We start from the raw sequence: 59230 nt of genomic DNA, 5'->3' as shown, positions 1-59230 counted from the left end.
GATCTGGGTTTTACCACTAGCCACGGGCCCAAATATGAACTCTTTTCTTTTGGGAAGAGACAGTGTAAATCCCAAACCATTGGTAAAACATCACTACCTCTCTTGGAGGGTAAGAGTCCGGGGAAGAATCTGGGAAGGCTTCACAAAGGTGATGACTTTGAGTTGGGCCTTAGAGGACAAATGTAATGTTGCCAGATTCCAGAGACCACATTTTAGCCTAGGTTATATGTTAAGAATTGATAGAGCCAAAAGTTGAACTCAGGTCTCTTAAGCCAGACAAGACTTTGCTGTAATTACATCTTTGATTTGCTGTCACTGTGTTGGTTTTGGATTTGCTGAAATTCCAGACACCTATGATCTCTTAGAAATGAGATAGTTATTTAGATCTTACCTTATACCATGTTTAGATCCTTAAAATTTTGCAACAAAATATTCTAGGTTCAAAGAGAGAAAACAAGCTTTTTTTCTTTCCCCATGAGTTTCCTGATCCTGCTTCAAAGCATATGCAGAATCTCCCTGCAGAAGTGCAGGATGAGGCCAAAAGGCCCAGGTACACATTCTGCCCAGCTATTCACCAATCATAAGAACTTACACTACCCTCTGAACTTCTCCCTGAGCCTCAATTTCCTCAACTGTGAGGCAGGATCACACTGCTCCCTGCCAACATCACGGGCATGGAATGGCTGCTTATCATTAGCCGAGGCCTGAAATTGCTCCCTACAGCCTTCCTATCTGTTGTCCTTATGGTCATGACAATGCATTTCACATGTTTTGCCTTTATAATAATGTGGTCTCTCAGCATAATTCTGCCTTGTGATAGGAATCCCTCTGGTCCTATACCCAGGCCCTCCAGGCCCCAGGCTGCTGGCACAGCAGGGCACTCTGCACGGTCCTCATGCATGCCCTTAGCCCCAGACTTGTCGAGTTATTTCAATAGCAAATCCAAACTTGTTGCAACAGAGCAGCTAGATCCCAGTTGGTGTTTACTCTACCATGCATTCCAGTTTGAAATGCAGTCAGTGTAATAGTCCAGATTCTGTCAGGCTAGTACTTTTCTTTGTTCTTATTGTTAGGAGAGAATCTTGTCACAAGGTCTTAGAGATGTTTCAGTAAATCCAGTGTCACCACTGGTTTCCTTTTAGTGTCCAGGCTAGTATTATAAATATGCTGTTTCAGTGCAACAAACATGTTTTTAAACTATTTTCCAATTTAGCACATCCCAAATTAGTGAAAACCAAAGAGTCCTATCCATTTCTCCACTTTGTTGCATGGAGATGGCAGTAAGGGCTTCTTAAATTTTTTTTTTTCTTTGCAACAAATCTCTTGGGCCTGTCACTCAGGTCACCATGCAGATGCTGGTTGCAATAAAACAACCAGGGTTCCCTTTGTTGCAGTAATCTCCCAGGCCTTGGTTGCAATTTAATATCCAAGTTCTCCTTACAATAACATCATCAACCTCACAGCTGCCCCTAACAACCAAGCCAAGAGCCACAGAGGGTCAGTTACACGGGGCAGGCATAAGCCTGCTTCCCCTGGGATTCAGGTCTAACTTAGTGCTTTGTAGCCTTTAATGTGCAAATGAATCACCTGGGGATACTCTTTAAAAGCAGATTCTAATTTAGTAGGTTTGGGGGTCCCTGCATTTTTTTGTTGTTGTTTTTTTGTTTTTGGGTTTTTTTTTTTTTTTTTTTTTTTTGTCTTTTTAGGGCCACACCCATAGCATATGTAGGTTCCCAGGCTAGGGGTTGAACCGGAGCTGCAGCTGCCGGCCTACACCACAGCCACCGCAATGCAGGATCCAAGCTGTGTCCTCGATCTCCACCACAGCTCAGCGCAACACCGGATCCTTAACCCACTGAGTGGGCCTCTTAACCCACTGGGGCCAGGGATCAAACCCAGTCCTCATGGTTACTAATCTGGTTCATTACCATTGAGCCCCAACGGGAGTTCCAGTCCCTGTATTTTTATTTCATTGCCCAAGGTGCTGCTGCTGCTGCTTCGGACCTCCATTTAATTGGTAAGGTCTAAAGCACCCCGTCCTGGGGCCCCCAGACTGCTAGCCCAGCTTGGAACCAGTTCTCAGATGTCTCAGTGAGATGATTCCTTTGATGCTGGTGTTTGATTCTACTTTTGTGTGGGAGGGAGGTCAGGACAGAATTCAGTGGGCCTGGGGCCCCAGAGTGGAGGCTTGTGGGTACAGATCTGCCTCTAAGGTTCTGAAGCCAGTCTGGAGGAGCAACAGCAGGGAAGATGGTGGTGGACTCATCTCTGTTCATGTCAAGAAGGAGGAATTGACACAGCAGCAGGGGGATGGAGTTCAGTGCACTGGAGGCAGCGGCAGTGTGGTCCAATGGAAACAATCTGTGTTTGCATGTCAAGGGACCTGGGTTTGAAACTTGCTTTTAGCAAATGGCTTAACTGAAATCTTTCTTTTTTGTTTTTGTTTTTGTTTTGGTCTTTTTAGGGCTGTGGCATATGGAGGTTCCCAGGTTAGGGGTCGAAACTGAGCTGTAGCCGCTGGCCTATGCCACAGCCACAGCCATAGCAACATAGGATCCGAGCTGCGTCTGCAACCTACACAGCAGGTCATGGCAACGCCAGATCCCACTGAGTGAGGCCAAGGATCGAACCTGCGTCCTCATGGATGCTAGTCAGATTTGTTTCCATTGAGCCACAATGGCAACTCCTAGAATTTCTAAACAAAATTTTCTTCCTCTGCAAAAATGCTAATCCAGGAGTCCCCGTCGTGGCTCAGCAGAAACAAATCCGACCAGGAACCATGAGGTGGGTTTAATCCCTGGTCTCGCTCAGTGGCTTGAGGATCCAGCATTGCTGTGAGCTGTGGTGTAGGTCACAGACGCGGCTCGGATCTGGCGTTGCTGTGGCTGTGGTGTAGGCCAGCAACTGCAGCTCCGATTCGACCCCTAGCCTGGGAACCTCCATATGCCGTGGGAGCAGCCCTAAAAAGACAAAAGACAAAAAAAAAAAAAAAAAAAAAAAAACTAATCCAAACAGCTACCCTTAGGTGGTTGTAAAGTGAAAAGGAGATCATCTGAGTGAAAACCTCACCTGCTCATTAGGTTCAAAGGAAATGTCAGTTTCCTTCCCTTTGACTCCTAAGAGAGTCTGAGGGGTTTGGCTCCAGCCCCCAGCCCTCAACACTGTGTGACCTACTCCCATTATTACTTCTTGGCCCCGGTTACCCCGTCTGGAAATGGAGGAGAGAAGGATGGGTACTCTAGAACAGTGGTTTTCAAAACTGCCTCTATTGCCCCCTCCCACTGGTGCCACCCAGAGTGAAAAAGCACCCATGCTTTTATGCACTTTACAAGGAGTTGGAGTAGTTAAGAATCAGAGATAACAGAGTTTAAGTACCTGCTCTACCACTGTGACATGCTGTATCACTTTAAGAAAACTACCTAACTGCCCCCAGTTTCAGTTTGCACGTCTGTAAAATGGGCGAGTTTCCGTTTCCATGTCTGTAAAAAGGGGTTGTGGAGTTTCCTGGCGCTTAGCGGGTTAAGGATCTGGCATTGTCACTACAGCAGCAGTGCTGTGGCAGAGGTTCTATCTCTGGCCCAGGAACTTCTGCATGCCTTGGGCTTGCCTCCCACTCCCCCCAAAAAAGGGGTGTTGGTGATGAAGGTGGAATGAATTAATGTATTTTAAAACGCTTTGAGCAGAGCCAGGAACATGGTAAGTGCTTGATAAAATCAGTTATCACTGTATTTATCATATTAGATTTTTTTTCCCGGCTGCAGGTGGCATATGGAGTTCTTGGGCTAGGGAGCAGATCTGAGTAACAGTTGCAACCTATGCCCCAGCTGTGGCAATGCTGGATCCTAACGCAAGTGCCGGGCCAGGGATTCAACCTGTGTCCCAGCACCCCAGATCTGCCAGCAACCCCATTGTACCACATCGGCAACTCCTTGTATTAGATTTTGAGTGATATTTAGTTTGAGAAAATGAATTCCTTTAAAACGGGCTTCTAGGTACCAGCCTTATGCCTGGTAAAGCTGGCACCCTTACAGTGGGGTCTCCTTACCTGGGTTTGAGTCCCACTCCACCACTTAACAACCATGTGACCTGCTACAAGTTACTCAACCTTTCTGTGCCTCAATCTTCTCATCTATAAAGGGGGGGATTTGATAAGTCAATGAATATGCATGATGTATGTAAATGCTTGGATACTGCAAACCATCTGTAATGGAAAAATAGAAATCATTATAAAAGGTAAATAAAAAAATGCTTAGAACTGTGCCTGGCACATTGTAAGCACTATTGGCTAACTCTGTATTAGCTATGCTGTTAGTATGATCATATTAGCTGTTTTTCTTAAAAATGCTTATATTTTATAACTCATCTGTATAATATATAAATATACATATATGTGTAATATCCGGCATAATAAAAATATTATTTTTGAAAAAGAGGGTTCTGGAGTTTTTGTTTTTGTTTTGCTTTTTTTTTTTTTTTTTGGTTTTTGTGGCCTCAACCTCGGCATATGGAGGCTCCCAGGCTAGGGGTCAAATCGGAGCTGTAGCTGCCGGTCTACACCGCAGCCACAGCAATGTCAGATCTGAGTTGCATCTGCAACCCACACCACAGCTCACGGCAACGCCGGATCCTTAACCCACTGAGCAAGACCAGGAATAGAACCTGCGTCCTCGTGGATACTAGTCAGATGCATTTCCTCTGAGCCACGATGGGAACTCCAATCACAGAAAATTCTATTGGACAGTGCTGCTCCAAAGCCATGGCTTTCCACTTGAGCTGTACATTACAGCCATTTGAAGAACTGAAAAATACTAACACCCTGAGTTCCTGTCGTGGCTCAGTGGTTAACGAATCTGACTAGGAACATGAGGTTGAGGGTTTAATCCCTGGCCTCGCTCACTAGGTTAAGGATCCGGCATTGCCGTGAGCTGTGGTGTAGGTCACAGATGTGGCTCAGATCTGGCGTTGCTGTGGCCCTGGTGTAGGCTGGGGGCTACAGCTCCATTTAGACCCCTAGCCTGGGAACCTCCATATACTGTGGGTGCGGCCGTAGAAAAGGCAAAAAGACAAAAAAAAAAAACAAAAACAAAAACCAAACACTAACACCTGGAGTTCCTGCTATGGCACAACTGGATAGGCAGCATCCCTGGAGCTCAGGGAGGCAGGTTCTATCCCCGACCCAGGCACAGTGGCTTAAGGATCCAGCGTGTCCACAGCTGCAGTGTAGGTCGAAGTTGTGGCTTGGATATCATCCCTGGTCTGGGAACTCCATGTGGGAACTCCATTTTGGGGCGGCCAAAAAAGAAAAAAACAGAAAAACTAATACCTGGGCCTGACTCCCCAGTGTTTAGATTTAATTGGTTGACTGTGGAAACTATTACAAGGTTTAGGCAGGAGAGGAAACATGAGCAGAGGTGAACTTCTAGGGGCTTCATCCAGAGGCAGCACGGATATGGAGGGGCTTGGAGTTGGCAGGCCATGGAGGGGGTATAGCAGCGGTCCTTGCCGAGGGACATGTGACCTCACACATGGAAGGGGCTACAGAGGCTCCGATGGAGCTGAATTTCTGGGTTCTCTTCTCCGATCCTCCAAGAATTGTGGTGGCAGAGGCTTCTTAGTCCTCAGGAGAGAGACTTCAGCCTTCATAAAGCAGAAAGAAGTCAGCACTTCTGAGTTGCAGATTGCCATTTTAATATTCAGCTTAAGAGTTCCCTTGTGGCACACCAAGTTAAGGTTCAGCCAAAAAAAACCACATAATTTAGTGAAAAGTCTTGTCCATGTACCCCTCCCTCACCCTTGCCACCCCAGTTTTCTTCTCAGAGGCAAAAAAATAAAAATAAAATAAAATAAAATGAATGGAGCAGGAGCTTCTGCTGTGGCTCAGCAGGTTAAGGACCCAACATTGTCTCTGTGAGGATGTGGGTTTGATCTCTGTCCTTGCTTAGTGGGTTAAGGATCCAGCATTGCCATAAGCTGAGGCATAGGCCACAGCTATAGCTCAGATGTGACCCCTAGTCTGGGAACTTCCATATGCCTCAGGTGCAGCTGTAAAAAGGAAAAAATAAATAAATAAATAAAAAGCATGGGGCAGATTTTTGTGGACTGAAATAGAAGGAGTCCAGAGATTGTTAAGTAAAACAATGTCAAGGGCAGAACAGTGCATATGGGATGCTACAATTTGTATAAAGGGATGTGTGCAAAGTTTTGCACTTGCTTGAAAATTACATAGACTATTACTGGAAGAATATCCCACTCAGGTGTGTTTCCGCTGAGCCACGACAGGAACTCCCTGCCCCATTATTTTAGTGATTGCATAATAGTTCACAATATTTCTGTGTCACAAATGATTTCATCAGTCCCATGTTGATGGGCATCTAGGTTGTTTCTTTTTCTTTCTTTCTTTCTTTCTTTTTTTTTTTTTTGTCTTTTTGCCATTTCTTGGGCTGCTCCCACAGCATATGGAGGTTCCCAGGCAAGGGGTCCAATCAGAGCTGTAGCCCCCGGCCTACACCACAGCCACAGCAACACGGGATCCAAGCCGCGCCTGCAACCTACACCACAACTCACGGCAGCACCAGATCCTTAACCCACTGAGCAAGGCCAGGGATCGAACCCGCAACCTCATGGTTCCTAGTCGGATTTGTTAGCCACTGAGCCAAGACGGGAACTCCTAGGTTGTTTCTTTTGATAATACCAACAATGCTGCAGTGCATAGTACTGTACCACTTCATCTCTTTGGGGGTGAGAATCCTCAGCATTTTTTCTCTCCATTTTGCAAGATGAAAAAGATCATTCACAGCAACATCATCGGGAGTCCCCGTCTGTCCGTTTTCCCCTTGGTCCCTGGCACGTAAAGGAACGAGGTCTGGGACCAGGGTCTGGCCGACAGATTGCTGTAGCTCTGATTGGGTGTGACCACACTCTTGAGCCCTCTCCCACAGACAGCATGGCTTTGAGACACCAGGGACAGAGGCCTGGAGGAGGAGAGCCTGGGGGGCGCAGGGGTGAAAAGGGGCCAAGGGCCCTTTTCTGGATTGATAAAACTGAGCCTTAGTGGGTTTTCTGCCCTTCCCTCTCCAGGGAGAGAGCCTCCTCATGAGCTGGGCAGCAGTTTTGGCCCTGCTGGAGGAGGCTGATTGTGGCTTCTGTGGGCACAGATGGCAACGGAAGTACTGAAAGGCCATTTCTCTGTCTTTTTTTTTGACTTTTTAAGGCTGCACCTGCGGCATGTGGAGGTTCCCAGGCTAGGGGTCCAATTGGAGCTGTAGCTGCCGGTCTACACCACAGCCACAGCAACGCCAGATCCAAGCCATGTTTGTGACCTACACCACAGCTCACGGCAATGCCGGATCCTTGACCCAATGAGCGAGGCCAGGGATGGAACCTGCAACCTCACGGTTCCTAGTTGGATCTGTTTCCATTGGGCCACGATGGGAACTCCTGAAAGGCCATTTCTGCCAGCATATTGCCATGGGCTTGGACTCCATTCATTCACCCCCACATGTATTTCTCAGACATGGGGAGGTGCTGAGCCAGGCCCTGGGTGAGTGTTGGGGAAAAGGAGTAGGTCTGAAGATGAATAGGTGGCTGGCCTTGAGTAGCCAGTCTCCTGGGTCCTGCCAATCACCCTGACACACTCTAGTCTGTCTCTGACTTCAGTGTTCTAGTTTGGAAACTTCTAGTTTTCTCACTCCAAATTCTACTCTTTTCTGGAGTTCCCACTGTAGCACAGTGGAAGCGAATCTGACTAGGAACCATGAGGTTGCAGGTTCCATCCCTGGCCTCACTCAGTGGGTTAAGGCTCCAGTGTTGCTGTGAACTGTGGTGTAGGTCGCAGATGTGGCTTAGATCTGGGGTTTCTGTGGCTGTGGCCTAGGCCAGCAGGTGTAGCTCCAATGAGACCACTAACCCAGGAACTTCCATTTGCCTCCGGTGCAGCCCTAAAAAGCAAAAAAAAAAAAAAAAACCAAAAAAAACCCACAAACAACAACAACAACAACAAAAACCCTACCCTCCTTTTCTGCTTCTCTTCTTTATTTCTGGAATTTTTTTTCAAACTTTGCATGCAATCAAACATAAGATTATATCACGACTATCTGTATAAAAGAACAATTACAGGAGTTCCCGCTGTGGCGCAATGGGGTTGGCAGCATCTCTGGAGTGCTGGGACAGAGGTTCCATTCCCCACCTGGAACAGTGGGTTAAGGAAACTGCAATGCCATAGCTGTGGTGTAGGTCACAACTATGGCTCAGATCTCATCCCTGGCCTGGGAACTCCATATGCCCCTGTGTGGCCAAAAAAGAAAAAAAGAAGAGAAAGGAAAACTTATAAATCAATAAAGAAAAGGACAAACAGGAGTTCCCGTTGTGGCTCAGCAGTTACAAACCCAACTAGTATCTGTGAGGATGCAGATTCAGTCCCTGGCCTTGCTCAGCAGGTTTAGGATCCAGCAGTTGCCTGGCACTGTGGTGTAAGTCACCAAAGTGGCTCGGATCCTGAGTTGCTGTGGCTGTGGTATAGGCCAGCAGCTGTAGCTCTGATTCAACCCCTAGCCTGGGAACTTCCATATGCCACGGGTGCAGACCTAAAAAGATAAAAAAAAAAAAAAAAAAAAAGAGAGAGAGAGAGAAAAGGATAAACAGGATTTCCCATGTGGCTCAGCAAGTTAAGGATCTGCACTGTTACTGCAGTGGCTCCGGTTGCTGCCTGTGGTGGGGGTTCAATTCCTGGCCCAGGAACTTCTGCAAGCTGCAGGCATGGTCAAAAAGAAAATATGAAGAAGACAAAAAAATCCAACAGAAAAAATGGGCAAATTACATGACCAAGAGTTTCATATAAGGGGGAAAAATATGCTCAGTCCACTCATGGCAGGAAACTCAATCTCTTTAATGATCAGCAAAAGCTCAAATCAAGATCACAGTAAGGGGAGTTCCCGCTGTGGTTCATCTTTGTGGCTTAGTGTTTAATGAACCTGATAGTATCTATGAGGATGTAGGTTCAATCCCCGGCCTAGCTCAGTAGGTTAAGGATCCAGTGTTGCCGTGAGCTGTGGTGAGGGCTGGCAGCTACAGAGCCCATTCGACCCCTAGCCTGGGAACCTCCATATGCCTCGGGTGCAGCCCTAAAAGACAAAAGCCGAAAAAAAAAAAAAAAGATCGCAGTAAGAAGCCATGTATAATTATTGAATAGGCAAAAATTAAGAAGTCCAACAAGTACCAGATGTTGAAAAGTTGTGGAGAGAGTCCCTTAAAATGCTGCTTTGGAAACCAGTTTGGCAGCAAGGTTTAATGCCTAGTATTCACATACCCTGTGATCTGTTATTTCTACACCCAAATGTATACACAAAAGAAGACCTTGTGTGTGTGCACACGAAGATGTGGAGACAAAAGAACACCACAAGCTTGTTCAGAACAGGGAAAACCTAGAAATAGCTCAAATGCCCATCAGCAGGAGAATGGAGAGATAAATTGTTGTATATTAATACAAAGGAATATTATCAAAGCAGAAAAACAACAGACAACGCAATGTGGGTGAATATAAGGATTCAAATATAGAGTGAAGGAGTTCCCGTTGTGGCTCAGTGGAATTTTACTAGTATCTGTAAGGATGCAGGTTCGATCCCTGGCCTCACTCAGTGAGCCTCACTCAGCGATCTGGTGTTGCTGTGAGCTTCGATGTAGGTTGCAGATGTTGCTCGGATCCCCTGTTGCTGTGGCTGTGGTGTAGGGTAGCACTGCAGCTCTAATTCAATCTCTAGCTTGGAAACTTCCATACGCCGTGGGTGTGGCCCTGAAAAAAAGACAAAAAGTAAGGTAGAGTGAAAAAAGTAAGTCCTTACAGTTTGATACTCTTTTGATAAAGTTAGAAACAGCCAAAATTGAACAATATATTTTCAGGAGTTTAAGAAAAAAAAAAATAGGAGTTCCTGTCGTGGCACAGCGGAAAAGAATCCGACTAGGAACCATGAGGTTGTGGGTTTGATCCCTGGCCTCGCTCAGTGGGTTAAGGATCCGGCGTTGCCTTGAGCTGTGGTGTAGGTCACAGACGGGGCTCAGATCCTGCGTGGCTATAGGCCGGTGGCTACAGCTCCGATTGGACCCCTAGCCTGGGAACTTCCATATGCCTCGAGTGTAGCCCTAAAAAGACAAAAAACTATATATATATGTATATGTATACACACACACACACACACACACACATTTTTTTCCATATATATATATATATATATATATATATATATATATATACGGAAATAAGTTTCAGGACAGTGGATACCTAGTGTTGGGGGAGGTAGGGGACCTATAGGGACGGAGAACAGAGGAGAGTATAAATTAGTGGGAATGTCTGGAGTGGTAGGCATATGGGTATCCACCACATACATATATTTTTCTTTCTTTCTTTTTTTTTTTTTTTTTTTTTGCCTTTTCTAGGGTTGCTCCCTCAGCATATGGAGGTTCCCAGGCTAGGGGTCTAATCGGAGCTGTAGATGCCAGCCTACACCAGAGCTACGGCAACTTGGAATCCGAGCTGAGTCTGTGACCTACACCACAGCTCATGGCAACGGCGGATCCTTAACCCCCTGAGTTAGGCCAGGGATTGAACCCTCAACCTCATGGTTCCTAGTCGGATTTGTTTCTGCTGCATCACGATGGGAACTCCTTATTTTTTGCTTTTTAGGGCTGAATCGGCAGTATATGAAAGTTCCCAGGCTAGGGGTTGAGTTGGAGCTGCAGTTCCAGGCCCATGCCACAGCCACAGCCATGGCCATGCAGGATCTGAGGCACATCTGTGACCGGTACAGTTCTTGTGGCAATGCCAGATCCTTAAGCCACTGAGTGAGGCCAGGGACTGAACCTGCATCCTCATGGATACTAGTCATGTTCTTAACCCGGTGAACCACAATGGGAACTTACTGGAGGCAAGAATATGCGACATGACAAAGAATGGAAAGAAAACACTGGCGCCATAGAGCGGCTGTAGAGGTCAGTCTATACAAAGTCTTGTGACTCTCTCATGACCCTTGAGGCAAAACGAATGAGAACAACATCAAAAATGGCATCTTGAAAACAAGATTGCTGAAGCACTGATGTTGCTGATGGAAAACCATCAGCTCTGACATTCTCAGGACTGGAGCCTTGGGGGATTTATGGCAGAGGCCATAGATGGCTTGAAGTAAACAACAAATTACAGCCTGGGAGGGCTAAAACATTTACGATTATTTTATGTGCTTAGGAATGACTGTCCTAGCATATCTTTTTTTTGTTGGTATTTTGCCTTTTCTAGGGCTGCTTCCCGCAGCATATGGAAGTTCCCAGGCTAGGGGTCCAACTGGAGCTGTAGCCACCAGCCTACGCCAGAGCCACAGCAACGTGGGATCCGAGCCGAGTCTGCAACCTACATCACAGCTCACGGCGACACCGAATCCTTAGCCCGCTGAGCAAGGCCAGGGATTGAACCTGCAACCTCAAGGTTCCTAGTCGGATTCGTTAACCACTGAGCCACGATGGGAACTCCTAGAGTAGATTATGAACAAGAACCTACTGTACAGCACAGGAAATTTTACTCAATAGTTTGTAATAACCTAATCGGGAAAAAAAGAATGGATGCATGACTGATGCATTTCGCTGTACACTTGAAACTATTACAACATTATGAATTAACTATATTCCAATAAAGTTAAAATAAACAAACAAAACTCCAAAGTGTTGTTACTGTGATCCCCTCTTCACATGGCCCCACCTTTGTGGGTTTAAATCTTTTCAAAACGATTTTTTAAAAAGTTTTTTGGGAGTTCCCGTTGTGGCACAGCAGAAATGAATCTGACTGGGAACCACGTGGGTTTGATCCCTGGCCTCACTCAGTGGGTTAAGGATCCAGTGTTGCGTGAGTGGTGGTGTAGGTCGAAGACACAGCTTGGATCCTGTGTTGCTGTGGCTGTGGCCTAGGCTAGCAGTTGTAGTTCTGATTCGACTCCTAGCCTGGGAACCTCCAGGTGCTGCCCTAAAAAAGCCAAAAAAAAAAAAAAAGAAAAGAAAAGAAAAAAAGTTTTTTGGCTGTATGCATAGCATGCAGTATTTCCCAGACCCAGGATCAAACTTGAGCCACAGCAGTGACAACACTGGAGACTTAACCATGAGGCCACCAGGGAACTCCAAATTTTTTCAAAATAAGCTTTCATGCCTTTAAAAAAATTCCTCTAATTGAAGTCTTAGAAGAATTTTTTTTTTTTTTTTTTTTTTGTCTTTTTTTTGACATTTCTTGGGCCACTCCAGCGGCATATGGAGGTTCCCAGGCTAGGGGTCTAATCAGAGCTGTAGCCACCGGCCTATGCCAGAGCCACAGCAACGCAAGATCCGAGCCGTGTCTGCAAACTACACCACAGCTCACGGCAACGCCGGATCGTTAACCTGCTGAGCAAGGGCAGGGATCGAACCCGCAACCTCATGGTTCCTAGTCAGATTCCTTAACCACTGCGCCACGACGGGAACTCCAGAAGAATTTCAAGAGGAACCAAATTAGATATGTCTATTCAATTGATGATCTTTTTTTTTTCTTTCTTTTTTGGCCATCCAGGGGCACATGAAATTCCCAGGGCAGGAATCAGATCTAAGCGCTGCAGGCGTGGCAACAATGGATCCTTAACTCACTGTGTTAGGTCGGGGATCGAACCTGAGTCCTAGTGCTCCAGAGATGCACCATAATGGGAACTCCCAATTCATTATCTTTTACTGGAGGACTTTATTACTGCTATTACCATTTTTTTTTTTTTTCCTTTTTAGGGCCACACCTGTGGCATATGAAGTTCTCAGGCTAGGGGTCAAATCAGAGCTACAGCTGCCAGCCTACACCATGGCCACAGACACAGCAATGCAGGATCTGAGCTGCATCTGCAACCTATACCACAGCTCACGGCAACGCTGGATCCTTAACCCACTGAGTAGGGCCAGGGATCGAACCCACCTCCTCATGGATACTAGTCGGGTTCATTAGCACTGAGCCACGATGGGAACTCTTGCTTTTACTACCTTTGAATAGGTAATACATGCACAGATTACAAATTTCCAAAGGTATAAAGAGTAAACGGTGAGAAACAAATCTTGCCATCCCTCCCTGAAGTTTCTATTATCAATTCCTTACATGAAAACAACCTTTGAGGGCAGGGTGTCTACCTATTAAGGTAAATCATTAATCTTTACAGTAAGAGGACTCTGCTTAGAAAACATTTGTCATAAAAAGACAGATCCCTGGAGTTCCTGTTGTGGCGCAGCGGAAATTAATCTGACTGGGAACTATGAGGTTACGGGTTCGATCCCTGGCCTCGCTCAGTGGGCTAAGGATCTGGCGTTGCTGTGAGCTGTGGTGTAGGTTGCAGACGTGCCTTGGATCTGGCGTTGCTGTGGCTGTGGTGTAGCCTGGCAGCTGTAGCTCCGATTCGACCCCTAGGCTGGGAACCTCCATATGCCACGGGTACGGCTCTAAAAAAAGGAAAAAGAACAAGGACAGTCATTTCCCTTTGAAAGTTTCCCATTCTCTTAAGGTTCTAAATCACTTCACTGTGTGTTAATAGTGAAGTGTTTTTCACAGAAGTAGGGCGGGGCTCCTTCATACTCTATCCATCTTTCAAAGAAGGAGAAGAGAAGTGATTGCCCAAAGTCACCAGGAAGTAGGCTGGGAAACCCAGATTGGAAAAGTTGGTATTAAAGGTCAGCAGTGTGCAGGAGTTCCCTTGTGGTTCAGTGGTATCCATGAGAACATAGGTTCAATCCCTGGCTTGGCAAAGTGGGTTAAGGATCTGGTGTGGCTGTGAGCTGTGGTGTAGGTCAGACATGGCTCGTATCCTGCATTGCTGTGGCTGTGGCATAGGCTGGCAGCAGTAGCTCCGATTTGACCCCTAGCCTGGGAACTTCCATATGCCACAGGTGCAGCCCTAAAAGCAAAAAATAAATACATAAGTAAATAAAGAAGAAGAAGTCAACACTGTGCAAAGCATACCAGTTTCGAGATAGAACCAAAGGTCTAATTTCTCAGGGTAGTCCTCACTGTACCTGCTTTGCAATCAACTGAGGATTTTCTTAAAAATCCAGACTTCTGGGCCCCACTCCACACCTACTGAAGAGGAATCAGTTAGGCTGGAATTCAGCAATTTGCATTTTTAAGAAGCTTTCCCAGGGATCTTAGGCACATTAAAGTTTAAGATTTGGTAGGCAGGAAAAAAAAAGTGCTCTGGGCATCCAGAGCAGGGAGCAAACAGATTGAAGCAAACAGATGGAGAAGGCAGCATATGAATTTGTTGGTGAAGGCAGGGTGAGATTTAGACACATGGAGAAGGTGGGGGTGGGGCGGGGGGAGGTGGAGGGCACAGCAACCTTCTCTAATGGTGAATTCACTCACACTTGGGCCTTCACTGACTCTCTTTTTGGTTGTTGTTGTGGCCATCATCATCCTTTCCATCTTCCTCTTTAGCCTCCTCCCCAAACCTCAACAGTCTTCATGGGCTGAGCTCAGTAGATGCTTCTGCTCTCTGGGAGTAGGGGGATAGAGCACACACAGAGGTGCTTTAGTACATAAAGCTTTAAATTATAAAAGACACAGAGTTGACAAGTAGAGGGCACCCAGTCCCAGGCAGACAGGAAGGGGCAAAGACGAATAAACATGAAAAGGACACAAAATTACAGGTGGACAGGGAAAGAGCAGCAGAATCACGAGCAGACATACCTGAGCTGGGAAAAGGACACACATCAACACGGATGGATAGAAAGGTCACTCACAGGACCAATTAACAAGTTCACGCAGAAAGGCACAACAAACACCAGGCAGAGACAGATACAAAGAACATATGCAGGAAGGGATGGACTCAGGCAATGACTCAAATCTGTGATAGGGGCTGAGATGGAGCTGCCCCCAAATCTCAAGTACCGAGCCCTGCCTTCCAGGGTCCTGCCCATCGTTCTGTTTCACTGCAGAGAGAGCTCAGGACCCAGGCTAGACGGGCCAGATGTGCTCCTGGATGTGCATTTTGGTCAAGGCGAGGGAGATCATTTATTCCCTCTTATGTCACATTTACTTTAGCCTGCAGATGTTTATTATTAGGCCTTCTTTCTGGCTCGCAGCCCAACTTCGTACAGGTCTCTAGGACTCTGATTGTTCCTGGGTGCTCCGGGTTTCTTCAGTGGACTCAAAGGCTTCATCAGTTCATTTACAGATTTACAGATCACTTTCCCTTTAAGCTATTTTCCCCAATCCTCCACCTTCCCAGACTCCCTCACATTCCCGACATCACTTGCAGTTTCTACGAGCACTACGTCTCCCATAAATCTTAGCGCCCAAGCAGCTACCCTAGGGAACTTCAAGTACCGAAATGCTCTCCGACCCGGCTCCCTGACTACCGCGGTGACCGGTGGTACTTGTAGTTGTCCAGGAATTGTCAGACGACTCCAAAAAACTACTCCTCCCAGGAGTCCTCGTGTCAGAGGCGGGTTTACCGCCTGTCTTTCTCCGCGCCGCTTAATTCTTCCTCGGACTCCGATTCCCGCCGTGCCTTGCGCTGAGCTACTTGCGTCGGATAATGGTGCTGTGCTCAAAGTATTCTCTGGGAGTTGTAGTTCCTGTATTGGTGAGGCGAGGAGGAGGCGGAGTGACTCGGCGGCCATTAGCTGTGTGTAGTTGCCCGGGACTAGGAGCTTAAGTGAAGAGGGAAGCCTTATTCGGTGGAAATCAACTGTGGGCATGGGCTTCTGCCACGGATAGTCCTAGAGTACGGGGAAGGCGGGCTTTTTAGTTTCCTGCCCCGCCAAGTGGCGGGGCCCACTAGGCCTCTGGGCATCCCCGGTCTCAAGTAGGCCTTGATTGCCGGCAAGGGCGCCCCAAAGGCGGGCGGCGCCATGTCGCTGGTTGCTTACGCCAGCAGCGATGAGAGTGAGCCGGATGAGGCTGAGCCGGAGCCGGAGGAAGAGGAGGCGGCGGCCCCTACACCTGGGCCCACTTTAGGGGGCTTGTTCGCTTCTCTCCCCGCACCCAAGGGTCCGGCTTTGCTGCCTCCGCCCCCCCAGATGCTGGCCCCAGCCTTTCCCCCGCCGCTGTTGCTGCCCCCACCCACCGGAGACCCCCGGCTCCAGCCTCCTCCCCCCTTGCCCTTCGGCCTGGGAGGCTTCCCCCCACCTCCAGGCGTGAGCCCGGCTGAGGCGGCGGGAGTTGGGGAGGGGTTAGGATTGGGGCTGCCCTCGCCCAGAGGCCCTGGCCTCAGTCTTCCCCCCCCCATCGGCGGCGCCGGGTCCCCCCTGGGGCTTCCCAAGCCAAAGAAGCGGACAGAGCCGGTGAAGATTGCGGCGCCGGAGCTGCATAAGGGGGATGTGAGTATCCGGGAAGGGCACCCCCAAACTGTCCATTGGATTTGGGCATGGGCTAAGCTGTAGGATGGATTCGTGGGGATTCTGGGACTCCGTCCTATAAATGCAACCATTGATTCTAGGCCGCTGGATTCCTGGTACAGTGCGATTAATGGGAGCCGAAGTTTGTCAACTTTCGGGGAGTTAGGGTATTGGTCCACGCGGGTTTCTCCTGCTAGACTCGCCTGCAGAAGGGCCATAAACCATCACCTGGCACTGACAGGCCCAGGCCTAGCGACACTTAGGTCCACTCTCCCTTGTTGCATCTTCACCGCGGGCCAGGTTTTTTGGTTTTTTGTTTTTCCTTTCCCTCTTATACTGAGGACAGCATAAAACCTGGCACTTGAAGAGGTGACAGGAGACAGGATTCCCGAACCCTTGCTGAACATTTAGGACTAACCTTTTCCTTTGCCTCTGAACTTAAAAGCATCGGGGTCTGAAGGAGAAGGCTTGGGATCTTGGATTCTGTTTTTGAGGGGGGCAGGGAAGAAACTGAATATTTTTTTGAGTACAGATCATTTGCCAGGCATTGACCCTTTCCTTGGATTATTACAGAACTGTGGGAGATGATGTCCTAATAGTTACAGATGAGAAACAGGTGTCCAGCGTGCGAGCTGTTACCTGGTAAAGGGCAGAGTGAAGTTTAGGAGCTGAGTCTGCCTGGACTCCAGACCTCTGCCTCAGTTTCGCCATTGAGGTATTTGTCAAGCCTAGGTGACTTAGGACCCTTGGATCCTAGAATAGGCGACTAAACTTATGTTGTTTTCTGAATGTTGGAGCGGACAGTTCGAAGGCCTTCCTTGGAGTGAGTGCTTTGGGGATAAAGGAGACAGCTTAGGGGCAGGTCCTGTTTTAGAGTTCTCCGGAGTTCTTTCCTTTCTCGGTTCTGGAAGGTTAATTGGTCAATCCCTGGCTCCCCTTTGGTAATCCTCCTGAGAGAAGCTGACTGTAGCTCTGGCTTTTCTTCAGACTTCCAACTCTGCCTGGGGGCTCTTTCTGTTCCTTGCACTTGTGGGTCCTTTGGCTTCTCCCCATAGACGTGCTAATGTCCCCTCCCTCACCTCTTTCAAATTTTGGCTTAAAAGACTTTGTTCTCAATGAGGACGTCCTAGCCAACCTATTTAAAATTGCAACTTCCTGTCCCCCACTCCTCCCACTCCACTTGGCTTTATTTTTCTCCCTGGCACCACCATCTGAAATACTTCACTGCCGTTATCTAACATACTATAAAATACTGTACTATACTGTGCTATGAAATACTATACTACACTATGAAATACTACACTATAAAATATAAAAACAAAATGCATTTTATTGCCTCTGTTTCTGCTCATATACAAACTCCGTGAAGGCAGAGCTTTTACTCACTGTTGTGTGCCCAGTGGTTAAAACAGTGCTTGGCAAATACCGAGTCCTACCTTAGTATTTTCTGAACGAATGAACTCAAATGAATATGGATTTTTCATAGAAGGAGGTTCCAGAATCTACCTCACTACCTTATTCCAAACTTTTTTTTTCCCCCCAGATTATTTCCCCCTTCTTTCTCACCAAAAAGACTTCTCTTGCTCCACTGAAACTTATTTTGGCCTTGACTTAATCTAGAGCAAAGGAAATTCCCTGAATAAGAGGAAAATAGGTTCATTTGGGGGCATTCTCTTTTTACAGTATTCTCCCCAGATTTTCTCTCAGCCTAACTGTGATATATGGGTGAAGATGGCATTTTGAGCCAGCCTGCCTGCCTCCACAGGGACAGTCAAAAGGCTCATTTCTATGTCTGCGAAGGTAGCATTAGAAAAAGTTGCCGGTAGGAGTTCCCATCATGGCACAGTGGAAATGAATCTGACAAGGAACCATGAGGGTTGCGGGTTCGATCTCAGGCCTCGTTCAGTGGGTTAAGGATCCGGTGTTGCCGTGAGCTGTGGTGTAGTTTGCAGCTTGGATCTAGTGTTGCTGTGGCTGTGACGTAGGCTGGCAGCTACAGCTGTGATTAGACCCCTACTGGGAACCTCCATATGCCTCAGTGAGGTGCTCAAAAGACCAAAAAAAAGAAAAAGTTGCTGGTAGAAGCTCTAGAATCTTCCATTAAGGCTGGCTAAAGTGGCAGAAAACTCTGAGGACTTCTGACTATACCTCCTTTGTAAGTATAACTCGCTAAATTCCCGAGGTGAACAATGACATGGATAATTAATTAAAATAAAGCCAAATCCTAGGCCTTAACTAGTTTAATTTCCCGTTTTTGTTTTGTTCAAATTTGTATTTTATTCTCTGAACATTTAATTCCTGGAAAAGGCAACCTAAGCTTTCAAGATGATTAGGCAAAGGTGACTTTTGCCTTTGAAATAGTTGTGGTTCTAAAACCTGGTTTTAAGTTCTGTGTCTGGCGCTTAGAGGGAATGAATTAGCTTTAAATAATTTCCCTTTGGAGTTTGGTGCTAAAGTAGAGGTAATTAACTCTGAACACTTATTCTTGCATTCATTCACTATTGAGCTGCTTTTCTGTGCCAGGAACTAAGAGTAGAGTAGTTAATATGACAGACCCTCACAAAAGAAGCTTATAGTGTATTGAAAGAGACAGACGAGGAAATAGAACTTAGGTCAAGTCAGAGAAGAACCATGTTAGAGTTGGTGCCATGGGAGCATTTCTTTTCTTTTCTTCTTTTTTTTTTTTCTTTTTGTCTTTTTGCCTTTTCTAGGGCCACTCCCTCAGCATATGGAGGTTCCAAGGCTAGGGGTCTAATCAGAGCTGTAGCCGCCGGCCTACACCACAGCCACACGGTATCCGAGCTATGTCTGCGACCTACACCATAGCTCACGGCAACACCGTATCCTTAAAGCACTGAGCAAGGCCAGGGATCGAACCTACAACTTCATGGTTCCTAGTCGGATTCCTTAACCACTGCGCCACGACGGGAACTCCCATGGGAGCATTTCTTTGGGGCCCTAATCCGCTCTAGAGATTGGGGGGGCTTCCTGGAAGAGATAAGGTCTAAACAGAGTTAAGATAGATGAGCAAGAGGTAGTCAGAGAAAGGGGCGGTGGAGAGGAACACACGAGGCAGAGGGAACAGAATGTGCAAAAGCCCAGAGGTGACAGAGAATGAAAATGCTTTGGGTTGCGGGGGCTTAAGTAAGTAGTAAGGCATCGTGGCTGGAGCTCTTGGGTGGGCGGGGTCGTGAAAGATGAGGCTGGAGAGAAAGAGGCTGAGGCCAGATGATAATGGGCGTGGAGTACCATGCCAGGGCCTTTGTACTTAATTCCGGGGCCATGAGGAGCCCTTATAGTGTGAGCATGAATTCTCTGATCACTGGATGGTAAAAGACCTGGAGGGAGCAAGACTGGTGGAGACAGTGAGAAGATGGCACCCTGGATAACGGAGTAGAGGGGGATGGAGAGAACTGAGGTTCTACTGGGGAGGTAGAAGTGATAAGACCAGGGAATTGATTGGTTGGATGTCTGGATGTCGTGGGTGATGGAGAGGAGTCAAGGCTGACCCCCTCCCTTTGGACTCATGCAGCTGGGAGGGTAGTGGTGCCATTTATTTAGGGAATATGGAGGCAGAGCAGACTGGGGAGTATTTGATTTAATTGGTTGTAGGTATCAGAAACTGCTCTAAGCTAGCTTGAGTGGAAATGCATCACAGGAGTTCCTCTTGTGGCTCTGCGGGTTAAGAACCCAGCTAGGAGTTCCCATCGTGGCGCAGTGGTTAACGAATCCGACTAGGAACCATGAGGTTGCGGGTTCGATCCCCGGCCTTGCTCAGTGGGTTAAGGATCCGGTGTTGCCGTGAGCTGTGGTGTAGGTCACAGACTCGGCTCGGATCCCACGTTGCTGTGGCTCTGGCGTAGGCTGGTGGCTACAGCTCTGATTGGACCCCTAGCCTGAGAATCTCCATGTGCCATGGGAGGGGCCCTAGAAAAAGACCAAAAAAACCCACAAAAAGACACCCAGCTAGTATCCGTGAAGATATACGTCTGGTCCCTGGCCTTGCTCAGTGGGTTAAGGATCAGGTGTTGCACACTATGGCGTAGGTCACGGTTGCAGCTCGGATCTAGCATGACTGTGGCCACGGCTGGCAGCTGCAGCTCCAATTCAGCTCCTAGCCTGGGAATTTCCACATACCGTTGGTGGGACCCTAAAAAGAGCCCCCCCCCAATGCATCATAAATATACGAAATTACCTTGGAAAGGACCTGGGATTAGGAGGTCTGTTCGGGATCCACACAGGTTCTCTCTGCACATTTGATTCATTCTTCTTTGTCTGCAGACCAGTTTCCACTTCTTTTTTTTTTTTTTTTTTTTAACTGTCACACCTGTGGCATATGGAATTTCCCAGGCGAGGGGTTGAATCGGAGCTGCAGCTGCTGGCTACAGCCACAGCCACGGCAACACTGGATCAGAGCTGCATCTGTGACCTACACTGCAGCCTGCAGCAGCGCCGGATCCTTAACCCACTGAGTGAGGTCAGGGATCAAGCCCACATCCTCATGGACACTATGTTGGATTCTTAACCCTCTGAGCCACAGCAGGAATTCCCACTTCTTAACTTTTGTTGCAGGTGAAAGATGGCCACCCATGCCTCTTGGGTTTTTAGTTCCTTCCTTTTAGTGATTGGCTCAAATTGAACTACAATCTTAGTCTTAGTTCTGGTTTTCCAGGAGAGAGAATATGATTCGTTTGATTTGTGTAAACTCATCAACCAGCTGCAGTCAGGGTACAGGGTAGAACCGAATTCTCTGTCTAGGAATTTGCTGCAAATCAGATTTAGTCAGCTTGTGGAGTTCCTGTTGTGGTTCATCGGGTTAAGGACCTGATGTTGTCTTTGAGGATGTGGGTTTGATCCCTGGCCTGGAAACAGATATGACTGTAAAATGAAAAGAGAAATTTAGTCAGCTTTTGACTTATGTGAGGAATTAGGGATGACCCATAAAATGGTGACATAGCCCTCCTTTTCCCTTCTTACTCTTCTTTTTCTGACCCATGCTATCTCCAAACAGTGGTTAATTGTTGATTTTGCCAGCTCAAGGGATGCAGACTTCTAAGATTAGGATACCAAAAAAAAAAAAAAAAAGCAAAATTAGAAGAATTAAGTTTTCTGTAAGAGTTTTCTGTCATGTAAATGTGCCTGCCAACAGAAATAGAAATTTTAACATTGGAGTTCCTGTTGTGGCTCAGCAGTAACAAACCCGACTAGTATTCATGAGGACATGGTTCGATCCCTGGCCTTACTCAGTAGGTTAAGGGATCCAGCGTTGCTGTGAACTGTGGGTTAGGTCGCAGATGCAGCTCAGATCCCACATTGCTGTGGCTATAGTATAGGCCTTTAGCTACAGCTCCAATTAGACCCCTAGCTTGGGAACTTCCATATGCCGAGGGGATGGCCGTAAAAAGACAAAAAAAAAAAAAAAAAAAAAAAAAAAAGAAATTTTAGGAGTTCCCATCGTGGCTCAGTGGTTGCGGGTTCCATCCCTGGCCTTGCTCGGTGGGTTAAGGATCCAGTGTTGCTGTGAGCTGTGGTCTAGGTTGCAGACGCAGCTCGGATCCCACATTGCTGTGGCTGTGGCGCAGGCTGGTGGCTGCAGCTCCGATTCGACCCCTAGCCTGGGAACCTCCATATGCCTCGGGAGCGGCCCAAGAAATGGCAAAAAGACAAAGAAATTTTAGTAGAGTTATCTGGATTAGTATTACCCATATTTTCAGATTGTTTCTCCAGGTAGTGGGAACTTTGAGGCTATGAGATTGAGATTTTACTAATTTTAGTCATTTCTTAATAACCAAGTAATTAAGAGTTCACTGTGGCAGATTTAGCCAAGACTTAGCCCTAGATGGAAAGGGAAGAAGTGCAGCAACATCTGTACTAGGCACTTTAGTGACTCTGTAAGCTAAGTATCCTCTTTAGTTGACAGGTGAGGAAATAGGAATTTAGAGAACAGAGCTGATTTGCCTAAAGTCACACAGTTTGGAAGTAGCAGAAGTCATATTTGTACCCAGGTGTGTTCGGTTCTGTTAGCGTGCTCACTGAAAAGATTGGGCAACAACAAACATGAACGTGACACAAGGAGGGGCAAAAGTAGGAGAGAGAATGATGTCCTAACTGAAGGGCAGCTGTCAGAAGATATTTGAGACCAAAGGGTACAAAAAGTTGATAAATCCAGCTAATTGGGATAATAGCAAAGTGAAGTGTGGAAGTGATTGGAGTTTGGAGCCTAAGGGAGGGGGGGCTTGTGTGCCTGGGCCCTGATTTCCTCCTTGGCTCCTGGCCCTGGCAACTAGTGATTGCTTTTTGGAGAGGGAGTCTGTCAGAACCAGAGCCTGGGGAGATAAGAGGGAGGCTGCCATGGGGAATGAGACTCTGATAGATTAGCAGATCCCACTGGGCCTGGCTTAATGGAAAATGTCTGTTTCCGTTCTTGCTCAGCAGTCTCAGGGTGTGTGTGTCTTGTCACTCTTGGCAGCTGGAACAGAGAGGACAGTGGTGCCCATTGAGGCTCAGGCTCTTGTGAGGCCAAGAAGAAATACAGTACTTTTCTTCTTAAGAGACATAACCAGTTTGTACCTGCAAAACCCAAAAATGCCTTTTCTGGCCCACCCTGGGTCCTCCCGTGTCTCTAGCATCACCCTTCTCCGGGCACAGACCGGGCACAGACCCACTCTCAGGTTGCCATTCCGCTAGTCTTTAGCTCTCTCTAGGACTTGGCTCCCCAGCCTCCATTTAATAGACTTCTGTGGGAAACAGTTTGGCAGGTCCTCAAAAAGTTAATTAGAATTACCATATGATCCAGCAATTTCACTCCTAGGTGAAAGGAATTGAAAATAGGAACTCAGGAGTTCCTGTTGCGGAGCAGTGGAAACGAATCCAGCTAGTAACCACGAGGTTGTGGGTTCAATCCCTGGCCTCACTCAGTGGGTTAAGGATCCAGTGTTGGTGTGAGCAGTGGTGTAGATCTCAGATGCAGCTTGGATCCCTCGTTGCTAGGGCTTTGGTGTAGGCCGGTGGCTACAGCTCCAATTTGACCCTTAGCCTGGGAACCTCCATATGCTGTGGCTGCAGCCCTAAAAAGACCAAAAAAAAAAAGGACTCAAACAGTTACTTGTTTGCCAGTATTCATAGTAGCACTAGTCATACATTGTAGCCAAAAGGTGGCAGCAACCCAAGTGTCCATCAGCAGATGAATAACAAAGTGTGGTATATGCATACAATGAAATATTATTCAGCCTTTAAAAAGAAGTGCATTTCTGGTATATGCTACAATGTGAATGGACTTTGCAGACATCATGCTGAGTAAAATAAGCTAGACACAAAAGGACGGGTTGTATGATTCTGTTTATATGGGGGTGCCTAGAATAGGCAAATTCAGAGATAGACAAGAAAGGCGAGTAGAGGTGCCTGGGGACTGGGGAATTATTAATAGGTAGAGAGTTTCAGTTTGGAGGAAGAACAAGTTCTGGAAATGGATAGTGGTGATGGTTATACAGTTCTGTGAATGTACCTAATGCCGTTGAATTGTACACTTTGGTTAAAATGGTAAATTTTATGTTATAGACATTTTACCATGACAAGGGAAAAAAAAAACCCCAATGTACATCTGTACCTCTCTTTATCAAGGAAGTTCTCCTTGTGTCTAAAATGCTGTGCTTAGGCTAAGCCTCCAGCTGGTTCTTGATAGAAGCTGAATTGATTTGCCTTTCAAATGCTCTGAGACAGCTCTGTCCCCCAAGCCACTCTCCCTACCACCACCCTGTGACCAGAGGATATATGGCACATCTTTTAGCATTTGGATTACTCATCTCCTCCTTTTTGATACTCTAAACCACAATTTAGAATGTCACATTTTTGTGTATGAGGTATTTAGATGATTCCTTGCTGAGCTTTCCCCTGTTTCCTGTTATTATTATTATTATTATTTTTTTTTTTTTTGGTCTTTTTGCTATTTCTTTGGGCCGCTCCCGCGGCATATGGAGGTTCCCAGGCTAGGGGTCGAATCGGAGCTGTAGCCACTGGCCTACGCCAGAGCCACAGCAACACGGGATCCGAGCCGCGTCTGCAACCTACACCACAGCTCATGGCAACGCCGGATCGTTAACCCACTGAGCAGGGGCAGGGAACCCGCAACCTCATGGTTCCTAGTCGGATTCGTTAACCACTGCGCCACGACAGGAACTCCTGTTTCCTGTTAGTTTTTCTTCAGGCCCCCACATGTCCAGAAGTGCTTTGAGTGGCACCTAGAACTCTTTTCACAGTAAACCAGTGAGGTCTGTGTTCCACCCTCTTTAGGTGGCTAAAGTGAGTTCAAGGGGCACGAGGTGTTTCTCATTCTCTTTCTCCACCCTCCCAGTGCCCCTGGACTTTCTCTGTGGCCCAGGGTAGATTACTGAATGTCTCCGAGCCCAGTTTGTCAGCTTTAAGAGGTAAATGTTTATTTCTGCCCCTCCCTCAAAGATGAGTAGTCATGACTTAACAGGGGTTTAGGGGCTCAGCGCATTTTTGAGGGTCTTAGTGTCATGTTTTAGAAAGTCTGGCTTGGAGTTCCCATCGTGGCTCACTGGTTTAACGAAACTGACTAGTATCCATGAGGATGTGGGTTTGATCCCTGGCCTTGCTCAGTGGGTTAAGGATGCGGCATTGCCATGAGCTGTGGTGTAGGTCGCAGACACGGCTCGGATCTGATGTGGCTGTGGCTGTGGCTGTGGTGTAGGCTGGCAGCTGCAGCTCTGATTCGCCCCCTAGCCTGGGAACCTCCACATGCCTAAAATGACAAAAAGACGAAAAAAAAAAAATCTGGCTTATTTAGTGCACATCATGAAATGGGGGTTCAGTAGATTAGTATAAGATGTTCCAAGAGAGAAAGATGATTGTGAGTAGCCAAAGCCGTCCTCTAAATCCAGAAATAATAAGGTATTCATTCCTAAAATCTTGTACAGTTTGTGTGTATTTGTATGGGTGTGTGTGTGTGGCTTTAAAACTTTAAACTTAGGTTGACAGTATAATGGAAACAATCTGACATTTAAAGAAAAATTGAATTTTCTTCCCATAGCGGATCTGGCCTTCAATTCTATTAGCTGTAGGACAGTTTGCCTACATTTGCAGAGTAGCCACTTTTGTTTGTCACAGGATCTGAAAAATAGAAATGTGCTTGTACAGGTTTATAAATGTGACTTCTTAAACTTGATAACATTTTATTTTCAGATTGTTTCATTGGATGTATTGGCTGAGATGTTAAAGTTTAATGTGCCTGGGGCTTCATGAAGACCTTATATACCCTGTAGTGAGGTGGTTCCGTGTGGTTTGCTGGAAAGGAGAAGTCTTCCACGTCAAAAGGCAGGGAAATGGTCAGTAGCCCCTGAGGCAGTGGGAGTTTGGAACCAGGAGAGAGGGTCAAAAATGCTTGGGTGTTTGGGGCTTAAGACTTTTTCACTTTGACATCTTGACAGACCAGAGAGAATAATAACCCTTCATTTCTGTGAAGAATTTTAGTTCATATACATTTTCATGGATAGTAGTTCATGTAGTATTTATTTATTTTTGCTTTCTAGGGCCATACCCACGGCATATGGACATTCCCAGGATAGGGGTTGAATAGAGCTGCAACTGCTGGCCTACACCATAGCCATAGCAATTCAGGATATGAGCCGAGGCAGACCTAAGCCACCGCTGGGGGCAGCGCTGGATCCTTAACTCACTGCGACCTACACCACACTTCATGGCACTGCTGGATTTTTAACCACTGAGCAAGACCAGGAATCGAACCCAGGTCCTCATGGATACTAATTGGGTTCATTAACCACTGAGCCACAGTGAGAAACTCCAAATACTACTTCTAACTGAGGCTTGGGGGCTTAAATGACTTTTTTGGGATCTCCTAGCCAATGAGTGGCAATGCTGAGATGCACATCTGTATTTCCTTTTTTTCTCCAGGCACGCTTGAGGCATGTGGAAGTTCCCAGGCCCGGGACAGAACCTATACCACAGCAGCAACCCAGCCTGCAGCAGTGACATTGTTGGATCCTTAACCCACTGAACCGTAAGGGAACTCCCAAATCTGTATTTCTCTCTCTTTTTTTTTTTAAAACTATCTTTTATTTATTTATTTATTTTTTTGGTCTTTTTGCTATTTCTTTGGGCCGCTCCCGCGGCATATGGAGGTTCCCAGGCTAGGGGTCGAATCGGAGCTGTAGCCACCGGCCTACACCAGAGCCACAGCAACGCGGGATCATTAACCCACTGAGCAAGGGCAGGGACTGAACCCGCAACCTCATGGTTCCCAGCCAGATTCATCAACCACTGTGCCACGACGGGAACTCCCTTTTTTTTCTTTTTACAGCTGCATCTGGAGCATGTGGAAGTTCCTGGGCCAGGGGTTGAATTGGAGCTGCAGCCTCGGGCCTACGCCACAGCCACAACCCCACCAGATCCGAGCTGTATCTGTGACCTATGCCGCAGCTTGTGGCAACACTAGATCTTCAACCCACTGATTGAGGCCAGGGATTGAACCTACATCCTCACAGAGAACACATTGGCTTCTTAACCTGCTGAACCACAGTAGGAACTCCCCAAACTGTATTTCTGCTTTTGCACCTCATGCTCTTCTGGCTGTGTCATATGGGATCTAGTGGCATCTGGTCAACTTGGATCTCAGACCTGGACACATACATACAGGTCAACAGGATGTCACTGCAGAAGCACAGGAGCCTGAACTGATTTGGATTCAGGTCCTGGTCCTGCCATATAGTAGCCATTGTTTGACCTCTCTGAGCCTTACTTTCCTTACTCTTAAAGTTGAGATAATAATGCCTACCTTGAAATTTTATTGTCAAGATTGAATAGAAAATTGCAAGTAAATTGCCTGACATATAGTGAGTACTCAGCAGATGACTGGCCTTTTCTTTACTGCCCTTTCTCTTTGCCCCACATTTAAACGCCAAGACAGATTTCTCTTAGAGGTTTTTTGTTTTTTTGGCCATACCTTTGGCATGCAGAAGTTCCCAGGCTGGGGATTGAACCTGCACAGCAGTAACGTAAGCCACAGCAGTGACAACACCAGATCCTTAACCTGTGGAGCCACCAGGGGAACCTCCCCCTTAGAGATTGTTTTATCTATTTACTTATGTGTATGGCTGCACCCATGGCATATGGAAGTTCCCAGGCTAGGGGTTGTATTAGAGCTGCAACTGCAGCATACACTACAGCCATAGCAACACCAGATGCTAAATCCACTGAGTGAGGCCAGGAATTGAGCCCACATCCTCACAGAGACCCTGTTGGGTCCTTAGCCTACTGTGCCACAATGGAAAGTTTAAGAGGTTGTTTTCTTTATTTATTTATTTATTTATGTCTTTTTTAAGGCCACACCCATGGCATATGAAGGTTCTCAGGCTAGGGGTTGAATCAGAGCTACAGCTGCCAGCCTATGCTACAGCCACAGTAACACCAGTTCTGAGCCACATCTGCAATCTACACCACAGCTCAACGCAATGCCAGATCCTTAACCCCCTGAGCAAGGCCAGGGATCAAACCTGCATCCTCATGGATATTAGTTGGGTTCGTTACCACTGAGCCACAACAGGAACTCCCTAGAGATTGTTTTAATACTGTATTTGGCAGCAGTTAGTAATTAAAATCATTGTGTACTGACTACTGTGAGGTAGTCTTCAACTGTAAGAGAGAGCCTTTGTTGACAGAGTAAAGGCGGGAATACACACATGAAAACTGTAACATTTACAGTGTAAACACAAATGAAGCAGTGTTAGCATGATGCCACCCCCAGCCAATGAGTAATGTAGGGACGCAGTGAAAAAGAGCAAGGTGAGATTATTCAGGAAGACCCCAGGAGTTTTGAATCGGGAAGGACAGATTATAGACTGACAGGAGAGTGAGAGGTGGCGGTGATCCAGGTACGGAGAGGGAATGATAAGGTGGGGGACTTACGTGAAAGAAAGCACAAAAGGAGGACCAGCCAGTTCTTTGATGGGATGTTGGAACCACATTTGAGGCCCTTATCTTTTACTGCCTTTACTACAATTATTTGGGTACTTGTCATTCTTCGTACTGGACTATACGTTTCTTGAGGGGAGGACCTTTTTTTTCATGTCATGGCGCACAAGAAAATCTTGGAAATGTGCCTCTGGAAACCAGTGAGCCAGGACTCTACCTGCTCCAGGTCCTGCCTGATGGCCTGTGGGCTGAGAGGCTCAATATCATCGTAGTGCTTAGAACTCAGCCATAGCATACCACTGGGGAAGCTTTGTCTACAGTACCTGGCACAGCGTCTTGCATAGAGTAGGTTCTGAGTAATGATGATCAAAAGGTCCTTGTAGCAGATGAATCCAAAAAAGGAACTTGTGAGATATAAGGGTCAGTTTTTTGAGTTCCAAAGACTCTTGGAGATGAACAGGGTCTTAGTTTAGATTCCTTCTAATCATCTTTATTTACAGATGCCCCAAATCAAGATTTGGCGATAATAATCTTTTAAAATTAAAAAACCTTGCTATTCATATGCCTTGCATCTTTCTGATGGTTTAAGGTGCTGAGGAGCTAGTATTGAGCTGAAAGTTTAGGTATTTTTCAGTGTGAGGGCTTGTAGCAGAAACAATCCTGATGAGTCAGAGGGATAACACAGATGACCTCCTGTCCTGCCCCAAATTCTCACAGTCATCATTTGCTTGCCTTCTTCCTGGACACAAACAACTCTGTCTGGCAGACAATAGATCATACTTGGAGAGGGAATGGATTTCTCCAATGGCTTTGACCTTTAAAGCCTCATAGAAGAGTAGTTAACACACCACTTAATCCCACCGGAGTTCCCTAGCCCTGTGGTTATGTAGTCTATATAAGTGGTTTTAGAAGTGAAGCCGAGATTGGGTGAGATTGTGGGCCAAATGCCATTCATCTTCTAGTGGACAGATTTATAGGAAGAAGAATGGGTATAGCATTTTCTTTCCACCCAAGACTGAATGGGAGGAAGTAGTTTTAATTTAAAAGCCTAGAAATTGATACCAAGAAGGCTCTGCATCAGGTCTGGGGGTCTGGTAATGAGTGACCCGGGGAGGTCTGTGCATACATACCTCATTCTCTGAAGCTGTTTGAGCTCAGGAAGGAAGCTCTGCTGGTCCTGGGAGGTGGACCTCTCATAGAGCGATGGGCGTACAGAGCAGGTTATGGCTGTTGTCCTCTAGTCCTTTGTTTGTGCTTCGTTTAATGTGAGTGCTTCCCCCATTGTCCTTAAGCAGTGAGGCCTTATTCCGTTTCTTTTTCTCGTAGTCAGATTCCGAGGAAGATGAACCCACAAAGAAGAAAACTGTCCTTCAGGTAAGCTTTGTGACATAATAGAAGCCATTTCTTCCCATATTGCCTCCGAAAAGATGGGGTTTACAGTGCCCAGCAGTTTCCAAGTCAGGCTTAGAGCAAATGCAGGTATTTGGGTAGTAACAATAGGGGTCAAACCTGATAACATCAGACCTTGTGCTTCTCTACCCTGTCCTCACTGTTCCCCAGCTGTCGCATGCTGGCCTTGCCTCTCTTAGAGGACAGGTGTGGTAGGGAGATGAATGGGAACTCAATTTGATCCATTACATTTTAGCTAAAGGGATTAATTAGGAACAGTAGAATAAATGGATTGGTCAAAATGATCTTAAGGAACATCTGAATTTAAAAATTTTCCATCTTCTCCCAGTCTCCTTTTTTAATCTGGAAAAGAAACACTTAAATAGCACTTACGCAGGCGCTTCTTAGTGCTCTACCAGTGTTTCCTCTGGTAGGGCCTAAGTCACAGTGTTATCATCTGCATGTTACCTATCAGGAAAATGAGAGCTTAAGGAACTTGCCTCAAGTCAGAGTGGGGAGAGAGCTGGGATTCGCACTGCGGCAGTCTGACTGGAGAGTCTAAACTCTTACCTGCTGCATTTGGCTGCTGCTCTGTCATCAAGGCCAGAAGTCCTCAACCAGACAGTGCCAGGAGATAAGCTTGCTGCTATTTTCCATTTCCTTTTGTCCCCCTGCCTTCGTGCCCCCAGGAATTTCTTCCTGTTGTGCTCTGAACTCGGTGATTTTTATGCTCTCTGACCGCATGTTGGTGATATGTCTCAGGGAGAGCAAAAGCAAACGCGGTTGTGCCTTTATAAGGTGGTTGTCTTATGCTTCACGTGTGTGATGCTGAAGTTGCTTCTTCCCCTGATTTTGTTAAGGTGTCACTTCCACCACTGGGAGGTCTTAGAAGGACACAGTCATGTGGAAGTTAGAAAGATCACTGATAGTAATATTGTGTCTTTGCTTGTTGTGGGTGATAAAGGAGGAATCATGGAAGAAACTGACATGCTGAGACTGAATGAGGCCAGTTGTTCTCCTCTTACCAGAATGGCTTCCTGGAAGCTAAAGAGATGGGAGGACACTGGCTCAGGAGGCACACCAGGAAAGAGCAGTCTTCTAGATGAGTGCATAGAGAAACCCCGAGCTGTTAAAGCAGAATGTGGACCCAGCCCTGCAACGGGATGTAGCCATGATCCCAGATGTCATCTGAGAAGTTGGACATTTCGCAGAATGTGCTCCACGCAGCACCTCAGTCTATTTTTTTTTTTTTTTTTTTTTTTTTTTTGAGCCTAGGCATTTGGAGTCTAGATTGGGAATGACCCCAATCTATGAACACAGACAGCAGGGAAAGGAGCCCATTTTCTGGTTGAACAGTTCTGCCTGGCCTGCTTGATTCAAAAGTCTTATTTTACACATTCTGGGCATTTTTGGCTGAGAGGGCTGAAGTGCATGGGTCCTCCAGGACAGTGACACAGTGATCTTATTCTGTTCTCCTTTTTCAAACTGACACCTCCCTCAGCCATACAGTCAGCCAAGCTGGCTGTGTAGCATACAGAAAGCAGAATCTGAGAAATTCTTATGAGTAATAGGAATCCTGGATGGCTGAACCAGTTAGCTTACAAATTGCTAATGCTTGATTCTGACATAAATAAGCTGAATATATCACGTCTGTATGGCTTTCCTTGGGCAGGAGAAGAGATTTTTTTGGTGGTATGTATGCATGTCTTTTTTGGACGGAGCTTTGCTCTTGACTTTGAGTAGCAGTCCAAAGGAAGCAGAGGGTTCCCATGTTAAGAGGAACTTTTAAGACATAGAGAGGTTCAGTGATGAGCTGGAGAGAGCCCTGGTCTTTGGGGAAGAAGGATGATGATGTATTTGCTGAATACATCATATTTGCAAAAAAAACCAAAAAACAAAAAACCGAAATGAAACAGAGAAGGCTTTGTGGCAGAGGGCGGAGGATCTGGGTTGAGATGGACGAGGACAACCGGGGATGACATCTTACCTTGGGAGAAGCAGACTGCAGGAGGGCCTGAGGTGGGAGGGGTCAAGCCCAGTTCGGATGACCTTAGTGGGTGGAGGTAAGAGAGAAACAGGGTTGGTAAGATTTTAGACTAGAGCACATATCTGTGCTGCTTGTTCTTAGTAGTACGTATCATAACAGTTCTCTTGTCATCTTTCTTCCTTCCTTACTCAAACCTGGACTCACCAGGGATCCAGTGAGGGGACTGGTTTGTCTGCCTTGCTTCCCCAACCTAAAAACCTGACTGTGAAAGAGACTAACAGGTTGCTCCTGCCCCATGCCTTCTCCCGGAAACCCTCGGATGGCTCTTCTGACACTAAGCCTTCCAGACAGGCTTCTAAGACCAAGCCCTCCTCTCTTGCCCCTGTTGTGGGCACCACAACCACCACTCCATCGCCCTCTGCCATCAAGGCTGCCGCCAAGAGTGCTGCCCTGCAGGTGACAAAGCAGATCACACAGGAGGAGGACGACAGTGATGAGGAAGTAGCTCCTGAGAACTTTTTCTCCCTCCCGGAGAAGGCCGAGCCACCTGGAGTTGAGCCATACCCTTATCCCATTCCCACTGTCCCTGAGGAGCTGCCTCCAGGCACGGAACCAGAGCCGGCCTTCCAGGACGATGCAGCCAATGCCCCCCTAGAATTCAAGATGGCAGCAGGTTCAAGTGGGGCCCCTTGGATGCCCAAGCCTGGGGACGACTACAGCTACAATCAGTTTTCCACATATGGCGATGCCAATGCCGCTGGTGCTTATTATCAGGTGGGTAGGAGGCATGGAGGACAGGGCCGGAATGTTGGAATATGGCAAAAATTAGGGGAGAGCTTTGAGCCAGTGATACATCCTCTGTGACATCACTTTGGCTGAATTAATGAATCTTCTGGTGTCTTGGTTTTCCTATACCTATCAGGCCTCAAAACAGACTACTATTGAACCATATCAATTTAAAATTGCCCAAGTCTTGGAGTTCCCTTGCGGCACAGCAGGTTGTCACTGCAGTGGCTTGGGTTGCTGCTGTGGCATGAGTTCAGTCCCTAGCCCAGGAACTTCCACGTGCCATGGGCAGGCTAAAAAATACTTAAAAAAATTGAAATTGCCGAAGTCTTGAAGTCTTAGCAGGTAGAACCACATAATGGGCCCTTTTATTCTGAAAACAAAATCTCATTGTAGAAGCTGATAAGGTGGAAGAAGAGTGGTCTCTAGTCTTAGAGATCCCAGGTGGCCTCTGCAGATGTGGGTGAGGAGCACAAGTGAACTGTGGCATAGACTCCTAGGTGGCAGTGAGTCCAAGAAAAGAGTTCTGGAGATGAGGTGTGCTGAGAACACAGACAGAAAGGGAGAAGAGGGACTGAGGGGAAAGGACGGAATCTGGAGAGCCGAATGCAAAAGGGAATGAGGAGAATAGTGAGAGGCCTCGGCTAAGACCTGGGAAGTTGAAAGCACTAAGACAAGCGCCTGGAGAGGAGATGCTGGGGGGTCATAGTTTGGGAGGAGGTAGAAGACGGGTTTGAGGGTGGTTTGGAGTTTGAATCTCAGACTTTATGAGTCTGGGCAGATGAGTTAACTTGCTTCTCAGATTTCTCAGCTGTAAAATGGGAAAGAATAAAAACCTAGGGTTGCTAGGAGAATTACATTGATTTAGCGTGGTGCCTGGGACATAGCAAATGCTCAGTAAATGGTTATGATAACTTTTTATTCCAGTGTTATTTGGAAGAGCTGTTTAAATTTCTCTGGGCTTCAGAGAATTAGCCTATATGAGCCCAGGTTGTAAATAGGTTTAAGAAAGGCTTTTCTAGTGGTTAGAGTTTCCTTAGATGGAGAGGGCTCCCAGGAGTTCGGGGACTCAGAGGAGCAGTGGTGGCTGAGCAGAGGCAGCTTGTGGTCCTGTGGCTGGGCAGCTGTAGGACATTCTCCTGCCAGTGTGGAATGGTTGCAAGACTTCAGTCTCCTTCAACCGTTGTGATTCTCTGAATGGTTGGTGTTAATCTTACCTATAGTCCAGGTCTGCCTAGGTGCCCATGGTAGGTGGGTTTTGAGGAGACTCTATTCTGAGCAAAGACTTTGAAAACTGTTTGCTGTTAAACCTTGTTGCATCCTATAGGCAGATCAGGGACAGTGTATATCCTCTTAAGGTTGTTGGAAGGAGGAAGTTTTTTGACTTGTTTTGCAGGAAAAGAAAAACTAAGAAAAAACATCTAGCTAATGAATAGCAATCGGAATTCTGTGTGCAGTTATAAACATCATCGAGGCAGTCTGTGCAAATTCAAGCACTTTAAATATATTAGGGTGCCCTGCAATATAAATGTATGTTGTTATCAATTCTTTTAATGAAAAATGAATGCTGGAGTTCCTGTCGTGGCTCAGTGGTTAACGAATCCGACTAGGAACCATGAGGTTGTGGGTTCGGTCCCTGGCCTTGCTCAGTGGGTTAAGGATCCGGCGTTGCCGTGAGCTGTGGTGTAGGTCACAGACACGGCTCGGATCCCATGCTGCTGTGGCTCTGGTGTAGGGTGGTGGCTACAGCTCCGATTGGACCCCTAGCCTGGGAACCTCCATATGCCGCTGGTGAGGCCCTAGAAAAGGCAAAAAAAAAAAAAAAAAGAATGCTTTACTCTGTTTATGCATTATTTTTATTTAGTCAGTATTAAACCTTTATTTTTCATATAGCTCACTATAAAATGAATGTTCTCAGGGAGTTCCCTTGTGGTCCCTAGCAGATAAGGATCCACTTGTCACTGCTATGGTGAGAGTTTGATTCCTGGCCTGGGAACTTGTGTGTGCCACTAATGCAGCCAGAAAAAAAAAAAAAAAAAATTAATATTCTTAAAGGAGCATTTCTTGGAGTTTTGGGTCAAGGTGGAATAATTTGGAAAAGTGTGGGCAGCGAGGGAGAGTTTCTCAGCCCTGAGGTTGCCTGGCTCAGCTACGGCAGGGCCTTGCCCTTGCCTTCACCCTTCTTCCTCTGGGGTCCATGGCAGCATCTGGACAGCTCTCCTCTAAAGGGGAATCATCAACTCCTGAGCTAAGAATCTGCTAACACAAACCTGGTTGGCTCCCAGCTGTGTCATTTCCTTACTACCCTCACAGTGGTTTATGTTTATTAGACACCTGCAATTTCCCTGCCTATCACAGGCAGCCCCCGGTATCAAGGGCCCCTAGATAGGATGAGGAGCAAGAATGGCATGTCTCAGCCTCTCAACTCTGCTCACACTGGAGCTTACTAGGGCCTTATGAGCAGGAGCAGGGCTGAGACACGGTAGAGGTAAGGAGTGGAAATCACTCTTGGGAAGGAGCCAAGGGAACAAGGTGTAAATTGAAGCAGGAGAAAACAGTCTTACTCCTTGTTGCTCTTTCTTAAAAACTATCCATCTGTCTGGATGGTGCAGATCAGAAAAGACTGTTGTTCTTAAGTTGTACAGTAGGTCCTTTTTCTTTGTCTTTTTGTCTTTTTCTAGGGCCACACCTGCGGCACATGGAGGTTCCCAGGCTAGGGGTCGAATCGGAGCTGTAGCCGCCGGCCTGCACCACAGCCACAGCAAATACCAGATCCGAGCCGCATCTGCGACCTACACCACAGCTCATGGCAATGCTGGATCCTTAACCCACTGAGCGAGGTCAGGGATCGAACCCGCAACCTCATGGTTCCTAGTCGGATTCGTTAACCACTGAGGCACGACGGAAACTCCTGTACGGTAGGTCCTTAGTCCGTGCTTTTACTAGTCCATTTGAGGGGCTTGTAGTGTGAGTGTCACCACTGCCTCTTTGACGAGGGTTTTCTCTGTTCTTGGGTAGACCTTGTTCCCTCTCTACTCTGCCTTCATTTGATATGTGTTTTTCCCTCCCTGGCTGCAGGATTATTACAGTGGTGGCTACTATCCCGCACAGGACCCGGCTCTGGTCCCCCCCCAGGAAATTGCCCCAGATGCCTCCTTCATCGATGACGAAGCAGTAAGTTAACAAAGCTCAAGTGACCATCTCTGACCCCTGGACACCAGATTTCAAATCTGAAGCTTAAGGAAATACCTTTTTTTTTTTTTTTGTCTTTTCCATGGCCGCACTCACAACATATAGAGGTTCCCAGGCTAGGGGTTGAATCGGAGCTGTAGTCTCCAGCCTACACCAGAGCCACAGCAACTCAGGATCTGAGCCATGTCTGCAACCTACACCACAGCTTATGGCAACGCAGGATCCTTAACCCACTGAGCAAGGCCAGGGATCAAACCCAAAACCTCATGGTTCCCAGTTGGATTTGTTAACCACTGAGCCACGACGGGAACCCCAGGAAATACTTTAAAAAAAAAACTATATTCATAGGATTAGGTTTGGCGATATACAGTTGAGAAAACTTCAAATAATAATAGATTATATAAGGGAAGTTGGGTTTTTTTTCCTTTATAAAAGAAGGCCAGAGGTAGTCAGGCCAAGGCTGGCATGGCAGCTCTACAGAGTTGTCAGGGATCCAGTCTCCTTCTGATCATTACTTTGTCCATCCTGGGTTTATGGCCTTTATTCTTATGGTCGGTGATAGGAATAAGAATGTAGCCAAGGCCACAGCCATCGTTACTGCATACCAGACAGCAGAGTGGAGAAAGAGTGTCACCCCCCTTTTTTCAAGGTTCCTCAGAACACTTCTTCTGTTAGCTTGTGGATTAGAACCTGGTCACATGGCCGTATCTAGTTGCAAGGAAATGTAGTCTTTTAGTTGGGTGGTAATATGCCTAGCCAAAATGTTGGTTCATTCCCACTAAAGGAGATGGGGAGAGTAGAGTGGATTTGGGGAGCGAAGGGAACAGCAGCCACAGTAAATAACCCCGTGTTTCTCATCCCTGTATTCCCTGCTGCTCAGCTACTCCCTAACCTTGGCACAAGGGATGATGAAAACCCCGTGGCCTGTGGCCATCTGGTCATGTTCAGCAGATAGAGGATGCCATCTGTAGGCAGGACAACCTATTGGACACAGCCTGTTGGAGAAATAGGGGATGTTACCTCTTGGCATGCAAGTTCTTATAAAAAAAATACTTTTTCCTTCACCATTTCACAGAAAGGTGTCCATCCTTCTCAGACTTCTGCTTGTGTCTGATAGTGTGTTCATCTACTTCCCTGTGTATGTCCTCGAGGCTTTTTGTTCTAAGCCTGGGAGGCAGCAAAGAGTCCATCCAGTGGCAAAAGTCAGCTTCCTGTGGGTAGAGTGACCCCAGGAGGCCTTGCTCATGCGCAGACTACAACCCGGGTTTCACTGGAGGTTTCTGAGTGCTCTTGAATTTAATTCCCCGTCACCCATACTCCTTCCTAGGCACATCTGGTGATTCGTGATGTGATCTGCACTTTTTTTATTTTTTATTTTTTTTGAGGAGGAGAGAGAAGCAGTCTCCTAGAAAATTTGCCAGGCCTTTTTTTGAGACCCCTCTTCTCTCTTCAGTTCTCCATTCTCCTCCTCTAATGTCTGCTTTGGTGTGAGGTCTGCTGATTTGCTGATACTGAACCAATTTGGGAAGGAATAGGCATGTTACAAGAACCCATTTTTAGAGGAGAAATCCAAAATTTCTTTTTAACCTTTAATTCCTAATTTGAAAATAGTATGTAGTTCTTTTAGGCAGATACAATTTATCAGTAATTTGGTACAAATTCATACCAGTGATGTTCTGCACTCACTCATGTTTGGGAATACCTTTTGGCCTTCCTTTCCCTGAATCCAGGAGAACTTTTGAGAAGGCGCCTTTCACCTGGCATCAGGGGAGCTTGGTAGGTGGCACAGTGAAAGGACATACTGCGTAGGGAAAATTGAGGGAGTAATGGAATTGGGAAGCCCCCAGACCATTCCATAAACTTTGGATCCTTGGCAGCATCTTCTGATCCCCTGCCCAGATCCCCCATTCCTGCATTTCCCCCCCGTTTTTCCAGTTTAAGCGGCTGCAGGGCAAAAGGAACCGAGGGAGGGAGGAGATCAACTTCGTGGAGATCAAAGGTGACGACCAGCTCAGTGGGGCCCAGCAGTGGATGACCAAGTCGTTGACAGAAGAGAAAACCATGAAGTCATTCAGCAAAGTAAGTGGGAAAGGTCTGCTGGGGGGCCAACTTGGGAGTCCCCGGAGCGAAATCTGACCCCACACCCCATTGTTACTGTCCCAGCACCTTTAGCAAATGTTCTTCTTGGTACTGACTGGAGTGTACATCAAGCCTCCCAGGTAGAGCTCCTGCCTTCCAGAATTTTGCAGCACTTGACTCTCCATCTGGACGGTGGAGTCTGGTTACTGAGACTGAACGGTCGAAACAGTTTCCTAGCCTGAGTTGGGAAGATCTCTGATAGGTGGACAGAAGCCGTAGCTGCTCTTCCCTTTCCGTACAGTCATATCCCTCTCTCCATCCTATGAAGTTGGGACCTGGCTCAGCATATCTGTGAGGTGTGGGCACAGCAGAGCCTCAGAAGTCCTGGGGTCCTAGGTTCTGAGTATGCATCTCTCTCCTTTCTCCCCATTTTTTGTTGTAGCCAACTGTGGTCTTTTCAGATGCTATATTCCTCACATTTCCCACCCCACGCTCCACCTTCCCTGTGCTAGTGTTCTTTGGTCAGTGTGATGAACAACCTCTCTTTGGCTAGTAGCTGAGTACAGTGTATGTGGACATTTATGAGCCTGCCACGGAGGGGAAAATGTGGGGAAGCCCTGGATTCAAGCCCAGCACCAGCAAGGCCCAGGCTGGGTGTTTTATTCCCTTCTCCCCCCACCCCCACCCCCATTTGCCTTGCTTTGTTCTGTGGCCACAGATGGCCATCTGAGCCTCAGCCGTTTGTTTTAACTGAATGCTGGCGGTCATACAGGACAGAGCAAAGGATTGTGGTTAGATCAGCATAGATCCATCACTGTTTACTGGAAAAAACCACTTAGGAGAGGATGCTCTACTAACCGTGGGTTGAAAAGCATCATCACATAGTAATAGCTGCTGTTGTTAGTGCTCACTGTGGGCCAGGAATGGAGCTGGATGTTTTGTGCTTGTCATCTTTAACTGTCATATTAAATGACATTAAATAGCAGCAAGGATTTGGAGTTTGCTGTTTTCCCAGGTCTAAGGTTTTTTTCCCTACCATCTCATTGTGTTGAGCTAGATTTTTTAAAAGAAGAGAAAGCTACAGTTCCTTCCTTGAGGGGTTTACAGTACAGTTGGGAAAAAGATTTAAGGACACTTGAGTGTAAATGATTACGGTGCAGATTGATTACATAAGTGCTGAGGAGACTCCAGAGAGGAGTTTTGGCAGTTGGGTGGGGCTGATAAGGAAGATTCTAGTCTGATACAACACTGGCAGAGGACAGAAAAACCACAGGATGAAAGCCCAGACCGATATAGTCTTTGACAGTAAATCATGTGCATCAAAGTTTGGTTAGGGGGTTCCGTGCAGTTACGGGTGAAAGCTGGAAGATTGGAGAGAGGTGGCGTGATTGTGAAAATCTAATTCCAGGGAAGTTGTTTGTTGGCACTTACCAGGAGTGAGGGAGGTGGGGTTTCAGCCAAAGGTGATTGATGGGAGAGAGCGTGGTAAGCAGTAGGTAGGAGAACAGGCTAGACATCTGGCCTGACTGGGGAGAAGTGGACAGAGATGAAGAGGGCTCGAGGGGAGTTGGGCAGAGTAGGTGGTGAGCGGGTCTGGAGGGGGGAAGGTCTCCTGGACCCTGGCACTTCGGCTCTTTTGGACTGGCTGCAGGCAGTAAAGCTGGTATCAGGTGTCCATTGTGGGAAGAGCTTGGTGCTGGGAGTGGGGTGGGGTTACCAAAGAAATGGAAGTCAGTCTTGACCTCAAAGTATTTCCAGTCTAATGGGGATATTAGCTAGCTATTTTAGGCAAGTGTTCTGAGCTTGGGATTTTTGCGTAATGGCTTTAATAAAAATAACTGTTTTGTTAGTATATGGACATAAAAACAGCTCCAAGCTGACTTTTTTCCCCTAGGATTTGGGCTGTGTAGTTTGCTCTATACCCAGCTTTGTCCCATCAGGGCCCATGGGAAACTTCCACTTTTCTTTCAGTGGGTTAATGATTGTTTTCTTCCCTTGCAGAAGAAAGGTGAGCAGCCAACAGGCCAGCAGCGGCGGAAACACCAGATCACATACCTGATTCATCAGGTGAGAGGGCCGAGGGCCCAGACCTGCCAGGCAGGATCCTCAGGGATTTGAAGGCTGAGATCCAGGCTAGAAGCCTCTGTGCAGGGTACCAGTTTCCATCAGGCACCCTCCCCAGTTCTCCATGTGGCCACTAGGTGGGGATGTGTCCTTCAGAATTTTCCTACTCGGCATCAGTCTTCCTTCAGATAAGACTCAGGTAATGGTGCTTGAAAGAAACTCGGCAAGTGAAAATACAGACCTTCAAGGCATAAATGTAATAGTGGAGTCAAGTGGTTTATCACAGGGTTCTTCAGATTCTTCTCTCTCTTTTTCTTATTTTATTTTATTTTATTTTTTTGCTTTGTAAGACCTCATCTGTGGCATATGGAAGTTCCCAGGCCAGCGATTGAATCGGAGACGCAACTAGCTACCAGCCTACACCACAGCTACAGCAGCTCAGAATTGAATTGAACTGTGTCTGTGACCTACCCCACAGCTCACAGCAACCCCAGACCCTTAACCCACTGAGTGAGGCCATCTAGTAATTTTAAAAGCTATTTAAAGGAGTTCTCTCATGGCTCCTTAGTTAAGGATCTGGTGCTGTCACTGCTGTGGTTCTGGTTACAGCTATGGCGTGAGTTCGATTGCTGGCCCAGGAACTTTCTCATGCTGCAGGTGCAGCCAAAAAAAAAAAGCTATTTAAAGAAAAATTGATTCACCAGCTTTTAACAAAACATCCACCAGAGCTGGTTTTGTGTTCTCCATTTCTGTGACAGGAAGCATCATTGCAAATAATTCAAAATTACAGATAACCTAAAATTATCTTTTGGAGGGGGTTCCCATTGTGGCTCAGCAGTAATGATCTGGACTAGTATCCATGAGGACACGGGTTCGATCCCTGTCCTTGCTCAGTGGGTTAAGGATCTGGCTTTGCTGCGAACTATGGTGTAGGTCGCAGATGCAGCTCGTATCCCGCATTGTGGCTGTGGTGTAGGCGAGCAGCTGCAGCTCCAATTTGACCCCTAGCCTGGGAACTTCCATATGCCGAAGATACGGCCCTAAAAAGCAAAAAACAACAACAAAAAAACTTTTGGAATTAGAATGTGTCTTGGTATTTATTTTATAGGACCTGGTATCTTTCAAAAATTCATTGAACCATGAAACATATATATATATATATTTTTTTGCCTTTTAGGGCCACACCTGCAGCATATGGAGGTTCACTAGGGCTGGAATTGGAGCTGTAACTGCCGGCCTACACCACACCCACAGCAACTCAGGATCCGAGCCACATCTTCGACCTACGCCACAGCTCACGGCAACGCCAGATCCTTAACCCACTTAGCGAGGCCAGGGATCTGAACTTGTGTCCTTATGGATACTAGTTGGGTTTGTTAACTGCTGAGCCACAACGTGAACTCCGTGAAACATCTTTTTGAGACCTACTGTACTAAATGCTGTCAAGGGTACAAACAGGAATAAGACTCTTCCTGGCCATTTCCCTGGGGAGTGTACATGTTGGTTGGTGATTTCAGTGGCAAAACTTGCTTTTTAGATTGTTCTTAGATTTTCACCTTCCCTTTTAGGAATTCCTTTGTTACCCTTGTCCTGTCTTGTTGTTTCTTTTTTTTTTTTTTTTTTTTTTTTTGTCCTTTTGCCATTTCCTGGGCCGCTCCTGCAGCATATGGAGGTTCCCAGGCTAGGGGTCGAATTGGAGCCGTAGCTGCCGGCCTACGCCAGAGCCACAGCAACACGGGATCCGAGCCAAGTCTGCAACCTACACCACAGCTCACGGCAACGCCAGATCCTTAAGCCACTGAGCAAGGCCAGGGACCGAACCCCCAACCTCATGGTTCCTAGTTGGATGCGTTAACCACTGAGCCACGATGGGAACTCCTCCTGTCTTGTTATTTGTAGGGAAAGAGTTTGGGGTAGGGTCTTTTTTTAAATCCAAGGTCTTATACCCCACCCCATTCCAGGGAAAATGAGTAGGCATCAGATAACTTGTGGGGGTGGGTTGAGGAGCCCTTTTTCTAGGGTGCTGCTTGTACATTCTCAGAATGCAGCGTAGAACCAGGAGCATAAACTCTGGTACCTTCCAGTCAGTTTTTCACAGCTTATATCTGTACTTTAAAGTGGTGTGTTTCTGGGGTATCACATACAGTATAGATTATAGTATACCACATACACTATAATCAACACAACAGCAAAGCTGTGGCTCCAGACTAAGCTGCTGTTGGTTGGGTGTCCTGTTTTGACCTGTCCAAGTCTTTGAAGCTTCCTCTCCCACCTGGCTGGTTAGGTATCCAAGGCAGCTGATAGTCTTCCTTTCAGATGTCTGCGACCTACATCACAGTTCATGGCAACACCGGATCCTTAACCCACTGAGCGAGGTGAGGGATCGAACCCTCGTCCTCATGGATGCTAGTTGGGTTCGTTAACCATTGTGCCATGATGGGAACTCCAAGCATTTCAGTTTTAATGTTAGCTCATGAAGGACCAGGATTCTTGAGTCTTTATTCTGCTTAAATAGCTCCTTTGCTTTCTCAGGGTCTTCCCTTTCTGCTTGAATAAGAGAAAATGAAGTCTTTTGAGGGATTTGCTTTTTCCGCATAATTGTTGTGATGGGAGCAAGACTTTAAATTGGGAAGCTCGCAGAGGCAAGAGGAAAATGTTTCTCAGAACACCAGGGTGACTCTCCCTTGCTGCTGCTTCTTTCTTGCACAGGCTAAGGAGCGGGAGCTGGAACTGAAGAACACCTGGTCAGAGAACAAGCTCAGCCGCCGGCAAACCCAAGCCAAATACGGATTCTAGGGCTCTGGACCTGACTGCGCCCCCGGGATCTCCTGCACCCCAGCTGGCCCAGCCTCCAGCTTCATCTCTGGGATCCCAGCTGCTCCAAGCCCAGGATCTCTTTCCCTGAGGACCCAGCCCTCGCCTCTGCGAGAATGAACATATTTGATAGATTTTTTTTCTTAACAAAAAAAGTTAGAAAATTCAGCTCCTTTCTGTCTCGGAGCTAGCAAAGACTCAAGTGATGCCTCAGAAGGGGCTCTGAGTTCTTGGATGGGAGTTTTGCTCCCTGTTGGGTGTGATGAAATGTTGGACTCCTCCCTCCATCTTTTTTTTTCTTTCTTTTTTTTTTTTAAAACCAGGGATGTCTGTTGAAATAAAACGTTCAGTCTGACAGACGCTGCCTGCCCTGTCCCTGTTCCTACTTTTTAGTGAGGCCTCCTTTTTCTGTTCTGGACCCTTCTCATTTGTTGTCCTGTCCCTGGATCTCAGTATTTACCATGTGTAAAGCAACCTCCATGAGGAGCTGCCTCATGATTACTTTGCATTTTTTCCTGCATACTCACCATCTAAGCTGGGGTCATGCCCATTGAAGACTCTAGGAATTGTACGTGCAATTTTGTATGGGATAGGGGTGTGCGCTCCCAAATATGGAAAGTATTGCTGATCTCAGGTGTCTTTGAAGATCGGGGGAAGTCAAGGAGATTGTTTGGTGACATGAAAGAGTTGTTGGACATGAAAAAGTGAAATGCCTGTCCCTAAAGATGATTCAAATTTATACTGGTTGTTATCATCAGCCGGGTCTGGTTCGGAAGCTTTGCATAGAGCTCGGGGGCTACACAGATCTCCTTAGAGACTTCTGGACTCCTGGCCTTTTTCTTGGGAGGGAGGGGCAGCTTGAGTGGGTGGGTGGGGCAGGGAGTTGGCAGGGTCTGTGGACCAGAGGTAGCTGTAGGGCACTGTGATGCCCGGGAACCACAAGATAGGTGGCACGATCCCTCCTCCTTGGGGCAAGGTTCACATAGAGACGGAAGGTACCATGTAGCGGTCACAAAACAGCATGCAAATCCTAGTGCAGACCCCTGCTGAAACATGTTGCTGAGGGGAACCGGCACTCCAGTAGGGTTTAACTGCAGTGGCTTCCTGCAGAAAGGAGTGTTAAAGAAACTCCTGCAAGAAGAAAGGCCTTGAATGCCAGGCAGAGGAGCATTGACTGGACAATGAGGCCTGACTCCAGTTGTTGCAGGTTCTGAACAGGGAAGACACTGAGTGAAACTGGTGTTTGACAGTCCTGGTGATGGAGAGGGAGGTAAAGGCCAGAGGGGCGCTTTGCAGGGGTGTGTGATGAGGACCTGGGGATGGGAAGGAAGTGAGGAATCTTACCAGGCTCCTGGTCTTGTGGGCCGGGGTAAGTCGAGGAGTCTGTTTCTCATTAAGTACAGAGGAGGGTTTCAGCGCTTACAGGAAAACCACCCGCTTATCTGAAATCTGACCTACTTCGGGTTGGAGCCAGACAGGGCTCCTGCATCCCACAGGGACACTCGAGCTGTAGTCGTCCAAGTCCATGCATCCAGCCAGCCTTCAGCAGGGAGCATTAGCCTGGCCTGTTCATCACTTCTACCATGCACAGAGGCACTCAGGGCTGAGAGTGCCCCTCTGGGGTGTCATAATGAAGTGAGGTGGTGAGGTAGGCTCAGCAGGGCCCAGAAGGCAGGTCCCAAGGAGGCAGATGCTCTTTCTGCATCCAGGACGCATAGACGCGGCCCTGCCCTCCTGAGGTGGCCTCGGTCCTGAGGTTCAGCTCTTCAACATTCTCATTTTGGGGTCTGCATCATGATGGTGATGGGAGTGCTCTGGGTTGGGGGGCAAGACATGGTGGACAGGGAGGGTGTTGGAGTCTCTGAGAATGGACAGGGTCAAGCCAGATCTTTTAGCTGCTTTCCTCTCATCTCCTTTGGTTCTCTGTGAGTAGTCTTAAGCCATTTTTTTAAAGCCACTTTTTATTGCTACCAAAGATGACATTTTATTTGGAGATTGGAATTTCCTAGTCACCAAGAAAAATACGAGTTAGAAGATGGACAGACTTTATTGGGGAGGGCTTCCTGAGGTAGCAGGCTCAAGTTGCGATAAACAGGAAAGAGGATAGACAGGGATGAGGGGAAGGGAAGGCGGAATAAGGAATGGCTAAAATTGACATTGGCATCTGAGGGGTAAAGGGAGGAGGGGGCTTAGTCAGAAATGGATCCAGATGGCCCTGATAGGTGTTGGAGGAGCTGGGGCAAAGGCCAAGGGCAGCGCTGCCTGGACCAGGACAGTGTAGCTGAGGAAGCCAGTGTCCGTGAGGAGCAGACTTAGGAACTGCAGAGATGACAAGGCAGCTGTCACACGGAGAGGGTTTCGACTCCTACCCTAAGGCCTCTGGCCCCCTGCTAGGGACCCAGCCAGGTCTTCACCCCAGCTGGGTACTGTGCTGCAGTCTGTGAGACTGTGGAGTTCCGTGGGGCCAAGGATGCTGGAATGCTCTGCTGCCCGCTCCCAGTCTTTTTTCACCCCCTCTCCCTCTGTTCAGCTTTGCTTCAGGTGGGGACACACTCTAAGGCCAGTAGAGCTGGTTGAGGGTGGGACCTCAGTGATGGCTGGCCCCCCAGCCCTCCTTGAATAGGCTCATAAGTCAGGACAGCTGAGGCTGGGGGGCAGGTCAATAGTTTCTCAACTCCCCCACCCCCGCCCTGGCCCTGGCCTTCTTGAGCCGAAGTTACAGGGAAACTTACTGAGACTGCTGAAGGAGCTGATAGGATAAAAGGGGCAGCGGGGTCAGCCATGATGCCGAAGGGGCTGGATCCAGAGGAAAAAGCTGGACCCTTCACAGCAATGCTTTCCCCAGGCTCTGAAGGGGATCTGGGGCTCAGGATGGGAGACTCCAATCTAATAGGCGGCTGAGGCAGAGAAAGGCAGGGACTGGATGAGTCGGGAGAGGTGGAATAACCACGCCAAGCTGAATCAGCTGCAAGGGGCCCTCTCCCTCCTGGCTCGAGTGGTCTCCCCTAGGACAGAGCGACCTGCTCAGCACTGTGGCCCAGGCTCCCTTTCCTGTACTCGTTACTCAGCCTCTGCATCCCGAGGTCTCACCGCAGCCCCAGGCCTCTGCTTGGGAGTGAGGTCAGCAGGATGGTGTGGGGGTGCCCGTGGTTGTGGTGGCGAGAAGGAAGCCTCCACCACCTTGGTTGGGTCAAGGCTGGGCCTGTAGCTGGAGCCCTCAGGAGAACTGGGGCCTTAGCCTTTGGCCTGGGAGGAGCCTCATAGGATAAGGGGGACACTGGATGACCAGATCTGGTTCTCACTACCCCCGGCTCCCTCTCACCTCCCCTCTTTAGGCCTCAGCTTCCTATTTGGTTGAACAAGGAAGTCAGTCACAAAGGGTCTGAAGTCCCTTCTAGCCCTGGCAGCCCTGCTCTGCCAAGCCCCTCCCTTGCATGGTCTCACCTGCTCTGCAGAGCATCCCTGTGTGCACATAAGGCATTGGTCCATTTCAAAGGAATGTAGGGAACAGTGGCCCAAAAAAGAAGTTTCCTTGTCAAAGGTTGGGTGGCTTGTTAGCAAAAAGCCCCAACAGGAACCCAGAGCTCCCCATGATGCCATCATCTGGGTCCTCCCACCCTCCGGTGAGTCCCCTCTAGCTGTGAGGAGCTGGAGAGGGATGGCGAGGTTCCCTGGGTCCCACTTGGCCCTTCCTAACAGGCTTTGCCCCTTCAGAAACACCAAGTGGGTCACAAGGTGTTTTCTGCCCCCCTTCTGTCACCTGCCCATCCTGTTCTGTCCCAAAGTCTAAGGAAATCCTGTCTCTGACTTTCTGATTTCCAGATCTTGCCACACGGCAAAACTCCTTTTTCTGCCTCCTCTCCTGCCACAAGGAATCAGCCACGAGGTGACTCCCTGAGTCTAATCTTAGACCTTTTTTGCACTTTCAGCTTCTCCTCCCCCAAAGCCATCTGCTCCCACCCCTCCCCCATCTCCCTCCCACCTCTTCCCTTGCTCAGGAGGGAGTTTAGACCTACAGACCGAAGGAAGTGGAACCCCAACTCTGTTGACTCAGCAACCATATTTCTCCTTAAGCTGATGAGCACTGGAGTGGAAAGGAGGGGAATTCACTAGTCACCGGAGCTGGCCCTGCATCAGGCTGGGGGTGGTGGGGTGGTGGCCGCACCTAGGGCACAGGGAATGAGCCGGGGAACTTCTGTGATTCAGGCAAGTACCCAGGGCCCTTGGCAGGAAGAGGGTCCCCCATGGGCACTGACCATCTTGACCGAACCCTCAGAGGAATGAGTGTAGGAACAGTCTGGGACCATAGGAGTACCCAGAAGCCCCCTAAGCATCTCCGAGGGGTGGGGAACAGTCTCTGAGCTCCGAGGCTGATTCGGGGCAGAAATAGCCCTGCCTCAGAGAGCTCCCAGCCTGAGACAAACATAGGACCCAAGGCATATGCTTCTGGGTGATTGAAAGCCAGAATGTGGCACTTGGCCACAGGGGCAGGAGGCTGGCCCTGAAGTGGGTCTGGGCAGAGAGGAGGAAGTCTTGCAAGAGGGACAGAGAAAGCCTAAGCCCAGAAATCTAGGAGGACACAAGAGGCTTGAAGCCACTGCAGCCTCTGCATCCTCTCCCAAGGAGCTCACACCACAGCCTAATGGTGCACCCTTCCCGGCCCAGTCCTGTGCTTGGCCTGGTGGTTGGGGAAGGTGGTGCAGGGACTACCTTTCAATCACTCCCCTCCTTGCCTCTCTTTCCCAGCATCCCCCAGGTGATGGAGCCACCCCTCTGCTGCTGGCTAGCTGCCCAGCCCACCCCAGCTAGGGAAGAAATACTCAGCAGAGAGAGATCTGTGTCCCTTGCCTTGGTGTCTCCCCAGCCTCCAGCCCACAGATCTGTGACCCTTGCCCAGGTGTCCTCAACCCCCCCGACCCTTCTCCCCCTCTCTGCAATGGTCATTCAACCACTTGCCTTTCACAATAGAATCGAGTCAGAGGCAGAGACAGAAGGAGCCTGGAGTACTTGAATCCCTGTTGGGGGAGGTGGTTGGTGATGATTTATTAGCCAGACAAGAATCAACAAACAAGTTCTAACATCTGTTCTCGCCAAACCATTCCTCAGACAACAGCAGCATTGGACCAGGGCCCAGACTTAAAGGCTCGGAGGACCAGCGAAATCAGACTCCAGGAGGAGAAACTGGGGCAGTGGGATGCAGCAGGGTCCTCCTAGCCCACTGCTTAGAGGCAAGCATCGAGCCAGGGGATTCGCAAGGGGCCTTGGGGGGAAACAAGTGCATGTGTCCCTAAAAGGAGGCAGACTCCACATTTGCTTGTCTGACTTCCAGGCTTCTCTGTGGGAGCCCAGACCAGCCAGGGGAACGGGACTAAGCTGGGATCTGGAAGAGGGGCACCAGCCCCCAGGGCCCCCTGAGCAGTGCTCTGGAAAGCAGCCAGATTTCCTATCTGAGGAAACCTCTGACATTTCCTGTTGAGAAGTTAGTGGGTGTGGGGTACGGAACAGAGCACCACACAGAGGAATCAGGAAGCCTGAGTTCCAGTCCTTGACCTTGGCGAAGCCACTATCCCTTTCTGGGTTTATTTCCTTATCTGCACAGTAAGGGGGCTGGACTCGATCGGTACAGGCAGGCAAAGGAGAAGCTGCTCCTCTTCCTTCTCTCACCCACGGCAGACATCACGAATCAATCACGGTGTTCTTTTCTGCTGAGATGGGATATGACCTTAACATCTTTTCCAATGAAGTGCTCTAGGCAGCCACAATCGATGGATGGGAGTTGGCATGCGAGGTGACACCTTTTTGCCAATCTTGCCATAGATGATGGTTAAAGTCTTTCCTAGCTTTGATCACCTACGGTTTTGTTCCATCCACATTTCTTGAGAAGGGCGCCTGGGTGTGTGTGTGAGATTCTTTGGACCCGCTGTTCCGAGTTATCCTCCCCCAGCTCAGACACCAGCTACTGAGGAGGCCCCAGGGGGAGCCACGCCTGTCCTCTGTCCTGAAGCACCTGCCTAGGAAGGTTGTGGGGGAGGGTGTGCCCCCAGCGGGGCAGGGGCTGATGGGGCAGAGGAAGGCCTGGTTCAGCCACAGAGTTCTGAGAATGCAGTTGCTGGCTACCCGGATTCTGCAAAGAGAAGAATGGTCCCAGGTCACACTCTCTGCCTTTAGGTCCCTTAGGCCTGCCTGCACCCTCAAGGGCCAAGACGTCTGATTATTATTATTATTATTATTTTGTCTCTTTGCCTTTTCTAGGGCCGCTCCCGCAGCATGAGGTGTAGACCTCATTTCTGCAGGCTAATGTCCTTTAAGATCAGACGTCTTGGGGAATTTCTGTCATGACACAGTGGAAATGAATCCAACTAGGAACCATGAGGTTGTGGGTTTGATCCCTGGCCTCACTTGGTGGGTTAAGGATCCGGTGTTGCCGTGAGCTGTGGTGTAGGTCGGCAGCTACAGCTCTGATTAGACCCTTAGCCTAATCTCCATATGCTGTGGGTACAGGCCTAAAAAGACCAAAAAAAAGGTCTTGGAAAAGACCTGATGAGAGATGATGGGGGCTGAAAGTGGGGAAAGGAAAAATATATTCAGGAAGAGAACCAGTAGGAATCAGTGGCTTACAGGGGAGTAAGGGTGAGGAGAGGCGAGATGTCAAGGGAGCCCTGAGATTCTGGCTTGAATCGTTGGGTGGCTGGAGAGCTGTCAGATCAGATAGGGGACACAGGAGGAAGCAGCTGGGGGGAGTAGGGGGAGAACAGTGTTGGCTACACCGAGTCCAAGAGGCTGTGGGATGCTGGGGAGCTGAGGAAAAGCTTGGAGAGGAGTTTGCATGGAGGGGCGGACTGTGACATCAGCTGTAGGATGGCAATAGGTGGCAGGGGTGTGAGTTAGTGTGAGCAAGCACAAGGGCTGAGGGGGAAACAGGGGACACCAGCAGGGAGGGTGGGGAAGGGCCTGAGGAGGGGGGGCAGAGGCAGAGGGAGAGGCTGGGAGCAGCCTGTGGGTCTAACACATCCCGTGAAACAAGATGCTCATGTGAACTGATCAGTGAGAAGACTGGGCAGGTGTGGTGGGGGGATGGATGGGGAGGAGGAGGGTGCAGAAAGAGGGGAGTGCAGGCGCCCCCTCCCCTGAGCTCAGCTGAGGTGACACCAGGGATTCCAGACTTCTCTGGCAAGGCAGGGCCCTGAAGGCTGAGGGGGAGGGGGCCAGAGCAGAAGAGGCCCAAGTTCAGCCAGGATTCCCGGTACAGGGTGGGGCCAGTCTCAGGTGTCTGAGGAGGACCAGCAAGGAGAGAGGGACTCAGGCTCAGGTGGGGGAAGGCTGAGGAGGCCCTAAGGGGCCTCTGTTTTCTCTAAGAAGCAGAGGGGGAGACTTGACATAAGGGAGGCAGGTCCTATTAACTCCAGGCAGAGGAGAGGGAGCAAATCTGAGCCTGGAAGAGGGTGGCTGGCAGCCTGGACCCTCTGTCCTTCCCATCTCATCCTAGACCTCTGACCTGCATTAACCTTGACCCAGACATCCAGTCTGAACACCCTCTTCACCCTCCCCAATCGAGCTTCCAGAAAGTCCTCCTTGGAGTTCCCACCGTGGTGCAGCGGAAGCGAATCCCACTAGGAACCATGAAGTTGTAAGGTTCAATCCCTGGCCTCGCTCAGTGGGTTAAGGATCCGGCGTTGCTGTGAGCTGTGGTGCAGGTCGCAGACGCGGCTCGGATCCTGCGTTGCTGTGGCGGAGGCCAGAAGCTGTAGCTCCGATTGGACCCCTAGCCTGGGAGCCTCTATATGACGTGGGTGCGGCCCTAAAAAAAAAAAAAAGAAAGAAAGAAAGAAAGAAAGAAAAAGAAGAAAAAAAGAAAAGAAAAAGAAAGTCCTCCTTGTGGTCTAACTTTCCCCCCGCACCCCCATTTACCTGGCTTCCTAGGACAGGCCTGGACTGGCACTTCCGTAGGACTTCGTGCCTGAGGATGCGCGGCGGGCTCTCACCCCCTGAATCAGGCACTTTCACCTCCACCTCGGCATAAATGTTGCTGGGGGCTTCCCCGGGGCTGCCCCGGCCCATGGCATAGAAAGCTATGGGCTCGTCAGGTTCGTGGTAGATGGGGTTGGAGGGCTTGTGGGGCGGGGTTGGGCGGGGTCTCGGAGCGGGGCTTGTGTAGACTTCGGGGGGCAGGTGGGGTCTGGCGGGGATGCGAGGCTTAGGCCTGGGCGGCTGGGTGGGCTAGGAGAGAAAGCGGGCGGGGAGGGGAAGTGGGTCAGAGCAACCCTGGCAGATCCGAAGCAGGAGCCCAGCTTGAGACTCCGCCCCCATAAGCCCCGCCTCCTCCCTTCTGGCCCCTCCCCTCCCCGCAGGCTCCTCCCATCCCTCAGACCCTGCCTTCTCTCTCAGCCCCTCCCTCCCAATACCTCCTTTGGCTCTCCGGCCCCCTCTTTCTGCTTGAAGGCTGCGCTCTGCTCCTTTTTGAGAATTGGACTGTACTGAGGTTGTGAGTCCTGGCTTTTGCTTCCAGAGTCTGATTCTTCAGTCCTTAGGGACAGTCCTACGGGCTCAGGAGTCTGTGGGGAAGAAAGCAGGCCTCAGGGACTTGGTGCAGGCGGGGTGGTGGGCCGGAATGGGCCTGGGATCCAGGAGGGCAGAATATTCTGGTCCACGCGGAGAATGGGGTCGGGGGAGCACAGAAATTTGGCAGACGCTGGGTTCCCGGGTGAGGACGAGGGGATGGAGGTGACAAGGGGACCAGAGGCAGGGCAGTAACTCTGTTCACAGGCCATATCTAGCATTAAACTTAACTTCACCTGGAACGCAGGGCAAGACTAGTTGCTATTTGTGCCTGTGGTTATAAAACTGCAACAAGGCATTAGAGGAGTTCTTGTCCTGGCTCAGTGGTCAACCAATCTGCCTAGGAACCATGAGGTTGCAGGTTCCATCCCTGGACTCACTCAGTGGGTTAAGGATCTGGCGTTGCCGTGAGCTGTGGTGTAGGTTGCAGATGCGGGTCAGATCTGGCGTTGCTGTGGCTGTGGTGTAGGCTGGCAGCAACAGCTCCGATTGGACCCCTAGCCTGGGAACCTCCATATGCTGCAGGAGCGGCCCTAGAAAAGGCAAAAAGACAAAACAAACAAAACAAAACCCAAAAAACCCCCCAAGGCTTTAGAAGTCTGGCCTAAAAATTTCCAGCATGAGGACAAATCCTCAAGACTACTGTGCCTGCGTTTATTTCTGCAGGTGCCGGGGGAGTACTTTATGCTGCTATAAGCTAGATATTTTAGGGACAGAGACATTGCCTCAGGGGACATGAGCCCTACAGGGTTTCTTCCCACGTGAGGTGTTTCTTTCTTTTTCTTTTTCTTTTTTTTTTTTACTTTTTAGGGCCGCACCCATGGCATATGGCGGTTCCCAGGCTAGGAGTCCAATTGGAGCTACAGCTGCCAGCCTACGCCACAGCCACAGCAACATGGGATCCGAGCTGTGTCTGCAACCTACACCACACCTCACGGAAATGCTGGATCCTTAATCCACTGATCAAGGCCAGGGATCAAACTGCAATCTCATGGTCCCTAGTCGGATAGCTTTCTGCTGCACCACAATGGGAACTCCAACATTAGGTGTTCTTTTAGCTCAGCATTTATCCGTGGGTGCACAAATGTGCCACAACCACAGCAACATGGGATCCGATCTGCATCTGCAACCTACACCACAGCTCACAGCCGGATCCCTGACCCACTGAGCGAGGCCAGAAATCAAACCCGCATCCTCATGGATTCTAGTAGAATTCATTTCCTCTGCACCACGAAGGGAACTCCCTGGTTCAGGTCTTAATTTCTCTGCCTGTGTCATCTTGCCCTGCCAACCCATTCTCCACTCTGAGAGCAGACTGAGCCTGCAGAAGTTCCCCTGGCAATCCTTTGGTGGCTGCCCATTGCTCCAGGATGAAGCCCAAACTCCAGACAACTTGAGTGACAAGACCCGCTGAGGCCCAGTCATAGAGCTTGGCCTCAGATAGCTCTGCCTTAAGCCCTCTCAGCTCCAGACTTCCCTACACCCCGTTGCCACTGCTGGGGAATCTTCAGGTCTCTGTCTCCTCCTCAAACAATTCTGCCCAAGAGTCACCCTAGGCATAGTCCCACAGGGCACACTTGGAACTGACTCCAGTCAAGCTCCAGGAAACTCTTCTTGCCCAGGTCACCCGTGACCTTATCTTGGCCAAATCCAACTGTCAATCCTGGACCCACTGGCACCTGCTCTTCCTGGATGTATTTTCTTTGCTTGCTGTCTAGAGCATCACTCTCCTGGTTCTTCTCCTCTCTCTCTGGCTGCTCCTTCTTAATTTTCTTTGTAGGTTCCCCCTCATTTCTGCACACTCTGCTGGAGACGTGGTATTCCTTTCTTTTCCATCTATACTCATTGTTGAGTGAGATTTCATTGCTCCTGAATATTTCATTGCTCCTGGCAGATGAGATTTCATCTACATGCTGATGGCTCCCAAATGTTGAACTCCAATCTAGACTTCTGTCCTAAACTCCAGATCCATGTATTCCAACTGGCTACGTGACATCTGCATTTGGATACTGAACGGACCTCTCCAACTGTGACTATCAAAACTGAATTCCAGATCCTGACTCTCCCAGTGTTGCTCCTCCTACAATCTTCCTCATCTCAGTCAAGGACAACTCCATCTTTTCACATTCCTCATCCAATTCTGCAAAAACCCTTGTCCGCTCCATCTTCCAAACAGACCCAGAGTCTCACCTCCTAACCCCTTCTTCCCCTTTACCAACCTGGTCCAGGCTGCAATCTTTCCTCCTGAAAGCATTGTAATGGCCTCCAACTGCGGCATATGGAAGTTCCCAGGCTAGGGGTTGAATGGGAGCTGCAGCTGCCGGCCTACACCACAGCCACAGCCGCAGCCGCAGCAACTCAGGATCTGAGTCGCGTCTGTGACCTACACCACAGCTCACAGCAATGCCAGATCCTTAACCCACTGAGCCAGGCCAGGGATCGAACCCACATCCTCAGGGATACTAAACCACTGAGCCACAACGAGAACTCCAGGTCATGTCCTTCTTTAGCTTGCATCTGTCTAGTGCCAGCCCATCTCACTCAGAATAAAAACACCTAATCACACAAGAGCCTACAGGGCCCTTCTCCTTCACCCCTCTGATCTCATCTCCTACCTTTCTATCTCACTGCTCTTAGTCTTGTTCACACACTTCAAGGGTCCTCTGACCTCAGGGCCTTTGCACCTGCTGTGGCATCTACCTAGGATGCTTTTCCTCCAGTTGGCTGCATGACTCCCTCCCTCAGGCCTCTGTTCAAATGTCCCCTTACCAGAGTAGACTTTCCTGATGTCCCTATTAAAATAGCCCCAACACTGTCACTCCCAGTTTCTGTAGTCTCTGTTATCTGTATTATGCATTTGCTGTCTGTTTCCTCTCACTAGAATGAAAGCTCTGTGAGATAAGGATATTTTGGTCAGTTTGGTTTACTATTTCCCCAGTGCCCAGACAAATGAATGGCACATAGTTGTCCCTCAGAACTGCTTGAACTTCCGCGGGGAGGGCCTCTCTGATGCGGCTCTCCACTGAGTGAGCTAAAGGGCACCCCATTCTATATTTCCTCTCTCATCACACTCAAACTGTGAAAACGAGAAGCCTTAGAGACAGAAGAAAGGTGAGCCTTGATTCCTATAATTGTTTTTGCTGCTGCTAAGAAAGCTTTGTGGGTTTGACACCCATCTATCTTGTCCATGACTCTACTTTCAGGGCCTGCCAGCACCCGGTGTATGCTGGGTACTCAGTAAATATCTCCTAATTTAAAAACAAAACAAAACAGAAACACAAGGACCCGTCTGCCTAGCTGGCCACTTCCAACCTTCCAGTCTTTGAGTGGTTAGGCTAGTCTGGCAAGGACCCTTCCCCCAGCCCGCATCTTTCTGGAAGGGCATGCCCGGAAGGGCAGGGGAGGCGTGGTTGGGTTATCCGTCCTAATGGGAAAGTGCCTTGTGTCTCGGTCCTGCAACCTGAGCTCTGCGTGCGGAGGGGCGCTGGCCTGGGTCTCTGGGCTCAGGGTCAGGGTCAAGGCCGGGGTGGGGACGGCGTACCTGGCGGGGGAGGGGCTCGGTGAGCTTCTCCCCGTAGGGGCTGAGCGGTCCCGCCGTGTAGTGCAGCAGCAGGTCCTGCAGCCGCGCGTGGGCGCTGTCCTCGCCCAGCACCACGTGGCGCCCGTCCCGGAGCTGGGCCAGCAGGAAGTGGCGGCAGCAAGTCCGGCTCCTGGAGGGCACCAGTCAGAATCAGATCTGCTCCTTCCTCCCGGCCAGGGCATCAGCACGCGGCGTGACCGTTCCCCGCCCGGCGCCAGGCTCTCCCATCCTCAGTAGCCCGGGGGGCTGAGCGTAAAGACCCCGCCCCTGCTGGGCGTGAAGTTCTCTGCCCCTTATTTGTGAGTCAGCACCAAGTCCCACCCTCCGCTTAGCCAGAAGCCCCGCCTCCTTGTCCGCGTGCGCACCTCCCCGCCCCGCACCTGTAAGTCAGCACAAAGGTCACGGCGCTCTCGCTGAAACGCACCAAGTAACATCCCTGAGGCTCTGTTTCCAGCAACCTTTCGGCCTCTCTGTGGGTGACAGAAAAGACATGGAAGGCTGCTCTGATTCTTCCAGCCTCACTCCCTGTCTCCCTGGCTCTCATAGGAGACCCCAACCTGCCGCCAAGTGGCCTTAAGTGGCTAGAGAAGGGTGAAGGTGGAAGAGAGGATGTGGGTACTGCACTCTCGCTGCGGGGTCTGGGTGTGGACAGAGGCCAGAGGTCCCACTCAGGAGACCTCCCAGCCCAGCATCCTCCTTCTGGCCTCATCCTGGAAAAGCAACCAGGGGGTGGAGGGGCCGGGGCGGGGGGTGGGGGTGGAGGGCACAGTGCTGTGGCCACAGCAACAGGGATGGGAGTAGACTTCCAGATTTCAAAATCACCAGTGGCCGGTGCTGGAGGAGGTGAACACAGGGATACAGTAAAGCTGAGAAGTGGAGGAGGAGGGAGGAACTGCAAAGGTGGGAAGATAGAGGAGAGGGCTGGAGAGAGCCAGAGGTAAAGATGCATGGAGGTGTTCCGGACATGGCTCAGTGGTTAACGAATCCGACTAGGAACCGACTCGGTTCGATCCCTGGCCTTGCTCAGTGGGTTAAAGATCCGACGTTGCCTTGAGCTGTGCTGTAGGTCACAGATGCAGCTCGGATCCCGCGTGGCTGTGGCTGTGGCTGTGGCTGTGGCGTGGGTTGGCCGCTACAGCTCTGATTAGACTCCTAGCCTGGGACTCTCCATATGCCGCGGGATCGGTCCTAGAAAAGGCAAAAAGACCAAAAAAAAAAAAAAAAAAATATATATATATATATATATGCATGGAGAGAGAGCCTGAGGCGGAGGTGGAAACTGTGAACATGAGAAGCCTCAGAGACAGGAGGAAGGTTGAGCCTAGAAGGGGCAAACCGAGGCATAGGATGGGGGCTTGCGCTGGAGCCTCTCCAATGATCTCCCGCAGGAGAGCTACCCTAGTAAACAGCCTTTGAACCTCCAGAATTCATAGCCTGGGCTTGTAGCTGCAATCTGCTCCTGATTGACCGCAGGACTCAGGACTGGCCCCCTGCCCTTCTCTGAGCCTGTTTCTTCCTCTGTGACTCACCTCCGGGTGATGAAGCCGTGGAACCAGGCAGGGGCTTCCCCGTGCTGCAGGAGCTCATGGGCCTGGGTCTTCTGGAACCAAGCCAGAGTCTCTGCCTGTAGGGACAAGGCTTCTTCTCTAGGCATCTCTTCAGCCTTCCCAATGTCTTTTGGGCTGCACGTAGCGCCTGGGGCCTGGATAGAGGAGGAGTTCAAGGAAGGGGAAGAAGCCATGAATAGTGGTCCTTCTCCTGACGGGCCAGGTGGCAGCTGGCTCCTGGATGAAGCCAGCTGTCACCTTCTCATACCTAGCCCCTCCTGGATATGTGGAGAAAGTCACCCCTCATCCCAGTGGCCTATTCTAGGGTGTAATTGCCCAGAAAGTTCTAACTTAAATCTCTTCTTCAGCTCCAGCTGTTTTTTTTTTTTTTTTCTTCTTTCTTTTCTTTTTCTTTTTCTTTCTTTACCTTTTTAGGGCCACTCATTAGGCATATGGAAGTTCCTGGGTTCGGTGTTGAATCAAAGCTGCAGTTGCAGGCCGACGTCACAGCCCCAGCAATGCCAGATCTGAGCCACATCTGCAACCTATGCCTCGGCTTTCGGCAAGACCAGATCCTTAACCCACTGAACGTGGCCAGGGATTGAACCCACATCTTCATGGATGCTAGTTGGGTTTTTAACCCACTGAACCACAATGGGGACACCAGCTCCAGCTGTTTTTGTTTCCAGGGAGTTTCCTTCCACTCTGTCTGGGGCCTGTGGGCCTTTTTGGTGCAGTAGCTGTGAGCTATTAAACTGTGCTTAACGGGAGGTGAGGCCTTCCAGATGGACAGAAAGTCCTTCCCTGGCCTAAGGAATGAAGGGAAGGAACTCCAGAGGCCAGAATGAGGGAGGGCTCACCCTCCATTAGGAGGGACCGAGCTGGGCAGATTTCCCAGTGAAAGGAGGGCAGAGAAAGACTGAGATAAGGCTGTCCTGGCCAAATGAAGGCAATGGACAGAGCTGCAGGTGTGCAAGTTTCTGGAACTCAAATCATTGTACCCTGGTCACTTGTGGACACACCCTGAGCTCCCCAGGGACAGAGGAGCAGTGAGTGGACCATTCAGCACCTGAAGGAGGCCCTCCCCCTCTCCTTTCCCTCCCTCTGTACCCTTGGCCTTGTCGGCAGCCCCAGCTCATTCCTGCCTTGGCCTTTGTCTATCTGCAAGTCCTCAAGTTGGGAGAGTGGGAGCCGAGGAGGGAGCTGCCCCCCCCCAGGTTCCGACTCACCGCCACGTGGACAGTCGGGGCCCTGGGGCTGGGCTGGGCTTCTTCGGCCTTCGGGGCCTGGAGTCTGGGTCCCGGAAGCGAACCCAGGCCCTGGCAGCTCCGGCGGTTCAAGTCCATGGGCTGGAAGGTGCTGAAGGTTACAGCGGGGGCTTCTCGACTCCCTGTTAGCACAGAGAGCTTTCTCAGTGATGGCCGGCCTTTCTGTTGCCCATTCCTCCCTTCAGAGGGACCCCGTGGACCTCTCGCTGGGGGACTGGGGAGTGCCCCTAGGACAGGGACAGTCATGACAGCAGGAGAGATGCAGGAGGGATGCTGAGGTGATTTCTTAGGGAGGAGTAAGGAGCCAAGAGGGTGCAGAGGGCCAAGGCGGCAGAGGGGCTTGTCAGAGAAACTGGGTGCTGGGCAGGAGAGCTGGGAAGCCAGCCAGCCCTCCGATGGCCCGACGTCCCAAAATCTGGGCAGGGAGGCAGATCTCTTCAGGGCAGGTCTGTCTTCTGGCCCAGAATCCCCTGCCCCTTGTCCCCCTTCCTCCTCCCGTTGCCCTCCCCTCCTCTCTAAGGAGCACTCAGCAGACTCTGTCATCTTTATCCTCAGGGCTGCGGGGACCCGGAGCCCCCGAGGAGTAACAGGGGTTGTGAGCCACTTGCCAGCCAGCCCTGCCAGCTCTGGGCCCTAAAGTGGGAGCTAGGGCCAGCGGGGAGAGAGCAGGGATCATGGGGGGGGGTCTTGATATCTCCCCCACCCACGTTCTCCAACTTCACACTTACCTTGGGCGCCTATCTGGGCCAGGGGGAGCTCCATGGGGGCAGCCTAGCAGAGGAGCCCCTAGAGCAGGGTGTGTGTGCGGGCTCTCAAAAGGTGTGCACACTCAGCAAGTCATCCCTCCTCTCACCCAGCCCCTCCGGGGGCAGGAAATGTCGCCTCACCCACAGCCCCAGCCCTCTCGCAGGACTCGCGTCATGGAAAGCCGTAAGACGGTCGCCCCACCCCCGGAAGCCAGGCAGCTGAAGGTGGTGGGGTGCGGTGAGTATTTGTGTCATTCTGTGTCTGGGTCCTTGCTGCTGTCTTATCTCCATCCCCTCTCCACGCCCTCAGTCCAGACTGGGACTTCCCTTTCTGTCCCTCTCTCGGTCCCTCTGTCTCCCTCTCTCTCTCTGAGCAGTGGCAGTGGTAAGGTCAACCTCAGAAGGACAAGCCTGATGAGGTGATGGGGCTTCGGAGTCATCGAAGATTCAGACTCAGGACTGTGCTCTTAGGACGCACATGGAGGGAAGGGAGCAGAGCTGCAACACGAAGAATGTGGGTCAGACTTTTGAAGGACTTTCTGAGGTCATATGGAATCTGTGAGACACAGGGGTGAGGAGGAGGGAGCCTGGCTTCATCCTCAAGCAGATGATGGGTTGGCGGGAGCTGGGTTAGGATATAACTAGGCAATTCCAGAGAAAGGGAGTGGGGATTTCCTCCAACGAAGTGGGTCGTTATTAGCAGCAAGATGATGGGCAGTTGTTATTTAAGGACTTCAGTGCTGATGTCTTAAACCTGCAGTGTGCTTGCTTCCCCTGTCACCCCCAAGGACCAATCCCGTTTCTCTCCAGAGAGATCCGCACACATGAGAAGAAGACAGGGAACATTAATTATCCCCATTTGCCAGGAGGGTAAGCTGAAGCTCAGAGAAGTTACATGCCTTAGCCAGGGG

The 59230-nt window shown here is 49.1% G+C and overlaps 2 protein-coding genes across 2 annotated transcripts; one reads left to right on the top strand and one right to left on the bottom strand.

Annotated features, from left to right (window-relative positions):
- PRCC (papillary renal cell carcinoma (translocation-associated)) lies at window positions 15342-42982 on the top strand. Its single transcript, XM_001924343.6, has 7 exons — window positions 15342-16347; window positions 29638-29685; window positions 31895-32461; window positions 35552-35647; window positions 37601-37744; window positions 39746-39811; window positions 42518-42982. Exons 1-7 carry the CDS (start codon window positions 15880-15882, stop codon window positions 42602-42604), a joined length of 1476 nt encoding a protein of 491 aa, XP_001924378.1. The 5' UTR covers window positions 15342-15879; the 3' UTR covers window positions 42605-42982.
- Window positions 47627-58458, bottom strand: SH2D2A (SH2 domain containing 2A). The gene is made up of 8 exons (XM_001929530.6): window positions 58302-58458; window positions 57535-57695; window positions 56288-56460; window positions 55139-55228; window positions 54720-54888; window positions 51025-51174; window positions 50531-50839; window positions 47627-48746 (listed from the first exon to the last, which is right to left on the bottom strand). Exons 1-8 carry the CDS (start codon window positions 58333-58335, stop codon window positions 48579-48581), a joined length of 1254 nt encoding a protein of 417 aa, XP_001929565.3. The 5' UTR covers window positions 58336-58458; the 3' UTR covers window positions 47627-48578.

The sequence above is a fragment of the Sus scrofa genome, chromosome 4 (assembly GCF_000003025.6).
Source record: "Sus scrofa isolate TJ Tabasco breed Duroc chromosome 4, Sscrofa11.1, whole genome shotgun sequence".
NCBI classification, from domain to species: domain Eukaryota; kingdom Metazoa; phylum Chordata; class Mammalia; order Artiodactyla; family Suidae; genus Sus; species Sus scrofa.
Note: the sequence above shows the minus strand (reverse complement) of the source record. Positions and strands in the feature narration are given on the sequence as shown.

Bases quoted from the DNA above. Each gene is read 5' to 3' on its own strand.
- PRCC (XM_001924343.6), top strand. From the start codon at position 15,880: ATGTCGCTGGTTGCTTACGCCAGCAGCGATGAGAGTGAGCCGGATGAG. The intron at 16,348-29,637 runs GTGAGTATCCGG...TTTTTCTCGTAG, and splicing joins CGGAGCTGCATAAGGGGGAT to TCAGATTCCGAGGAAGATGA. The intron at 37,745-39,745 runs GTAAGTGGGAAA...CTTCCCTTGCAG, and splicing joins CCATGAAGTCATTCAGCAAA to AAGAAAGGTGAGCAGCCAAC.
- SH2D2A (XM_001929530.6), bottom strand. From the start codon at position 58,335: ATGGAGCTCCCCCTGGCCCAGATAGGCGCCCAAG. The intron at 56,461-57,534 runs GTGAGTCGGAAC...TCCTCTATCCAG, and splicing joins CCCCGACTGTCCACGTGGCG to GCCCCAGGCGCTACGTGCAG. The intron at 55,229-56,287 runs GTGAGTCACAGA...TGTCACCCACAG, and splicing joins CACGGCTTCATCACCCGGAG to AGAGGCCGAAAGGTTGCTGG.